Source organism: Lonchura striata, chromosome 34, assembly GCF_046129695.1.
Source record: "Lonchura striata isolate bLonStr1 chromosome 34, bLonStr1.mat, whole genome shotgun sequence".
Lineage (NCBI taxonomy): Eukaryota > Metazoa > Chordata > Aves > Passeriformes > Estrildidae > Lonchura > Lonchura striata.
The window spans coordinates 2,653,071-2,723,559 of record NC_134636.1 but is presented as its reverse complement, the minus strand read 5'-3'; the positions used below and the strand labels follow the sequence as shown (position 1 = coordinate 2,723,559).

General features: G+C 51.5%; 1 protein-coding gene across 1 annotated transcript; it reads left to right on the top strand.

Moving 5' to 3' along the window:
- Positions 1 to 21,843: 21,843 nt before the first annotated feature.
- Positions 21,844 to 39,361, top strand: LOC144247815 (serine/threonine-protein kinase pim-1-like). Its single transcript, XM_077789471.1, has 7 exons — positions 21,844 to 22,018; positions 33,933 to 34,017; positions 36,756 to 37,185; positions 37,521 to 37,571; positions 37,776 to 38,142; positions 38,818 to 38,997; positions 39,255 to 39,361. The coding sequence occupies exons 1-7, from the start codon at positions 21,844 to 21,846 to the stop codon at positions 39,359 to 39,361; spliced, it is 1,395 nt and encodes a 464-aa protein (XP_077645597.1).
- The last annotated feature ends 31,128 nt before the right edge of the window (positions 39,362 to 70,489 follow it).

The following is a 70,489-nucleotide window of genomic DNA, read 5'->3' as shown; positions in this document are numbered from 1 at the left end:
TTCTCTCAGGCTTCCCCTGGGACCCAGCAGCCAGGGGCGTTCCCTGCACATCTGGACAGGCTGTGCCCGACACAGCTGGAAAAGATCCATGGCAGCCTCGCTGCCCCGCTGCTGCTCTCATGGCCTGCAGGGCTGTTTCCCAGCCTGGGCTGGCTGCAGCTTCTCCCCAGCCTCTGCAGGAAGGCATTTGGCACCAGCTGACTGGGAGCCCAAACTGCAGCACGGGCCTGACATGCCCTGCAATTTCCCATTCTCTGGGTTGATCAGAAAGGGCACCTGTTTGGAGAGCAGAGAGCCGTGGCCACCCAAATAGTTTTTAGAGATTTCCTAATTCTTAACCATTACTTTGACATTCACTGCCTCCTGAAGATGCCACCTTCCCAAAGGGGAACAGCCCCACCTGATCCAGTTGTCCCTTTTCCTTCCTCTAGAAATGGAAGGAGAGGCTGTGCTGAAGGCTGAGTTTCCCAGAGGAAGCAGTGGCTCATTGGCAGCCTCTGCTGCAGGAAGGGAGGCGCTGCCAGGCACAGTCACAGGAGGTAATTGCTGTGCCTCTGGGCCTGAGCCCTGCTGAGCCTTGAGCTGCCCTCTCTGCTACTTGGCAGAGCCGGCACAACCTGGACAAGGCTGGCACAGCCCAGAGGAATTGTTATGCTCAGGGCACTCAGGGTACTGAGCAGTCCTGCTGGGGTCCCTCCATGGGAGACACATCCCGAAACCTGGGAGTGACTGCACGGGGTGCCCATGGTGGGGAAAGGGCAGAGGGGGAGAGGAAGGCCTGGGTATGAGCCCTTGGGCTGGAGGAGCAGTTGCAACAGAGGGAGGGAGAGAGGGAGTGCAGGAGGGAAGGAATGGTTCTGGCACTACATGCTGCACTTATCCCCAGGACTTTAGGGATGTTTCCCTCTGTGGGAGGGAGAGGGCCCCATGGCCCTTGGGGTACTCATGCCACCCCTCCCAGGGATGTTGCACAGGGCCTGAAAAGAGAATGGAGAGCTGCCAGGAGCCAGCCCTGAGTTCCCCAGACCCCTGTGCAGCTTTGGCTGTGTCTTTTCACATCTGGATCCAATGGCCTTACCTGAACCCCTTGCAGTGCCCAGTTCCCACAGGCAGAGAGGGATCCCAGCACATCAGGAACTAGTTCTGGTCTTTGCTCCCTTCTAGATTGGTATCATAAGATGGCTTATATGGAAAATCTGGTGAATGATGGTTTGGAGAATCTAGATCGTGGTGGAGGCAAGTACTCCGTGTGTCTTTCCTAAAAGAATAATCAATGTCATTCTGACAAGAGCTCACTCATGATCCATTTACCTGAACATTATCTCAGGGCTGAAAGATTCTGTAAAACTTGCCCTGCTCCCTTCTAGAGCCCAACAGTGATTCCACAGGATCACTGTCAGTGGGAGGAAGGAGCATTTAGCTGCCCATCTTCCATCCATGTACAATGCCAGTGTGTCCTTCTGTGTGCTCTGTGCAGCCCCAGAGAAGAGCAGAGAGGGAAGGGGCCAGGCCCAGGGCTGTGCCCCGGGGCTGAGCCTTTCACAGCTCCTTTGCTGGCCCCAGGAAGCCTGAGCTGCTCCTGCTGCTGCTGCCAAGCCCTGGCCTCCACTGGGGCTGGGTTTAGAGCTGCTGGCAGCTCCAGGGAGTCCTTTCTCCCCAGACTGCCCCGCAAGGAGCTCCTTCCTTCCCAGTGCGGGGCCGCCACAGGCTCGTGATCCCCCTGCCCCTGCTCCTGAGTGGAAGGCAGAGCTGAGGGAATTCCTTGGAGGGCACCAATCTCCCAGGGGCACTCACTGCCACTCCAACCTGAGGGAGACGTGCCACACCTTTCTGTTAAGGTCCTCCTAGAGAGAAGAACCAAGGCAGAGGAGACAGGAAATCCCTGGAGGCTGCCAAACATCTGGACCAGATGCTGAGTGATCTGGAGAGACAGCGTGGTGGGTGCATTTCCCTCCCCCTTCCCCTGGGACTCAGCAGCCAGGGGCATTCCCTGCACATCTGGACAGGCTGTGCCTGGCACAGTGGGAAGGGATCCATGTCAGCCTCGCTGCCCTGCTGCTGCTCTCATGGCCTGCAGGGCTGTTTCCCAGCCTGGGCTGGCTGCAGCTTCTCCCCAGCCTCTGCAGGAAGGCATTTGGCACCAGCTGACATGGAGCCCATACTGCACCATGGCCCATGCACACCCTGACATCACCTGCAATTTCCTGGTCTCCAGGCAGATCAGGAGGGGTGGTGTTTTGGAGAAGGGAAGGTTCTTTCTAATCGCAAAAGTTCATCTGATTTCCTGATCATTCTCCATGACTTTGACCAGTATTGGGTCATGAAGATGGCACCTCCCCGATGGGGAACAGTCCCATCTCATCCACCTGTGCCTTTTCTTTCTCAAGCAATGAACCAAAAGTCTGTACAGAAGGTGTCTGTTCCAGAAAGAAGCAGTGGCCTAGTGCCAGCCTTTACTGCAGGAGGGCAGGCAGTTCCAGGCACTGGCACAGGAGGTAATTGCTCCAGTGTGTCCTGACAGGGCCTGACTCTGTCTCCTGGGGCTTGGGGAGCTGTCACAGGGCAGGGAGGGCCAGGGCTGGCAGGGGCTGCTCAGGGATGGGTTTGGCCCCTGTCCCTCCAAGCAGTGACGGCCCAAGCACCTGCGCTGGCCCCGGGCTCTCCTGCCGGCCTGCAGGGCTTTGTTGGGTGGCACAGCCTGTGCCAAGGGGCGGCAAGGTGCCTGCAGGCCCCAGCTCTGGGCAAACAGAGAACGTCCTGGCCGTATCCACCGTGCTGCCAGCTCAGCAGTGCAGCACAGCGCGGGCTCACGCTCCCCTTTGCTCCCACAGAAATGCTTGGCAAGTCCAGTACAGATGCTCTGAATCCACCGAGCACGCCAAGAGTTTTCTGCCCCCCGGATGTGCGCAGGTCCTGCATGATAGGCACGGTGGTGACACTGTTCACTGTGCCACTTTCTGTGGTCCTGTGCTATGTCGGGTTCCGCTGGTGGAAGGAACAGAAACCGTAAGTTGTTGCGGATTTCTACCTTCCAGCATCTTCAAAGGCTGCTGATAGGGAAGATTCCCAGTGAGGCTGCAGTGGAGTTGTGGCAGTCCATGGCTGTGCAAAGAACTCTGCTGAGGGTTCTGCTGCTGCCCAGTGCTTTCCTTGGCCTCTTCATTGCTGGGCCTTGTCCTGGGGGGCCGCTGGGGCTGCAGCCAGTGCTGGCTCCCCCTGAGGCTGCCTGGCCAGGAGCAGCCCCAGGGGCACAGGGCAGAGGCACAGCAAGGTGGGGAGGAGAAAGAGCGGGGACGAGATGGCCCCTGAAAGGCAGAGGCGCTCTGGGGCCCGCTCCTGGCCAGGGAGCCTGCCCAGAGCCGTCCCCTGCTCGCCGGGGCCTCGAGGGGCAGCTGTCCAGCTGGGCCAAGGTGTGCCAGCCGCTCCAGCCGTGCTGGGGAGCCTTGCCAGCTCTGGGCCCTGCTGTGCAGGAGGGTCCCTGTGTGCCACTGGCAGCTGGGGCCTCAGCCACTGCTCTCTCCACAGCAGCGCTGCCGCAGCTCCAGCATCCCGGCCGAGAAGGCGTGACTCCCCCTCGCCCCCAGGGAGCCCAGAGAGCGTCGGGTCTGGCAGCTCTCAGACATCGCCTCAGCAGCAGCAGCTGCCCAAGAAAGAAGAGCCCCAGCGCTCCGTGCCTCCCCCACGGCCCCCCAGACCGGCCGTGATGCAGAAGCTTCCCGAGATCCCCCCACCTCCTCCCCTCCCGAGCCCCCCGCCCTGGTCCATCTAGGACTGGAAGTGGGCCAGCCATGGCAGGGCATGGGCCACCAACAGCTTGAGGCACCTGCTCTCCTTTACAAATAACACACCTTACCTATGCACAACAGCCAGAGTCACTTTTCATATTGTTCTACCTTCAACAGGAAGGGCTGACGATTCTTCCCTGTTCTGTTTAATCCTTTACCTCTTAGATTTCATACAGTTGGCTGCTGGCTGCATCTCTTAAAGACTTTATTAGCACTGCATGTACCCCACCTATCAGGGGAAAAAAAAAAAAAAATTTATTCAGTTTAGACTTTGTTTTTAGTGTGGTTGGGCCACTCACATTTTGAGCAATTAATTTTCCATAGTACTTCTTCCCTTTTCCTTACTATTCATAAAAAGTTAATCTGGACTTAAAAGGCACCAGAATTACTGAGATTTCCCTCAATGCCCAGAGGGGGATCTAGCATAAAATATTCTCCCTGTGTACTGCACAACAAGAAATATTCAGAGGAAAATACAGTGGCAGTTGAGGCTTGTGGAACTCCCAGAATACTGAGCCTGCAGAGGAGGCAAACAGCCCTGGCCTTGGTTGAGGGGACTTCTCCTCACAGATTCCTATGAGAATGTGGCACTCCAGGAGGGGAAAGCTTTTAAACCTTTGCCTTACCTTCCTCCTGTGCTAAAATGTAAGGCTCTTCCTGAGAAAAAACTGAGCTACAAACAATTCTTCATTCCTCAACAAAGCTACTCAGGTTCTGGATTTATCTTAAAAGAGCAAAACCAAATGGGGTCAGAAATTTCTCATCAAAGCCTGTTTGCAGAGAAACCCCACCATATGAAAGAAAATATTTATTAGCATCAGTTCACTCAAAAGAAACCCAGCCCTGGATTGAGCAGCACTTTAAATGAACTTGAATTCACTTTCCTCACATATCAGCAGGTTTGGTTTGCTTTTTTTTGTCCTAGAGAGAATATTCAAACAGGACTCCTTGGATGGTCCCCAAACCTGGCTCCTCATGATGCCTTGCCTGCCTGTTAGCAGTACCTGGCTTTGCCACCCTGGTCATGGTAGCGGGGCATGGGTGCTGCCACAGTCCCCTCTGGTGCCACGGTCCCCTCTGGTGCCACAGTCCCCTCTGGTGCCCGTGAAATAAGAGATTTTCCAGAGATCACTTGAGCTAACAAAATGAATGTATCAAAAATGAATGTATCATATTTGTAGAATCATTTGTTGAATTTTAAGAAACCTCTGCCATGGCACAAAAGGCATAGGAAAGAGAGAAAAAAAAAAAAAAACAAAACCAAAAACTTTAAAGCTTCTTGCAAAAAGACAAATACCAGAGAAGACCAGGAATGCAAAGAACTCAGATAAGGAGGCCCCTCTGTCAAGGATGATGGACTTATCCAGATAACAGAGCAGAAGGCCAAAAGCGCATGCACAGAGGAGAAGAGTTCAAAATTTCAATGCAGAGGAAGGCTATGGTTTCAGCCTCAAAAGACCACCAGAGACCTCCGTAAAGACCACCACAAACAACCATGCATGCCCAGAAGGGCGTGGACCTATTTAGCATGAGAGGCAAAGACAGGCGGGGCCAGGGGTTGAATATGCATAGAAAAGTTGTGTAATGTATTGCATATGGAACACCTTTGTGAATAAAATTGTGGGACAAACTCCAGCTCGGGGCAAAAGGTTTTGGAGAGCTATCTCACTTGTGCCGAGCGCTGTCATACATACCCACTTCATAACTACATCGAGTTGTGGAGTCTATTTATTTATTCTGTGTATCGCTTCACCTGTCCTGGTTTGTGGCATGTCTGTGCTGGTGGAGGATCCCTGCTTGTGCTGCTGCCTGTGTTCAACAAGGCCGGTCCTACTCGCCAGCCAAAGAGAGAGCAAAGACACTGCTTTGGGCAGCTCCTTTGAGCGAGTTTAACGCTCACTCATCTCTATGCCAGACCCCTGAAAAGCCACACAGCAACACATAAAGTCAGCTTATCGACAGAGATGAGCAGGTCTGAGCGAACAGAAGGTCGGCTTTCAAGCACATTGGGCTTTTAATTTAGCAGAAGCATTCACTCGTTCACGAGCCTTACTTGTCCAAGTGGATTGTGTGATGCTGCTGTCTTGCTCGCGTTCAAGAGAAAGCAGAGGGGAGAAAGGAGTTAAGAAATGAGAGACGCACCTGGGGCGCAGGCTCGGCAGCCAGACGGAGCAGGGCGGCACCGGGCCGCTTTGCCGGAATCCCTTTTGGTGCCGGACAAAGGCGGACGCTGCTCGGCGAGCGGCGCTGGAGCGGCGACGGCCCCGCCCCGCCCGTCCCGCCCCGCCGTGGGCCGGGGCCGAGCGCTCGGCCGGGCGGGCGCTCGGGATGCTCGGGCAGCGCCGCGGGCCGGGCGGGCGCGATGGAGCCGCCGGAGGGCTGGGACCCCTACGGGCGGCCGGCCCGGCGCACGCAGTGGCTGGTCAGCGCCCTCGCCTCCCACTACGGGCTGGAGCGCGGCTGGAGAACGAGATCGCCGTGCTGGCCACCGGCCTGGACCGCTACCTGCAGGAGATCTTGCAGCGCCTGGGCCGCGCCGGGGCGGGCCGCATCCCCGGCGAGGACTGCCGCACGCTGTGCCGGGTGCTGGGGCTGGAGGAGGCGGCGGAGCCCGAGGAGTGCGCGGGGCTGTGGGACGGGCTCTCGGCCGAGCTCACCTTCCGCCAGTTCCACGCGCGGCCCTGCGGCCACTTCAGCACCCGCGCGGGGCCGCGGCTGCCGCCGGGCCGGGAGAGCGAGCACATCGAGACCCAGATCCGCCTGCGCAGCCCCCGCCGCCGCCGCCGCCGCCGCGCCGACCCCGCCGGCCGCGGAGCCGCGGGCAGCGCCGAGCGGCGGCCGCCGGGGCCCCGCTGCCGAGAGCGCTGCGAGGAGATGGTGGCGCTGGAGCGGCCGAGGAGCGCATGGCCAGGCTGCGGGAGGAGAACGGCACCTGCGGGAGCTGCTGGAGCACATGCGCGCCGCCCTGCAGAGCAGCGGGGCGCGGTGCCTGGCGCTGCAGGTGAGTCCGGGCCGGCTTCTGCACCGGCCTCCCGGGGGCGGCTCGGCCGGGCCCGAGTGCTGCAGGAGAGATGCTGCTCTCGGAAAGTCAGTGTTTGTCACCCCTCCACTGACGGACCGAGACCGCAGTTGCTCGTTCAGCCTCGGCATTAACTTGTTTTTGCAAAGTTGAGTTACAGGGAGGCTTTAAGGAGCAAGGTATGGCACCGGTGTGCCATTAACTATAGTTGTGGTTAGCACTCTGTTTAAAGTGTAGGGGAGCTCAGCTAAACAAACCCATGTGTACAATGCTGCTGCTTCTTCTACTGCACGTGCAGTCAGGATGTGCTGATAGCATATGCTGGATGTGCACCACCACAGGGTTTTTCCTGAAGTAAGAACTTTTGGATTCTTACCTGCACAAGCAGATGCAGTGTCTCAGTCAGAAGTGCCTATAAGAAATATTAGAAGGATGTTTTCTTCAGAGTGTGTGTTACAAGAGTTCAGAGTTGGAGCCAGTTCTGCAGGCAGACTGATGAACAGTCTGGGGCTCCTCTGCAGAGTCCCATTAATTCCGGGGCTGGCTTCTGCTGGTTCTGCTGTCCTGGCTCGAGTGACACACTTAACAGCAGTTCCATTACTCTGGCATGAAATAGTGTGGAACAGGCAGAGCAGGGAAGGGCAGCGTGGACCAATTGTTCTGGCAGCTCTGACCAGGTGTGACCAGGTCTGATTTGATACTCACACAGCACTCACAGAACCCTGCTCCACCTGTGACACTTCCACTTGCAGTAGATGACTGTTCTCTTCACAATGTCCAGCAAGGCAGGTCAAAGATACTTTCACCATTTGCATCTAAAAAAGGGAAAGGAAATCAGCAGCAGCCATGAAGTCACCAGTCTGAGGTCCCAGGAAGAATGAAAACTACAAAGAGGAGAGCTCCAGAACACCCCCCGCTGCTCCATGCTCTCTTCTGAACACAATTTCATTGGAAATCTTGTGGAGTTGCGGTTTTATATGTTTTATTACACCTTTATTCTGTCATGGTTTGTTCCAGTATACCCCCATACTGTATTGGTTTCTCCCTGAGTTTTCCTGCCTTTCCCCAAGTGTCGGTTTCCCTGGAAGGTGCCGAGTCAGTTCCCTGCCCTCTCCCAAGTGCCTTGTCTGTCACTCGGTGCCCCTTCCCCTACCTCTGGAAACTTCCATCCAGGGCACCGAGTGATTGGATGAGGTCCTGGGACCCCTCCCCTGTCTTTCCCTCACTGGATCCCCCAGATGTCAATCCCCACAGAGTCACTCCTGTCTGTTCCCCAATGGCTGATCAGCCCCCTCCCTCTCCCTATGGAACATGTTGCCAGCACCCCCGAGTTGCACTTGTTGGCTGGCCCCCTCCGGTGCTGTTGGATCCCCAGGACCTCCATAAACATGCCCCCAACAAGTGCCTCTCCTCATTTCCTCGCCGTTGGAATCAGCAGCAACCTCAGGACCCACCAAGCACTCTCCAAAGCCCCGCCGGGTACAGTGGAGGGTGCTTCCACTCGCCCTACTCGCCCCGCAGGAGAGCTAGCCGGGACTGAGGACAGTGCTCTGGGGCGGGGCTGTGGCAATTTGGCGCCTGCCGGGGGGCCAGAAGACAGCCTGACCCCACAGCAGAGGACCCTCGGAGTCCAGGAGACCCGTGGATTTATCCTTTCGGCCGTCAAATTACCCCGGTGGGAGCAGACCCACGTTTTAGTGGGCGGCGCTCCCGGGGAAGGCACCGGCAGCTCCAGTCGGCACCAACGGAGTCGGTGCCCCCTTGGGCGTGTCTGCAGCCTGGATTTTTCGTTTTTGCCTGGACGTGACTCGACCCTTTTTGCTGGTGAGTGAGGGGGTCCTTGGGGCTTAGATTCCTGCTTTTTTTAAGGGTTTTCCTTTTCTCCCCAGGGTTGGGGGGAGGGATTCCCTCTTTGGGGGGTTGTTCTTGCTCCCTGGGTGTAGGGGAAAGACCCCACATTCTTTTGTTATAGCTCCCTTTCCCGGAGTGTGGGGAGCTTGAAGGGCAGGTGGTCTAAGTTGTTCAGGGTGGTCTTTTCTTTTTTGTTGTAATTCTCCTGGCTGTAGACTTTGTGGCACACCTTGAAATCTGTCAGCATGGGTGCAAAGCTGACCCTGCCACAGAGGAGACTGTATTCCTAAGTTGTGGGCATCCTAGTTGGGGGGGATAAAAAGTTTAAAAAATCAGATGTTAAAAGGTTTGTCCGGTGGGTGTCACAGAGCTTCCCAGATATTTCTGCAACCATATTATACCAAGTCCCCTTCTGGGACCAGGTTGGAAGGGAAATCCTCAAGCAGGGGGATCCTTCCTTGTCCAAATTTACTTATTTGGCACTGCATATTAGGGATATTATTAAAAACAATTATGAAGCTCTGCCACAGCCATGAGCTGACAAACCAAACCCCAGTTCTAAAAATCCTACCCCTCTCTCTTCTCTCTCTTTCCAAAAACCGGGGATTCTTAGACAGGCATCCTGGCTATATCCACAGGCAGATTCTGGCCCCTCTGAGAATCCTCGGAACCCCTACCAGGACAGTGCTGGCACTGCTCTGGACTCTCCCAGTTCCCCTGTTTCCCTGCAATGTACAGTCCCATCCCGTAGACATTCTGTAAGCTTTAGTCTCCCTGATTCTGTTCCTAACCCCTTATCCCACAGTTCACAAAATGGTTTCCCCTATTCTCAAAGGACACAAGATGGCAGGGACCGCATGGCTTTTCCCTCCACATGTGCTCCTTCTTCCCACAATCCCTTTCCAGGCTCTTCCCGAAACCCCTTCCGACCAACAGCCAACCCCTTCCACTCCCCAGATTTTCCCTCCCACTTCTCTCCCCCACCCACCTCAGTCACCTCCCCTGTTGAATTATTTAACATCTCCTCCCCCAGCTCCACCTCTGGGGAGAGCTTTCCATCAGCCACTCCCCCTGGCCCTGACTCTGCCTCCTCCTCCTCCCCTGGTTCCCTCGCTTTGGGGTTCGGAGCAGGGGGAGCGTGGGAACTCTGGCCTGCCCCATTCCCTGCCTGCCTTCTCTGCTGCCCCTGTCACCTTCACCCCACGGCAGGGGGGCAGGCCCCTCGCACAGTGGTCCCCCATTCCACAACAAGTCATCAAAGACCTCTGCAAGGCCCAGAAGGAATTCGGCTGTGAAAGCGAGTTTTTTAGAGGGATGTTAAAGGCAACACTTGCCTCTGCAGAGTATGTTCCCGCAGACATGCGAAGTCTCTTTTCATGTTTAATAACTCAGTCTGAGTTTTTAGTTTGGGAGTCCGCATGGAGGCAGGAAGTGAGGGAGGTTTTGGCAGACCTCTGGGCCAATGCAGAAACCTCTACGGATGTGGATGGGGGAATGTTATCAATTGACCATCTGTGTGAGGCGGGGGACTGGGAATTTGGGCCAAAGCAAGCTGAAAAAATTCCCAGGGAGGCTTTAGTAGTCACTGCGAAGGCAGCGGAGAAGGCCTTTTTTAAACTAAGGCCTGCCGGCCCAACTATTAACTATTTATCTATAAAGCAGGAGCTATTAGAGTCAATTGTGAGTTTTGTGGATCGTCTATGCTGAGCCATTGAGGCACAGGTTCCGGACGAGGGCCTCAGGAGAGGCATGATCACCGAGGTTGCCAGGCAAAATGCCAACGAGGCATGCAGGCAAGCCATCCTGAGTCTCTCTCTTGATCCGGAGCTTACATTACAAAGCATGCTGGACGTCTGCTCCCGCAAGGTGACCATCCCACCTAGAGACTCTCAGGGGACTCCCCGAGCACCATCCAGGAGAGTCTCCTTCGCTGAAGCCGTCACCCCATCAACTACTCCTGCTCCCAAACGCTGCTTTCCAAGGCCACCTCCAACAGGATTTAATTCAAATAGACCCTGCAATCTTTGTAATAGAAGAGGCCATTGAGCTCCACAATGACCATTGAGGGATGACTTTTTAAAATTCTGACAGCAGCAGCAAGGGCGAGGTGCCTCCAACCCAGGGGGAAACCAAAAAAAGTAATAGACCAGCGCAGTCTCTCCCTGCGTGCAGAAATAAATATGGTGGGACAATCAACATCCGAGAAGGGGAGGGACAAAGACATCACCACTAGAAACTACACCCTATCGGATTTGACTACGGCTGACAAACCAGCCTATATGGGGGAGGATGTGAATTTCATTTCAAAAGCCTGGCTTGGCCGGAATCCCAACCACCCCACGCCCATTCTTAATACTCAATCCAATTTCTCTCCCTATAGGTTGGCCCTGATCAAACCTTTACATCTGAAGGATACCGATTGGCACTTTATTACTGTTGACACCAAGGACCCCGGAACCTGGAGGAACCTCCACAGTAAGTGTATCGTTCTTGGGGACACAAAGTTCAAGCCACTCGACATCACCATTGCACCAAGTCTGACATCTGCACATCCTAAACACTTGGTCTTGTGGCTGCACTGTGCTCACTCGCCAGTCTTCCTCCCCAAGGGCCAAATCATCGCCCAAGCCATTCCTGTATCTGGGCCTCCAGTTTTCCCCGAAGACATATGGAAGCAGACACCCGACAAAATCTACCAGGCGTGTCAGGCCCAGATACTGGGGAAGAAAAGACCTAAAATTTCGTGCTACGTGTGGAAAGGCGGGGAGCACAAATATCTCAATGGACTTCTTGACACAGGGGCAGACATGATGGTCATCCCCTCACGGGACTGGCCATCACGATGGGAATTGCAGGATGTGGCAGGACAGATTCAGGGTGTAGGGGGTTCTCAATTGGCCAAACAATCAAAGAACATCGTAAAATTTGAGGGGCCAAAAGGACAATCAGCTTATTTGCGTCCGTTTGTATTGGACTATACGGAACCCTTGTGGGGGAGGGACCTAATGGCCCAATGGGGGGTCACAATTGACATACCAATCCCCCAGGTTTTTCGGGTAGCGGCCACTGAGGAGTGTCCTACTCAGAAGTTGGATTGGCTTACAGATACACCAATCTGGGTAGAGCAGTGGCCGCTCAACAAACAAACATTAAAAGCGCTCCGGGAGCTCGTGGATGAGCAGCTCGCTCAGGGGAACATCCAGGAAACAACATCTCCCTGGAATTCCCCCATCTTTGTTCTCAAAAAACGTGGCAAAGACGAGTGGTGCCTCCTCCACGACCTTCGTGCAATAAATAAAGTCATTAAAGACATGGGTCCTCTCCAACCAGGGATACTGTCCCCCACGATGTTACCTGAAAATTGGGAATTGGCAGTCATTGATATAAAAAACTGTTTTTTCCAAATTCCTCTACATCCTGAAGATTCACCACGTTTTGCCTTCTCGGTTCCTTCCACCAACCGAGAAACCCCAATGGAGAGATATCACTGGAGATGTCTACCACAAGGCATGAAAAATTGGCCTATTATCTGCCAGTGGTACGTTTCTTCATTGCTGTCCCCTGTGCGTGCAGCCACCGAGGGCGTGATAATACAACATTACATGGATTGTAGCCTTCGCTTGCCCAGTCACAGGGATCTTTTGTGCCGGCTAGCTTGTCCCCTTCAAGTGACTGGAGGGAACTACGAGTGTGGCTGCCCCCGGCTCCTCACTTAGAGCACCGGGTGGCAGTGATTGCCTCGGTGTGGGTGACAAAGGCACAGCAAAGCTACGAAGATCCAAAGCAAAGGAATAGGGAGCCGACACCTGTATGAGGTCTGCAGAGCTTTTATTCTCCCAAACCGGGACAGTGACAGATGTCTCTCTACCTGGGGTCTGACAGGGGATTATAAAGGGTGTGGGCGTGAGGGGGGTGAACACAGTGCAACCAATAGGAAGGGATTACATCAGTGCAGGGGGCCAATGAGGAGAACCTAGGGAGGGGAAAGGCTTCCAGGGACCAATACTAACAAGAACAGGGATGACTGACATCGAACATTCTAGAAGAAAATGGGGGTGGTTTCAGGGATTGACAGGGAGAGGGGGCTGTACAACTTGGACTGACAGGGGTATTGTTAGGTACAGAGGGAGATTGACAAACCTGTGGCGAGAAAACTTTGTGGCAAGCAGGTGGGGAAAAACCTTTCTAGGGAGGAATAGGGGACACATGGAACATACCAACAAGACCTGTCTAACAACTAATTTCTAACTTAATTACCAAAACCTTATAAATCCTTGTAAAACTGTCACACCACCACAATGTGCCAGTGGTACGTTTCTTCATTGCTGTCCCCTGTGCGTGCAGCCACCGAGGGCGTGATAATACAACATTACATGGATGACATACTCATTTGTGCCCCCAACAGCGATTTACTTACATACGCGCTTAACCTGACAACTGATGTGTTGGTTGCTGTGGGGTTCGAGCTGCGATCAGATAAAATTCAACGGATGCCACCTTGGAGGTACCTTGGTTTGGAAATAAACAAGCGGACCATTGTTCCACAAAAATTGGCAATCAAAAATAACATTCGCACCCTAGCTGATGTTCAGCAGCTGTGTGGATCCTTGAACTGGGTGAGACCCTGGTTAGCTATCACCAACGAAGACCTAGCCCCCCTTTTTGATTTATTGAAAGGGGGGGAAGAGCCTAGTTCTCCCAGGGAACTCACCCCAGAGGCCAAGGCTACATTAGAGAGGGTTCAGGAGACAATATCTGCCAGGCAGGCCCACAGGTACGATCTGGGTCTGCCCTTCAAATTCATCATATTGGGCAGACTGCCACACCTCCACGGTGTTATCTTTCAGTGGACAGACACCCTAGGGAAGGGTAACCAGGACCAAAGGGACCCACTCTCCATCATAGAGTGGGTTTTCCTAAGTCACCACCGGTCCAAGAGAATGACACGACCACAAGAGCTGGTGGCAGATCTAATCCGCAAGGCTAGAGCGCAGATTCGGGAGTTGGCGGGATGTGATTTTGAATGAATTCACGTTCCCATTAAATTACAATCGGGCCAATTCACAAAGGCTATGTTGGAACACCTGTTACAGGAAAATGAACCATTACAATTTGCTCTAGATAGCTACACAGGCAAAATTTCATTTTTGAGACCGGCCCACAAAATTTTTAATTCAGAGATTCAATTCACACTATCAACAAAGCGAATTCAGAGCAAGAAACCCTTGAAAGCCCTAACAGTTTTTACTGATGCATCCGGAGGGTCCCACAAGTCTGTGGTGACTTGGAAAGATCCTCAAACTCAGCGGTGGGAGGCAGATGTTGTTGAGGTGGAAGGCTCCCCTCAGATAGCTGAGTTGGCCGCCGTCGTTAGAGCTTTTGAGTGGTTCTCTGAACCCTTTTAATTTGGTCACCGATTCGGCTTATGTAGCAGGTGTAGTGTCTAGAGCGCAGGATGCAATCCTGCAAGGTGTTTCCAATGATGCCTTGAATAGGTTGCTCTCAAAACTAAGTTAGTCTCCCACCGAGAGCAGCCGTTCTATGTGGTGCACTTCAGGTCACATACTGACCTGCTGGGGTTCTTGGCCGAGGGCAATAGGTGTGCCGATTCCCTCGCTGCCGCCCCCGTGCAAATGGTGCTACTCCCTGATAAATTCCAACAGGCTAAAATAAGCCACCAGCTCTACCATCAAAATTCACCAGGTCTGGTAAGACAGTTCCACCTTACCCGAGACCAGGCTCGGGCCATTGTGGCCACATGCCCGTCCTGTAACTCGCTCCCCCTACCATTGGTGAGCGCAGGGGCCAACCCTAGGGGTCTGAAGTCCTGTGAGGTGTGGCAGATGGACATTACTCACATCCATTCCTTTGGGAGGATGAAGTACATCCATGTCTCCGTTGACACCTTCTCTGGGGCAGTTTTTGCCTCTGCCCACACAGGGGAGAAAGCCTCAGATATCGAAAAACATCTGATACAGGCTTTCTCTATGCTGGGCGTCCCAAATTAATCAAAACAGATAATGCCCCAGGTTACACCTCCAAGGAGTTCGCCAGCTTCCTACAGCAATGGGGAATAGAACACAAGACTGGCATCGCCTATTCCCCATCAGGCCAGGCCGTGGTGGAGAGGACTCACCAGAGTCTTAAACAGATGTTAAAACAACAACAGCCGGTAATGAAGGTAGAGTCCCACCAGGTTCAATTAGCGCGGGCCCTCTTTACCATTAACTTTCTTAACTGCTCTTTTGAATGTTTAAATCCGCCAATCACTCGGCACTTTAACAACTACGAGCAGGGCAAGGTCAGGGAAAAGTTGCCGGTCCTCATTAAAGATCCCGAGACCTGGCGGCAGGAGGGGCCCTATGACTTAGTCACCTGGGGACCAGGATACGCTTGTGTCTCCACACCCTCAGGCCTGAGATGGGTCCCCTCCAAATTTGTCAGGCCGTATGTCCCCAAAGCCCAAGCCAAACCGGAGAGTACTCAGGTGGGACATGCTGCCTTCAGAAGGTGGAAAAAATCTTCCCTTTTTGGGTCTACCTCTTCCCTTTCCAGTTCCCTTGGTTCTTTGTTCCCTTTTGAGCTGGACCTCCCCTACCCTGATTGTTAGTGTATCTTGAAGTTATTTTTCAGATTTTGTCCCAGTTTAGATCCAACCCAGGATGTCACCCACACTGAGCCTCATCCTTCTCACCATCATGATCAACGTAAGACCCCAGCAGGCATGGATTATTCCTCAGCCTCAGGCTAACGTGTGGACTATGATAACACATCTCAAGAAAGAATCATCAGACTGGCTGGGGTCTCTTTTCAAAGGATGGGGACTCTGGTTGGGTCCAAACCCTGGTTCAAACTGGACTTTCACTTTTGTTAGCCTTTGTTGTATTTGTCATTAGCTTTAGTATTATAAAGGTTATTTTTACTTCTCTCTTCCCTTTCCTTTTAAACAAAAAAAAAGAGGGAGATGTGGAGTTGCGGTTTTATATGTATTATTACATCTTTATTCTGTCATGGTTTGTTCCAGTATACCCCCATACTGTATTGGTTTCTCCCTGAGTTTTCCTGCCTTTCCCCAAGTGTCGGTTTCCCTGGAAGGTGCCGAGTCAGTTCCCTGCCCTCTCCCAAGTGCCTTGTCTGTCACTCGGTGCCCCTTCCCCTACCTCTGGAAACTTCCATCCAGGGCACCGAGTGATTGGATGAGGTCCTGGGACCCCTACCCTGTCTTTCCCTCACTGGATCCCCCAGATGTCAATCCCCACAAGAGTCACTCCTGTCTGTTCCCCACTGGCTGATCGGCCCCCCTCCCTCTCCCTATGGAACATGTTGCCAGCACCCCCGAGTTGCACTTGTTGGCTGGCCCCCTCCAATGCTGTTGGATCCCCAGGACCTCCATAAACATGCCCCCAACAAGTGCCTCTCCTCATTTCCTCGCCGGGGGAATCAGCAGCGACCTCAGGACCCACAAAGCACTCTCCAAAGCCCTGCCGGGTACAGCGGAGGGTGCTTCCACTCGCCCTACTCACCCCGCAGCAGAGCTAGCCGGGGCTGAGGACAGGGGTCTGGGGCAGGGACGTGGCAAAATCTTTTTCAGCAAACTTCTTGACTCCTGAGTACAGACCATAGGGATGACATTAAAGCTATACAGAAACTTGTGCAATAACATGATAGTGACTAGTTTGAAAATGGAATGCATAGCTAGGTATTAAAAACTACAGAGATTGTTTCCTTGTCCTCTGTATTTGGCAAAGGTCAAGTAGCTTTAGTTGCTGATCACCTCTATGTGATTAAAAAAAGAAAAAAAAAGTCAACAAAGCCCAATCCAGCTACTTTCAGTCTTAATTAAAATCTATCAATTTCTCCCTGCTTTGTGCTCCTGGTCATTACAGGTGGGGCTGCAGGGAGGATTTTTACTACTCCATGGCTGGATGCTGCAAACAAGTCCAGCTCCCATTGCAGGGGTGAGTAATGTGTCCTTGCTCACCCCACAGGCTGAGCTCTGGTTTTGTGGGATCCATTCCTGGAAAATAGAAATATTTCTCTTAAAGTCCCCTGAGAAGAAAGAGCAAACCTACAGGAGGGAGTAAGTCCCTGGAAAAATCCAAACATCTGGAACAAATCCTAAGTGATCTGGAGAGATGCCGTGGTGGGTGCATTTCCCTCAGGCTTCCCCTGGGACTCAGCAGCCAGGGACGTTTTCTGCACATCTGGACAGGCCCTGCCTGGCACAGTGGGAAGGGATCCATGGCAGCCTCGCTGCCCCAGTGCTGCTCTCACGGCCTGCAGGGCTGTTTCCCAGCCTGGGCTGGCTGCAGCTTCTCCCCAGCCTCTGCAGGAAGGCATTTTCTATCACCTGAAAGGGAGCCCAAATGGCACCAAGGGGATGAGATACCCTGCAATTTCCCGTTCTCTGGGTTGATCAGAAAGGGCACCTGTTTGGAGAACTATGAGCCATGGCCACCCAAATAGTTTTTAGAGATTTCCTGATTCTTAACCATTACTTTGACATTCACTGCCTCCTGAAGATGCCACCTTCCCAATGGGGAACAGCCCCACCTGATCCAGCTGTCCCTTTTCCTTTCCCCAGAGATGGAAGGAGAGGCTGTGCTGAAGGCTGAGCTTCCCAGAGGAAGCAGTGGTTCATTGGCAGCCACTGCTGCAGGAAGGGAGGTGCTGCCAGGCACAGTCACAGGAGGTAATTGCTGTGCCTCTGGGCCTGAGCCCTGCTGAGCCTTGAGCTGCCTTCTCTGCTGCTTGGCAGTGCGGGCACAGCCCGGACAAGGCTGGCACAGCCCAGAGGAATTGTTATGCTCAGGGCACTCAGGGTACTGAGCAGTCCTGCTGGGGTCCCTCTATGGGAGACACATCCCGAAACCTGGGAGTGACTGCACGGGGTGCCCATGGTGGGGGATATTCAGAGGGGGAGAGCAAGGCTCCAGTGTGTCCTGAGAGGGCCTGGGTATGAGCCCTTGGGCTGGGGATTTATCCCAGAGGAAAGTGGGATGGAGAGATGGAAGAATGTAGGATGGGAGTGACAAAAGCAGGAGAGCCAGAGGGCCAGAGGGATAGTTGTGGCACTGCCTGCTGCAGTTTTCCCCAGTGCTTTTGAAAGAGTTTCAGCTGTGGCAGTGAGAGATCCCCCAGGGCCCTGGGCTGCTCCAGCCTCCCCTCCAGGGAAGTTGCACAAGGCAGGGATAGAATGTGAGAGTGTCCAGGAGCCACAGGTGACACCAGGAGCCACAGCCCAGAGCTCCCCAGGCCCCTGTGCAGCTTTGGCCATGTCCATTCTCATCTGGCTCCCACGGCCTTTCCCAGCTGCCTTGCAGTGCCCGGTTCCCTGAGAAAGAGGGGGATCCCAGCACACCATAGAAAATGTTCTCATCTGTGCTCCAGTCTAGATGAGGTTGCTGCGAAGCCTTCTCCATTCGCTTGGCTGCATAAAGTTGTGAAGCCCTTGGAGCCTCCTGCAGGTATGTTCTCACTGTCCCTGTTCTGTGGAAAGCAGCATTTCCTGAAGGAAGCAGTCGCTCATCGGTGCCAGCCCCTGCTGCAGGAAGGAAGTCGATGCCAGGCACGGACACAGGCACAGGAGGTGATTGCTGTGCCGGGCTCAGCCGGGCTCAGCCCTCGGCGGGGCTGTGTGGCAGCAACTCTTCCCCCAGGCCCTGCCCTTGCACGGCCCGGCAGCAGCCAAAGCTGGAGGCGCCTCGGCTTCCAGGCCTCTGGAACTGGACACAGCACTTGAGGTGCTGCTCAACCAGTGCCCAGCACAGGGGAAGAATCACTGCCCTGCTCCTGCTGGCCACACCATTCCTGATCCAGGCCAGGAGCCATTGGCCTTCTTGGCCACCTGGGCACTCTGCTGGCTCATGTCCAGCCTGCTGTCCCTCTGTCCCTGCAGGTCCCTTTCTGCCTGGCTGCTGTCCAGCCACTCTGTCCCCAGCCTGTAGCGCTGCAGGTTTGTTGTGGCCAAAGTGCAGGACCCGGCACTTGGACTTGTTAAACCTCACCTTGTTGGATTTGGGCCCTGGATCCAGTCTGTCCAGGTCCCTGTCCCTCCTACCCTCCAGCAGATCAACACTCCCAGCCAACTTGGTGTCACCACAGTTCCATGAGGCCCCAGAGTGTCCCAATGGTCTCCATGATTCCATGAGGCTTCTCAGTGTCCCAATGTCCCTTTGGTTCCATGGGACCCCTTGGTGTCACAAAGTCCCTCAGATCCTTCGGCCCTGCAGTGTCACAATGTCACCGTGGTCCCCCAAGGCCCTGCAGTGTCACTGTGGATCCTTGGTTCCTTGAGGTCTGGCAGGGCAGCAATGCTCTCCTTGGTTCCTGCTGTCTCCCATGACTCCCACTGTCAGGCTTTACAAGGATACCTGGTCAATGATGGGAGTGGCAGTGGGTACCTACTCAAGGAGGCAATCATAAAAATTCCTCCCAACCCCCTGTGCCAAGCCAGGTGCCACTTCAGATTAGGTATGATCCCCTGGATCTGGAGAGTCAGCCAGATGGTTTAGAAGAAAATTATCTGCCCAGTGAGCCTCCCAATTATGATTCATCTGTGAGACAGATCACCACCTCTGTCCTAGGGTGACATCAAGGTGCTTGTATCCCCAGTCGTGTGTTCTGTTTATGTTTGATATTGTGTTCTGTGCTTTCAGAACTGACTCTGAAAGTGAAGGTTTGTTTTGTCTTGTTATCAGCTGGCTCACCTCCCCCCATGGTCTGTTGTCTAGGAGAGGTGAGGGCTTGCTTGCTTTGCTTGCTTGCTTTGTTGCTTGCTTGCTCTTGCTCCTGCTCTTGCTCCTGCTTTTGCTTTTGCCTTTGCTTTTGCTTATTAGTTAGTTTAGCTAAGCACTGCAAATTTTTCTTTAGACTGTTTTTTTCCTTTCCCTTTCCTGGACATCATTCTTTCCTGCTCCAGACTGGGACCTAGGAAATACCGAGAGTCTGCATTTTGTGATCTGCAGCAGGCAGCCCAGCTCCAGACACTGAGAGCTGGGCAACCACTCCCAGGAGTGGACTTTCTGAATTTGTCATCTCTTCAGAGTGGTGAAAGAGTTTTTGTCATTTGATGTTGGTTTTTTGTTGTTGTTATTTTTATTTTTTCTTTTGTGCTGGGGAGTGTTTTGCTTGTTAAATAAACAGGTTTTATTCACTTGTCTCTGAGGACAGTCTTCCCGAACCAGGTCAGGGAGGAGGGACCGTGGGGATTTGCTTTCCGGGGGCTCCTTCCGGAGGTTTTCTCCCAAAATTGCCCTAAACCAGGACAATCTCTAACATCAAAAAGGAAAGAAGGGCAATCGCAGTGTGTGACTCCCTTCTGAGGGGAACAGAGGGCCCCATATGTCAACCAGAGCCATCCCACAGAGAGGTCTGCTGCCTCCCTGGGGCCCGGGTGCGGGATATCCCTGAGAGACTGACTGGGCTGATTCTGCCCTCTGATTATTACCCACTGCTGATACCCCAGGCTGGCAGTGATGAGATTGAAAAGAGGAGTGTCAGGGCAATGGAAAGAGACTTTAGGGCATTGGGTCAGGTGGTTAATAGGACAGGGGCACAGACATTCTTTTCCTCAGTCCCTTTGGAGTCTGAGAAAAATGGTGAAAGCAATAGGAGAGCTCACATTATCAACAAGTGGCCCACAGGTTGGTGTCATTGGCAAAATTTCAGATTCTTTAATCAGGGGGTGACTTTTACAGCACCTGGCCTGCTGGAACCAGATGGGCTCCATCTTTCTGGTAAGGGCAGAAGAATTTTAGCTCATGAATTGGCAGAACTTGTTGAGAGGGCTTTAAACTAGGTCTGAAGGGGGAGGGAGATGTAGCTGGTTTGTCTGAAAGCAGGCCCAAGGGTGGTAAGCCTGAGTGAGGGGTGAAATCAGCAGCCCAGCTGAGGTGCACACAGCATGGGTCACAAACAAGAAGAGCTGGAGGCCATGGTGCAACAGCAGAGCTGTGATGGAATTGTCATCACAGAAACAGGGTGGGATGGCTCACGTGGCTGGAGTGCTGCATTAGATGGCTGCAAGCTCTTCAGGAGAGACAGGAAAGGGAGAGGAGGTGGAGCAGTGGCCCTTTATATTAGGGAGGGTTTTGTTGCTATGGGTGTTGAACCTAATGATGATGAAATTGAATGTCTATGGGTGAGAATTAGGGGGAAGGCCAACAAGGCTGACATCCTACTGGGAGTGTGTTATCGTCCACCCACCCAGGAAGAAGATGTGGAAAACTCATTCTGTAAGCAGCTAGAGAATGTTTCTGGATCATCAGCACTTGTTCTTTTGGTGATTTCAACCTGGTGGACATCTACTGGAAACTTAATAGAGCTGAAAAGAGGCAGTCCAGGAAATTTTTCGGGTTGGTGGAAGACAATTTTTTGTCACAGCAGGTGGGTGAGCCTACAAGGGGAGATCTGTGTTAGATCTGATGTTTGCAAATAGGGATTGGATGGTGAGAGATGTGGTGGTTGGAAATTCTCAATATTTGGTGAAGTCAGGAGGAGCACTAATAAGGTTTTTACATTGGATTTCCAGAGGGCAGACTTTGGCCTATTTAGGAGACTTATTCAGACAGTTCCTTGGGAAGCAGCCCTTAAAAACAGAGGAGTTCAGGAAAGGTGGGCATGTTTCAAAATAGAGATATGAAGGGCACAGGAACAGACTGTCCCTGTGTGCTGAAAGATGAGTCGACGAGGCAAACGTCTAGCCTGGATGGTGAAGGAGGTTTTGGAGGAACTCAGGAATAAAAAGAGGATGTATCATCTTTGGAAGGAGGGTCAGGTCCCTCAGGAAGTGTTTAATGGGTCTGCTAGGGCATGTAGGAAAGAAGTTAGGGAGGCCGAAGCTCAGTTTGACCTTAAAATGGCAACTTCAGTAAAGGCTAATAAAAAATGTTTTTATGAATATATTAATGGTAAAAGGAAGGGTAAGGTCAACCTTTGTTATTTATTAGATGTGGAAGGGAATTTAATAACTGCAGATGGAGAGAAGGCAGAGGTGCTTAACGCCATCTTTGCCTCAGTCTTTAGTGAGAAGACGATTTGCCTTCAGGACAACTGTCCTCCTGGGCTGGTAGATGGTGTCAGGGAGCAGAGTGGGCCACTGTTATCCAGGGGGAGGCAGTCAGAGAACTGCTGAGCTGCTTGGATGTTCATAAATGCATGGGACCAGATGGGATCCAGCCCAGGGCGATGAGGGAGCTGTCAGATGAGCTTGCCAAGCTGCTCTCCATCATTTTCCAGCAGTCCTGGCTCACTGGGGAGGTTCCAGATGACTGGAAGCTGCCCAATGTGATGCCCATTCACAGCAAGGGTGAGAAGGAGGATCCTGGTAATTACAGGCCAGTCATCCTGACCTCAGTACCCGGTAAGGTCATGGAGGAGTTTACACTGAGTGTCACCACACAGCACTTACAGGATGGCCAGGGTGTCAGACCCAGCCAGCAGGGGTTTAGGAGGGGTATGTCGTGTTTGACCAACCTGGTCTCCTTACATGACCAGGTGACCCTCCTGGTGGATGCGGGACAGGCTGTGGATGTGTCTATTTGGACTCCAGCAAGGCCTTTGGCACTGTCTCCCACAGCACACTCCTGGAAAAGCTGCAGCCCACAGCTGGGACAGGAGCACTCTGTGCTGGGCTCAGAACTGGCTGCATGGCCGGCCCAGACAGTGGTGGTGAGCGGTGCTGCATCCAGCTGGGGACAGTCACCAGTGGTGTCCCTCAGGGCTCTGCGCTGGGCCAGCTCTGTTCAAAGTTTTTATTGACCACATGGATGAGGGGATTGAGCCTTTCATTAGTAAATCTGCAGACGACACTAAGCTGGGAGCGTGTGTCCATCTGTTGGAAGGTAGGAGGGCTCTGCAGGGAGACTTGGAAGAGTTGGAGGGATGGGCAGAGTCCAATAAGATGAAGCTTAGTAAATCCAAGTGCCCATCCCTGCATTTTGGCCACACCACCCTCTGCAACATTACAGGCTGGGGATGGTGTGGCTGGTCAGTGCCCAGGCAGAAAGGGACCTGGGGGCACTGGTCGAAAGCCCGGTTGAACATGAGCCAGAAGTGTGCCCTGGTGGCCCAGAAGGCCAATGGCTCCTGGCCTGGATCAGGAATGGTTTGGCCAGCAGGAGCAGAGCAGTGATTCTTCCCCTGTACTTGCCCTGGTTGGGCAGCACCTCAAGTGCTGTGTCCAGTTCTGGGCCACCCAGTTTGGGAAGGTCATGGAGGACCTGGAGCATGTCCAGAGAAGGGCAGCAAGGTTGGTGATGTGCTTGGAACACAAGTCCTGTGAGGAACAAGTGTTGGAGCTGGGGTTGTTTAGCCCGGAGAAGAGGAGGCTCAGAGGTGACCTTACCACTCTCTACACTCCCTGAAAGGTGGTTGCAGTCAGGTGGGGGTTGGTCTCTTTCTCCTCACAGCAGCTGTCAGAACCAGAGGACACAGTCTTATGCTGTACCAAGGGAAATTTAGATTGGATATTAGGAAAAATGTTTTTTATGGAAAGGGTGATAAAGTACTGGAATTGTCTGTCCAGGGAGGTGATGGAGTCAGCATCCTTGGATATGTTTAAAAAAAGACTGGATGTGGCACTCAGTGCCATGGTTCAGCTGAAGTGGTATTAGGGCATGGGTTGGATTTGATGACCTTAAAGGTCTCTTCCAACCCAGTAATTCTGGTTTCTGTGATTATGTGACATCACAGAGCAGGCTGTGACATCACAGGATGTCTGTATGACATCACAGAGCAAGCTGTTAGGTCAGAGAGTGTGCTGTGACATTATAGGGTGGCTGTGTTACATCACTGAAGGTGTTGTGACATGACAGGATGGGTCTGTGAGGCCAAGAGGTGCTGTGTGACATGATAAGTGGGTTTTGCCATCACAGAGCAGGCTATGACATCACAGAGGAGGTTGGACATCACAGAAGAGGTTCTGATGTCACAAAGCTGTCTATGACATTTCAGGCTGGCTGTGTGTCATCACAGAATGGGATGTGAGGCTACATAGAAGACTCTGCCATCATAGAGAAGGCCTCTGTGACATCACAGAGCAGCTGTGTGATGTCACAGAGAAGGCTGAGACAATAGAGAGTGGGTTGTGCCATCACAGAGCTGACTGTGAAATCACAGCGCAGGCTGTGACATTAAAGGGAGACTGTGACATCACAGGCTGGGCTGTGACGCCACAGGGCAGATTTTGTGACATCACAGAGCAGACTGGGACCTCAAAGAGTAGGCTGTGACATCACAGAGCAGCTGTATGAAATCCCAGGTGGCCTGTTACATCTCAGAGTGGGCTGTGTGACATCGCAGGGGCTGTGTGACATCACTGGGGCTGTGTGACATCGCAAGGGCTGTGTGACTTCACAGTTGGCTGTGTGACATCACTGGGTCTGTGTGACATCACAGGGCCAGTGTGACATCCCAGGGGTCCTGTGACATTACGGGGGCTGTGTGACATCACAGGAGCTGTGTGACATCGCAGGGGCTTTGTGACATCCCAGGGGCTGTGTGACATCACTGGGGCTCTGTGACATCCCAGGGGCTGTGTGATTTCACTGAGGAGGTCACTCTGCCCCAGTTTCCCCCAGAGAAGTCCAACACTGCTCATGCATAGGGGGGTCCCCAGTCCCCCCGGGTCCCCCCGCCCCCGTCGCCGCAGCCTCCCCCAGAGGATGTTCCACGAGATCAACCCCATAGCCCGACACAGGGAGGGGGGCTGGGGCTGTGGGGGGTGGGACGGGGGGACAGGGACCCCCTGGCATTGTCCCTGTGTCCCCCAGGGCCAGAGCCTTGGCCAGGGCTCCTTCACCCTGTTACCAACGAGGGCTTGAGAGCGCTGAAAAGTCCCCGGCAAGGGAGCAGCAAAAACCAGATTTAATATTAAGCGACAGCACCACAAAGTTCCTTGGCAAGAGTCACTCTGCTCCTGACTGAACACTTGTCTTGGTTCGACAAGACAGGAGTCTGTGGAAGAGGGCAAAGCCTCCTGTGCAATGGAGAACGGCAAACCCCCCTCCCTCTGAATTACCAGGATCTTTAAATTAAAAGGCTCTCAGGCAAAGATGTGGGAATGGGAGTAACAATTCTTTACTAGGAGAAAACTAGACAACAATTTAAAAAGGCAAATGCAATCGGTACAAACAAAACCAGTGAAAAAAGTCCAGAACCTGAGGAGTCGGGGTGCCAGTAGTTCTGCTGGGACAATTGCTCCCCTTGCAATGGTTGATGAGTTGCAGCTGAAGTGGTGATCTTTAGAAGGGTACAGTTTTCCTCTGAAGATCTGGTGGCAGTGGGGCTGGTCTTCCTCTGCGCCGGGGTTGCCTCTGAGCTCCGCTGCCGTCGCCTCAGCGCGCGCCGGCTGCTTCGCTGCGAGTGCCGCCGAAAAGAGAGAGAGAGCGAGCTGCTTCTCTGGGAATCCCGCGAAGAGAGAGAGCGAGCTGCTTCTCTCGGAGTCCCGCCCAGAGAGCTGCCTCCTCTCCCCAAAAAGCTACCCCTTTAAACAACAGTAGAGTGCTTGGCTTCCCCCCTCTGGGTGGGACCCCTCACGGTGTTACATTTACCAGCCCTGCATTGAATCAGTCAATGGTGTATAAACAAACCATTGCCTCTACGGGGCAAACCATTGTCTCTGAGAGAGATAACAAAAACCTGTCCAACCGGTTTGCCTTCAACAGATGGCAAATGGAATACAAGCTTATCTTACAACCCAGGACATTATCCACCCCTTATTCTATTTCCATCTGCACACCATGAAATCTTACACCCAGTTCTCTCTTAAGACCAAGTTTCCCTGTGGTACACAGCGGGTCTCCCCATCTTTCTGCATTACCCACCAAGTGTAACCAGGTCCTTGAGCAAAGACAATCCCACGAATGGGTTGGTCTTTGCCTGAGGTGGGATTAATCCAAACAGTTTTCCCTAAAATACCTTTCATATGTACTACAGGGACCTTATCTCCATCTACTGCGTGTAAGGGTTCTGACTGAGCAGGGCCAGCTCAATTGACAGACCCTCGGGTGTTGACCATCCAGGTTGCTTTTGCCAGGTTAATTTCCCAGTTTCTAAATGTTCCCCCACCAAGTGCCTTCAGGGTAGTCTTAAGGAGTCCGTTGCACCGTTCAACTTTGCCGGCAGCATGATAGGGAATATGATATATCCATTCGATACCATGTTCTCTGGCCCAGGTGTTGATAAGGCTGTTCTTGAAATGGGTACCGTTGTCAGACTCAATTCTCTCAGGGGTGCCGTGTCTCCACAGGACTTGCTTTTCCAAGCCTAAGATGGTGTTCCGGGCAGTGGCATGAGGTACAGGGAAAGTCTCCAGCCATCCAGTGGTGGCTTCCACCATGGTCAGCACGTAGCGCTTGCCTTGGCGTGTCTGGGGCAGTGTGATGTAGTCAATCTGCCAGGCCTCCCCATACTTGTACTTGGACCACCGCCCACCATACCATAGGGGCTTCACTCTCTTGGCCTGTTTGATGGCAGCACACGTCTCACAGTCATGGATAACCTGGGAAACACTGTCCATGGTTAGATCCACCCCTCGGTCTCGTGCCCACTTGTAGGTGGCATCTCTGCCCTGATGACCTGAGGCATCATGAGCCCATCGAGCCAGGAACAACTCCCCCTTATGGTGCCAATCTAAGTCTATCTTTGACACCTCTATTTTTGCTGCCTGATCTACCTGCTCGTTGTTTCGGTGCTCCTCATTAGCCCGACTTTTGGGGACATGGGCATCTACATGACGGACTTTCACCGTCAGCTTTTCCACCCGAGAGGCAATGTCTTTCCATATATCAGCAGCCCAGATTGGCTTTCCTCTACGTTGCCAGTTGGCCTTCCTCCACCTTCCCAGCCAGCCCCACAGAGCATTGGCTACCATCCATGAATCAGTATAAAGGTAGAGCTTTGGCCACTTCTCCCTTTCAGCAATGTCCAGAGCCAGCTGAACGGCCTTGAGTTCGGCGAGTTGGCTCGATCCACCTTCTCCTTCGGTAGCTTGTGCAACTTGGCGTGTGGGGCTCCATACGGCTGCTTTCCACTTCCGGTTCATCCCTACGATGCGACAGGAACCGTCAGTGAAAAGAGCGTAGCAGGTCTCCTCTGCTGGTAGTTGGTTGTATGGTGGAGCTTCTTCAGCCCTTGCCACTTGTACCTGCTCCTCATCATCAGTGAGACCAAAGTTTTCACCTACTGGCCAGTTCGTAATTATCTCCAAAATCCCAGGGCGATTCAGGTTTCCAATACGGGCGCGTTGAGTGATGAGGGCAATCCATTTGCTCCATGTGGCGTCAGTGGCATGGTGGGTAGAGGGAACCTTTCCTTTAAACATCCACCCCAGCACCGGTAGTCGGGGTGCCAGGAGGAGTTGTGTTTCTGTGCCAATTACCTCCGAGGGCGGCTTGAACTCCTTCAAAGGCAGCCAAGATTTCCTTCTCTGTGGGAGTGTAGTTGGCTTCAGACCCTCTGTAACTTCGGCTCCAGAATCCCAGTGGTCGGCCTCGAGTCTCCCCAGGCACTTTCTGCCAAAGGCTCCAGGACAACCCATGGTTCCCGGCTGCAGAGTAGAGCACATTCTTGACCTCTGGTCCCGTTCTGACTGGGCCAAGGGCTACAGCATGAGCGATCTCCTGCTTGATCTGGGTGAAGGCTTGTTGCTGCTCAGGGCCCCAGTGGAAATCATTCTTCTTTCGGGTAACCAGATAAAGAGGGCTCACAATCTGGCTATACTCAGGAATTTGCATTCTCCAGAAACCTATGGCACCCAGGAAAGCTTGTGTTTCCTTTTTGCTGGTTGGTGGGGACATAGCTGTGATCTTGTTGATGACCTCAGTGGGAATCTGGCGCCGTCCATCTTGCCATTTCACTCCCAGGAACTGGATCTCTCGGGCAGGTCCCTTGACTTTGCTCTTCTTGATGGCAAAGCCAGCTTCTAGTAGTATCTGGATGATCCTCTCACCTTTCTCAAACACTTCTGCCGCTGTGCTCCCCCACACAATGATGTCATCAATGTATTGCAGGTGTTCTGGAGCCTCACCCTTTTCTAGTGCAGCCTGGATCAGTCCATGGCAGATGGTGGGGCTGTGTTTCCACCCCTGGGGCAGTCGGTTCCAGGTGTACTGCACGCCCCTCCAGGTGAAAGCAAACTGAGGCCTGCATTCTGCTGCCAGAGGAATGGAGAAAAACGCATTAGCAATATCAATGGTGGCATACCACTTTGCTGCCTTGGACTCCAGCTCGTACTGGAGTTCCAGCATGTCCGGCACAGCAGCGCTCAGCGGTGGAGTCACTTCATTTAAGCCACGATAGTCCACAGTCAATCTCCATTCTTTGTCAGATTTGCACACAGGCCAGATGGGGCTGTTGAAGGGTGAGTGGGTTTTGCTGACCACCCCTTGGCTCTCCAGCTCCCGAATCATTTTGTGGATGGGGATCACGGCATCTCGATCCGTCCGATACTGCCGGCGGTGCACTGTCGAGGTCGCAATTGGCACGCGTTGTTCTTCCACCCTTAGGAGTCCTACTGCAGAGGGGTTTTCTGACAGTCCAGGCAAGGTGTTCAATTGCTTAATGTCTTCTGCCTCTACAGCGGCTATTCCAAAAGCCCACCTGAGTCCCTTTGGGTCTTTGTAATATCCGTTCCGGAGGAAGTCTATGCCTAGGATACACGGAGCATCTGGGCCAGTCACTATAGGATGTTTCTTCCACTCCTTCCCAGTCAGGCTCACCTCGGCTTCCACCAGAGTCAATTGTTGTGATCCCCCTGTCACACCAGCAATGGAAACAGGCTCTGCCCCCACATGTCCCGATGGTATCAGAGTACACTGTGCACCAGTATCAACTAAAGCATCATATTTTTGTGGCTCTGATGTGCCAGGCCATCGGATCCACACTGTCCAGAAGATCCGGTTTTCCCATGCCTCTCCCTGGCTAGAGACAGGGCCCCTCTAACACTGGTTATCATTCCTTTCCTGGGCATACATACTAGAGGTCCCTTCAAGGGGGTCTGACAGATCGTACCCACAAGCTTGGTCACGGGAGGTTGAGGCTACCTTCACTTTGGTGGAACTCCCCTGGTTAGAGTTTCCCTCCTTAAGTTGACGGACCCGTGCTGCCAGGACAGAAGTGGGTTTCTCATCCCACCTCCCCATGTCTTCCCCATGGTCACGCAGGAAGAACCACAGATTAGCCCTTGGGGTGTACCCTCTCTCTCTAGCTGGGGAATGTTGGGCGCTGATTCTGGGGCCTGTGACTCTCACGGGTGCTGTATTAACCTTCCTTATCTCCCCCTCATCTCCTCTTTAAACTCCTTAATCATGGCTGAGATATGAGCCTGCATTGGGCCATTAATCATACTCTCATAATTCCTAAGTTTGTTGGCAACAGAACCTATTGTCTCCTGGTGGGCGTCAGCATTGATTGTTGCAATGAAGGTGGTGTATTGAGATGGCCCAAGATTTGCCAGACTCCACAGCATTTGTCCCGTACACCTGACCTTGTCAGGGTCATTATTGTGTCGTCCATCCCTCCCAAAGAGTACCTCCAATACTGCCACTTCCCTCAGCTGTTGGATCCCTTCCTCGAGGGTCTTCCAGCACATTCTATGATGGTGCTCTTGCATTCTCTCTCTGTGGACAAACCTCTCCCTGACACTCATTAAGAGCCGCTCCCAGAGAGAAAGGGATCCTGGTTCCCTTACAAAAACCTGATTTATACCCGAGTCCTGGGTCAAGGGTCCCAAGTTCCTTGCCTCACCACCGTCCAGCTGCATGCCTGTACCCATAAGATCCCAAACCCGGAGTAGCCAGGTAGCATAAGCCTCACGCCCTCGTCACACAATGTCTTTATGCAGATTACGAAGACTTTCGTACGTCAGGGACTCGGTGATGATAACAATCTCTGGGTCCCCTGTGGGTTGTGAGGTTCCTCCATTCCTGTCCCTATCTGCAGGGTGCTCTGCTTTCACCTTAGACTTCCTTGTTTCTACCGGGGCCACTGCTGCTGACCGTGACTGCCTTTGTGGTTCAGCTGGAACCTGGACAGTTGTAACATCTGTGGGTTCCACAGCTGTACTATTAGACTGTCCTTCCTCAAGGCAAAGGGCCAGTTTCTCACCAGCTGGGGAAATGCACTCCTTCAGCATCTCTCGTATCTCCTTAACCAGAACCCTCACCCAATCTGGGCGGTTCATTTCTGAGGTGGGCTGTGGGGCAGGGTCAGGCTCTGGAGCAGCAGCATCTCGAGTCTGTGGTGTAGGTGTGAGGGTAGTTATCCAGGTTAATCTTCCCTTATCTCTGAATGCTAAATATAACAGGACTATCAGCAACACCACCCATTGTATGGTATCATTAGCACTTAGAAAGGATCTTAACCCTTTGAGAACTGGTGGAGCAGACCCAAAAAGATGGTTAAAAGGTTGGGAGAAAGTTTGCCCAGGTGCTATTTCCTCACAGTAGGTACCGTTATTAAAGTAACCCCAAAAACATACAGTTAACGTGTGATAGCTATAAATCCATGTACCTGCCTTCCAGAGGAAATTAAAGATCCATGAATTCCTCACCCAATTAACCCAGAAGCCAAACTTGATAACAGACACCGTAGCCTTAGTTATAGGACCCATTTTTAGATAAGGGTCTGCAAATGGGAAAAGTATAGCTACGATCACGTGCCACCCAAACCAAGGTAAACTAGACCACATTGTGATGCTGAAGATGTTTTTACACACAACAAAAAACCAAATTACTTAAGAACTGTTAATCCTTTTTCCCTCTCAATGCCCTCGGGCCCCACGTTGGGCGCCAAATTCTGTCTTGGTTCGACAAGACAGGAGTCTGTGGAAGAGGGCAAAGCCTCCTGTGCAATGGAGAACGGCAAACCCCCCTCCCTCTGAATTACCAGGATCTTTAAATTAAAAGGCTCTCAGGCAAAGATGTGGGAATGGGAGTAACAATTCTTTACTAGGAGAAAACTAGACAACAATTTAAAAAGGCAAATGCAATCGGTACAAACAAAACCAGTGAAAAAAGTCCAGAACCTGAGGAGTCGGGGTGCCAGTAGTTCTGCTGGGACAATTGCTCCCCTTGCAATGGTTGATGAGTTGCAGCTGAAGTGGTGATCTTTAGAAGGGTACAGTTTTCCTCTGAAGATCTGGTGGCAGTGGGGCCGGTCTTCCTCTGCGCCGGGGTTGCCTCTGAGCTCCGCTGCCGTCGCCTCAGCGCGCGCCGGCTGCTTCGCTGCGAGTGCCGCCGAAAAGAGAGAGAGAGCGAGCTGCTTCTCTGGGAATCCCGCGAAGAGAGAGAGCAAGCTGCTTCTCTCGGAGTCCCGCCCAGAGAGCTGCCTCCTCTCCCCAAAAAGCTACCCCTTTAAACAACAATAGAGTGCTCGGCTTCCCCCCTCTGGGTGGGACCCCTCACGGTGTTACATTTACCAGCCCTGCATTGAATCAGTCAATGGTGTATAAACAAACCATTGCCTCTACGGGGCAAACCATTGTCTCTGAGAGAGATAACAAAAACCTGTCCAACCGGTTTGCCTTCAACAGATGGCAAATGGAATACAAGCTTATCTTACAACCCAGGACAACACTTCACACTTAAGGCACCCCTAGGAAACAAATCAACCACAAATCCAAACAAAATCCAGGCAATCAAACTGAAATGATCAGAGAACTGTCCCTTTATGTGGCACAGGGACACATAGAACAGTGAGGGCAAGGATAAAAGGAATATGGGCCAAAAGCTGAACAGAGCTCGAATTTAACAGGACTTAACTTATACCTTAACCTTAACTTCTACCTTCAACTTCAAAATTTAGCAAAAGAACAGATATTAACAGTATTTAACATAACTTATAACCTATGACTTTTCAATTTAACAGAGGAATATCGTTTAACAGGATTTAGCTCAGCTTATAACTTATAGCAAAAAACAACTCTTAGCAGCATTTAACTTAGCTTAGGCTGCATCACTTGACCTCACTTACAGGCCTGACAGGCTCAGCTATCCAGGGCACTCAGAGCCCTCAGAGAGCAGCATTTCTGCCACATTCCCCAGCACAGGCACTCCTGTGTGCACACAGACACAGAGAGTCAGTGCAAGGCACCTGTGAGAAATTCCCCTAAGGGCGGGGAAATGCTCCTTGAGGATGCTTTGGCATCTCCCCAGCAGGGAAGGGTTGAGCCTGGAGGAGTGGGGGGATCGGCCCAGGCTCCCTCGTTGTTTCGGGATCCCCGAATTCAGCAAACGGGAGAGTTCCCGGCTCGGAGAGGCCCCACTCAGAGGGAGTCGCTGGCCCAGGAGAGTTCCAAGGGCTCCTTTTGGAGCGCTGTTTGTAGGGCCCCTAGAGAGGGGCTGCAGTCCCAGCCATGTTTCATCCTGGCCACACTTGGCATCAGCAGCTTTCTTTGGCAGGGTGAGAACAGGGATGTTGTGCCACTGAGGGGACACAAACAGTTCCAGGGCTGCTCCTAAAGTAACCAGGAGCTGGCTGGGCAGCAGCAGTGCCTGGAGCAGACAGTGTTTGTGATGAGCTCCAGAGGAGCTGAGCCCAGGGGCTGCTGGCCAAGACCGAGGCCCAGTGAGCATTTCTCAGCTGGCAGGGCAGCCTGAGAAGGGGAGGAGGGAATGCACCAGCACAGGAACCATGGAAACAAGGAGCCATTGTGACACTGTGGGGCCTGTGAGACCAAGGGGCCATTGTGACACTGTGAGGCACCATGGAACAATGGACACCATTGTGACACTTGGGGGACAGATTGGATCATGGAGACCATTGGGATACTATGATACCCAATGGAATCAGCAAAGCATTGTGACACTGTGAGGCTACATGGAACCAGTGAGACCATTGTGACCCTGGGGTCCCCACAGAACCAAGAGGACCATTGTGACACTGTGGGGCCTTGTGTCATCAGTGGTCCATTGTGACACTGTGGAGCCAAAGGAGACCATTGTGACACTGCAAACCCCCATGGTCCAAAGGTCCATTGTGACATTGTGGGCCTCATGGATCAGAGGACTCACATGTCATTGTGGGGCCTGGGGAACCATGGAGACCATTGGGACACTCCATGGCCTCATGGAATCATTGGAACCATTGAGAAACTAGGAGGTCTCATGGAACCCAGGGGCTATTGTGGCACTGTGGGACCCCATGCAACCAAAGGAACACAGAACAGGTCTGGCTGGTTTGGCCTCCCGTGGACTGCCTGACTGGTCCAGCTGACCTTGGCATGTTAAAGGTCTCTTCTCTGCTACTGGGGCTCACTGGGACAGGAAACACTGGGGCTCCCTGCTTTCCTTTCAGTGGAAAAGAACTCTCCTTCTCCTCCAAGTGCCCATGGCCAGAACTGGGATTTTACGTCCAAATGTCCTTTTATCCAGGGATTGTTCCCATAGGAATATTGCCAGGACAAGTCTGGTTGGAAGTGGTTTCATGAGGGTCACCTCTCATCTGTGCCCAAAACACTGGGGAAGGCTCCATGCTTTCCTTCCTATGGGAAAGAATTGTCCTGTTGTGTGTTTTTCTTTAGTTTGATATTTGTTCTGTGTATGTTCAACCCCCAACCCCTAATCTCCTCCCTTCCCCAGTTTTCAATCTTCCCAAGCTCTTCCCTACCCCCCTCCTCTCCAAGTTGTCAATCCTCCCTTTCCCTGCCCCTTTCCCCAGAACATTCCCTGTCACTCCTCGTAGCCTCCTCCCCTGCTTCCAGAGCATTCCCTGTCTATTTAGTGAGGCTCAACACCCTTTTGGTTACTTTGTGTTACTCCTCTCCCCTGTTTCCCCTGATAGGTTTGTGCTATGTTAGTCCCTCCTTAGACTCTTCCCCAGGCGTACCCTCAGTGGTTGCTGTTCCTATACCCCGCCTCTTGAGTTCTGGTATAAAACCTTTGTTCGCCCTCCCCAGAGGGTCTTGGGGCTCACTGAATGAAACCATCCTGTTCACCCCCAAGTCCCGTGTTGCCTCCCCACGCCAAGTGGGACTGCAGAGCTTCACAGGGGGAGCAGCCGCCCGTTCTCTTCCCTCTCACCCCCCAGCACTCCACTGCTCGGGGTATCGCGGCAAGAGAGGCTGCCCGCATTGCAACACTGTCCTGCTTCTCCAGGTGCCCATGGCCAAAATTTGGATTCTGTCTCCAAAATTCCCTATATCCAGAGGCTGCCTGCAGACAATCTGCCATTCCTGACAAGTCTGGCTGACCTTGGCCTTGTGAGGCTCTCATCTGCCTTCCAAACACTGGGGCTCTGTGCTTTGCTTCCTATGGAACAGAACTCTTCTTATCCAGGTGCCTACGTCCAGAATTGGGATTACACCTCCAACATTGCCTGGTGTGAAAGACTGGAGGAGATTGTTGGCTGGAAACCTTTTGTGTGTGGGGGAGGAAGGGGCAGGTCCAGCCTTGCCCTGCCCTGGAGCCCCAGCACTGCCCTGCCCTGGAACCCCAATCCCCCCAGAGCCTCTATCCCAGCCCAGCAGTGTCTGCCAGTCCCTAGCACAGCATAGGCAATGCTCCACAGCCACCTCTGGAGCTCCCAGCCCAGCTCCTGAGTGACCAAATGACCCCAAGTCCTCCCTGGGGCTGGGGCAGCAGAACTCAGAGGCACCAGCAGCTCCAGCTGGGAAATGGAGTGTGGGATGGGGCTGTGAAAGCCCTGCCTGGACTGTGCCAAGCAGGACACACAAGCCCTGACCCTCATCCCCCAAGCAACTCTCTCAAGGAGACATTTAAAAGGAATTACAATAATTTGTGTACTCTGAGTTAGATTCACTGGAGAAATAGTGCCCCAAAGCTCATTAACATTCAGAATGCTTGAACAAGCCAAGCCTCTGGGAATAATTTGATTTAAGTTTTTAAATCTTTTGTGATTAATTAGGCAGGCTTTAGTAGTGTATTCAAAGTGAATGCTTTATTTTTATAAAGACACAGAAAAGATTTGTTAGGTCCTGTTTCATCTTTTTATTCCACATAAATGAATATGTGCAATCTCCACTTGACACTGAATTCAAGTACCTCCTCATGCAGTTGAAATAGATATGAAAATCAAGACCCTTGATGGCTGACAATCCATCAGACTCTGTCCCTACCCCCACCCCACCATTTCCCCCATCCAAGCCCTGGCACTCAGAGCAGCCTTGTGCAAATCTGAGCTCCCTCCAGCCCAGGCTGCACCTGCAGGTTTCAGCTCCTTGGCTCCAACCCCCACCTGCTTTCCTTGGAGTAAGAGCTGCCTGAGACACAGAGGGATGTTCAATTCTTGTCAGCCAACAAAGCCAAGGGAAGGCACAGCTCCATCAAATGCAGAAGTCATTCCTCTGCTGGCTATTAAATCCACTTTGCACAGTAGTCAGTCTCAGAGCAATGGAAAACGCTTTCTGTGCCCAGCACAGATCCCAAGGTCCCCCCAAACCCTCCCTGCCCCAATTCTGCCCAAATTTGCTCTTTCCACACACGAGTCACGTGCTGAATTCAGAAGCTCCCTCCATGCCCAGAGGGGGGAAAAGAGAGAAAGTGGATGAAGAGCTCTCCTGTGCAGAGCCAAGGTCCCAAGTGCCCCTGCAGTGGAAACCACAACTCATCAGGTTTGTGTCCTTTGGGCTCAGGGATGGTGACACTCAGAGGCACAGAAAGGTTTCTTGCCAACAAACAGGAGTTGAACATTTGAACAATTTAGTAACCATCACAGACTTTCCTTTTTCTTGGAACTGTTTAAACCTGCTCTGGACTGAATACCCAGAAAAACACCAGCAGCTCACACCTGTGGCCCACTGAGGTCTGGGAAGCTGCATTCCAGTGCCAGAGAGACTGAGAAGAGACCGAGTGAGCCAACTACAACCCACAAAAAGGACTTTCTGAATTGCCATCTCTTCAGAACTCTGAGGGGGTTTATTTCATATTATTCATGCTTGTGAACACTATACTTGTTAAATAAACTGATTTTTTCCACTTTTCTCCAGGGAAGTCTTCTCCTGAAATAGTAGGGAGAGGGGCCGCTTGAACTTGATTTGTAGACGGACTCCTTTTGGAGGTTTCCTCACAAAATTTGCCCTAAACCAGGACAAACAGTCACAGTTGTGCCACTTCACCAGTGGCACAACTCCCCAGCCCCCCAGGAAAAGAAAGGACATGTAAAGTTCTCCAAACATTTGGCCTGCTTTGCTGCAAAAGTCGCGCTGCACACACAGTGCACTGTGGAAAGCCAAGAGAAGCTGCAGCAGGTGGCAAATTTTGGGATAGATGCTCGACCTTGTTCTCCATGAGAGGTTCTTGACAAGAGCAGACAGGAGAAGATTCCTGGAGAAGTGGAGCAGCTTTGCAGAAGTGCAATGAAAATGAAAGAAAGTATCTAAGATGTTTTCCTCTTTATTTCTATGCTTTCCTTTGCCATGTTGCACGACTTCTCCATGCCATGAATTCCAAATGGATCTCACCTCTAAGATGGGTCACTTAGAAAGTTATAAACACTGTAAAATACCATGAGCTACACGCAGTTTTCCTTCCCCTGTTTTTACTGGAAAGCAACGCTGCAGACACAGGTGCAGTGCTTGGGTCAGGTAGGAATCCTACAGCACGGGAATGTGCCCCAAGGGTGTTTGAGCCTCAGCAAGGACAATTCACAGCAGCGACACAGCAGAGGGGATTCCTCTGCCAGTGTGCAGGAGTCAGGACTCTGGATCTGGGCTCCACACTGCAAAGTTCCCGTGTCTGGACAGACGAAGGGGCTGTCCCCGGGGCGCGCGGGGCTCGGCCGTGGGGCTCGTGGGGCGAGCGGGGAACGGACACGCGGACAAACGGCCTCGGTGCTTCAGTTGCAGAGGCAGCAGCGGCGGCGGCGGCAGCAGCGGCGGCAGCAGCGGCAGCAGCAAAAGCAGTTTTTCTCTTCTTTCTCTTCTCCCTCCCCCGCTGTCGGACACCTTCCCCTCGGTGTCCTTCCCCGGTGTCCCTCTCCTCTCCCCGCCTCCTTCTCCCCATGCCGGGCCGGGCCATGCCCCCGGCCCGCCCCCGGCCCCGGGCGGGGCTGCCCCGTCCCCGGCCCCGCCCGCCCCGCCGCGGTCTCGCCTCCGCCCGGCTCTGGCCGTGCTGGCGGTGGCGCTGCCGGGCGGGCATCAGTGCCTGGGGCTGGGCCGGCATCGCCGCCCTTTGGCTCCGCCTGGCCCGAGCCCGGCCCCGGCCCCGCCGCAGGGTCCGGCCCCGGCGCCGGCGCCTCCCGGGCCCCGCGGAGGACACACGCGGCACGGCCGCTCCCGCCGCCCCCGCTGCGGCTTCCCCGGCCCGAGCTCCGCCGCTCGGCAGCGCGGCCGCCGGCCCCGAGCCTCCCGTGTCCCGTTGCCGAGACCGAAGGCCTGGGGATGGCCGGCCCGAGGCGCTCGGGGGGCGCTCGGGGGCCGCTGCTGGCCCCGGGCCGAGCGCTGACAGCCGCGTCCCGCCCGCAGGGAAGGCGCAGGAGGCCCTGCAGGAGCGGTACCGAGTGGGTTCGCTGCTGGGGCGCGGCGGTTTCGGCAGAGTGTTCGCAGCCACGCGGCTCTCGGACGGCGCCCCGGTGAGCGGCGGGGCCGGCGGCGGGCATGGAGGAGGAGGAGGAGGAGGAGGAGGAGGAGGAGGAGGAAAAGAAGGAGGAGGAATGGGGAGAGGAGGAGGAGAATGGAGAAGGAAGAGAAGGAGGAGGAGGATGGAGAAGGAAGAGAAGGAGAAGGAGGAGGAGGAAGGAGGGAGGAGGAAGGAGGGAGGAGGAGGAGGAGGAAGGAGGGACAGGAGGAGGAGGATAGGGAAGGAAGAGAAGGAGGAGGAAGGAGGAGGCGGAGGAGAAGGAAGCAGGAGGATGGGGCTCGGCAGGGCGGGCGGCGAGCTCAGCCCGCTGCTGCCTTTGGCTTGCAGGTGGCCATCAAAAGGGTGCCACGGAACCGCGTCCGGCGCTGGGGCGAGCTGGTGAGTGAGCGGGGCCAGCGGGAAGAGCCGGGCCGTGCCGGGCGGGGATGAGGCGAGCCCCGGCATGGGGGAAGCCACCAGGACGCCTCGATGGGGAGCGGGCGTGGGGCCAGCGCAGGGCGCAGAGCATCCCGGGCTGGCTGAGGGGTTCCCCTGCCCTGGCACGACATCAGTCCCACTGGTGGCACCGTGGTCCTCCCGCAGCCCGACGGCACCAGCGCACCCCTGGAGATCGTCCTGCTGGACAAGGTGTCCACCGGCTTCCCTGGTGTGGTCCAGCTGCTGGAGTGGTTTGAGCTCCCCAACAGCATCGTGATGGTGCTGGAGCGGCCGGAGCGGTCTCAGGACCTCCTGCATTTCATTCGGGCACGGAGGTTCCTGTCTGAAGAGGTGGCACGGGAGCTGTTCCGCCAGGTGCTGGAGGCCGTGCGGCACTGCACCAGCCGCGGGGTCCTGCACCGTGACATCAAACCAGAGAACATCCTGGTTGACCTGGCCACTGGCCAGGCAAAATTGATCGACTTTGGCTGTGGCACCTACCTGCAGGACACAGCCTACACTGACTTTGCAGGTGAGCCCGGGCAGGGGTGTGCTCCCGGTCCCACCATCTCATGGGCCAACATCTCACAGGCCAAGCTGGGTGTGGCAGCGAGGATTCTCCCTTTTGCTGCCAGTCAGGGTACTGAGTCTTTACCTGAGCTGCTTTTGAGCGGGGCTGGGTGGGGAGGCATCTTCCAGCCCTGCTGGCGGCCTTTGCCCACCACTCTGCCTGGGGCTGGGGTTGGAGCAGCAGCAGCCAGACTGACAAAAGCACCCGTGGGTGGGGGTAGCAGAGGAGGGGGCCAGGACCAGTGCACCAGCCAGTTTGGTGTGCAGGCGAGAGGAAGGGCTTGAACTGCTCCATTCACCTTGTTTTCATAATATTTTATGAAAACATAAAATATTGTCTTCATAATATTTTTGGGGCACTGCAGGCAGGGAGGATAAGGACCTGTTTTTTCCCCCAGCCCTGAATGGGTTTTTGCTTTACATGTCATGGTCAGGCCTTGCTGGGGCTTCTGCTGCCCTCTTCCAACATCAGTGGCTTCTTGTCCAGCCCTGAGTTTGTACACAAGTCCCAGGTGCTGGCGAGAGTGCAGCAGTCACCCTGTGTGTCACTGGGGCAGCCCCTGCATGCCCAGGGATGCTGGGGCCAGGCTCTGGAAGCAGCAGCATCCCCCTGATGAACTCCATCTGTATTCCACAGGAACACTGTCATACAGCCCCCCGGAATGGAACCGCTTGGGCTGGTACCATGGCGAGGCAGCAACGATCTGGTCCCTGGGCATCCTGCTGCACCAGATGGTCTGCGGGCAGCACCCTTTCAGGAGGGGCCGGAAGATCAGCTGGGACCATCAGCTCTCGCTGCCACAGCGGCTCTCTCCAGGTGGATCCTCATCTCTGGCCACGGGGGAATACCAGTGCTGGGAGACAGCAGCGGGCTCGTGAGCATCTCGCTCTGGCAGCCGCTGAGGAGGTGGCACATGTCCTGCTCTCCTGCTCTCCTCCACAACAGGGAATTGGTGGGAAAGTTTAGGCCCAGCTGGGAGCACAAAAGCAGCATGGCCTGGGCATGGGAAGAGTGGGGCAAAGCAGACAGGAGCCTTCTCTAGCTGACTGGTGGTTTCTGGTTTCTCTGCCCAGAGTGCCAAGAACTTATCAGGTGGTGTTTATCCATGCACTTCTTGGACAGACCTTCCTTAGAAGACCTGTTCTGTGAACCTTGGATACAGGATAGTCACCTGTCATAGATGAAGGGAGAGAGCCTCATGCACACTTTGCTGCAGGGCCCTGGTAAGTTACAGCTCCACACATGCCCTGGCAATCAGAATCAAGGAAACCCAGACTTTTTTCCTTGCCTATATCAATGCACTGGGGTTGTTGGGTGGGAACACGCAGCCCTTGTGCTGGAGCTGAGCTGCTCTGCCCAGCACTGGTGGCTGCCATCCAAGGTGGTTTTGCTTGTCCCAGTTGCCTGACAGCTGGGGCCCTGGGCAGAGCCCTGACAGCCTGGTCTGACCCCCAGGGAAGGAGAAGGAGCCCCTGGAGAAGCTGTACCAGGTGGGGCTGCTGGAGACAGCGAGGACGACATCAAGGATGATAACCTCTTCCTCAACTTGGACACTGGCAGCTGAAGATGATGAACTTTTGGCACCTTCTCCAAAGCCAGGCTCCACAGCGAATTTGCAGATGAGTCCACAGCCGGGGAAATGCTCCCAGATTTGGGCATTGCTCAGACTGGCTGGGAACAAAAGGTTCTCCTTGTTCTGGGGCAGATGCAACTTCAGTCGGCTGCCCAGCTGCTTTTTGGCAGGGCTGGGGGCATGGGTTGTGGTGGATACAAAATGGGAGTTTGCTCCTGGCCCTGCTAAAAGCCCCTACCACCCAGCATGGCCTAGGCTGAGGCTGGGGCTGGGGCAGCCAGCCCGACACAAACAAACCCCCATGGTGGGAGCAGAGGTGGGACTCCAGAACCTGTGCAGGGGCTGCTTTGCTTTGCAGGCAAGGAATGGCTTGGCCTGCTCCACTGCCCTTGTTTGCTTTGTGATCACTGTTATTTTGGGGGGTAGTTCAGGAGGGAAGAGAGAAAGTGTGGGCTTCTCTCCCCCATGGGTGGGATTTTCCCTAGCATGTGGGGGTTGGGCCTTCCTCAGACCCCTGATAGAGATAAGAGTTGTTTTCTTGTTTCCCCATGTCTCTAATCACTTTTCAACAGTTTGTTGTTTGTTTTTCTTGAGGAAGCATTCTATGTAAGGTCCAGTCGGGATTGGGAAGCGCTTGGGAGCAGCTGCAGCGTGGATGGGCCGTGCCCTTGGAGAAGGCTGAGGACATCATTTGGGACCAGCTTTTCTCCCAGCAGAGGATGGCATGAGGTGAGTCCCCGTCTGCTTGGCATGGTGGGATCAGAGCTTTTGGGAGATGGCAACAAGCACAAGGAGTCTCCTGCTCTGGGCAGCTGCTGAGGGCTGGATGTGCTGTGGCTGGCTGCAGGCTGGGAATGTCCTGCCCTCCTGCTCTGCTCCCAAAGGCAGCAGTGATGGGCAGCTCTGGGCATGGCTCTAGGCACAGCCAGCATGGCCTGGGCTCTGTGGGCAGTTGGGACAAGGGGACAGGAGCCTTCAGCTGACGGGTGGTTTCTGGTTTCTCTCCTTGCAGCCGGGCTCTGCGGGTGCTGAGGCTGCTCTGGGCTCTGCCAGGGCTCTGCTGGGCTCTGTCCTGGGCACAGCTGGGCTGGCTCTGCCCTCACATTGCTCTGACAGCTTTGCATCAGACAAGCCCGTTTGAGCACAGTGCCTGAGCTTTCTGCTTTGGCAGGTGAGTGAGACTCTCCTGCAGGCCAGGAGATTGCAGCTGGGGACACACATCCAACTGGCAAGGACCCAAACTCTCCACAGTCCCAGCTGAGCCCCTGAATCTCTGCAGGAATGCCTGGATCTCCACTATTCATTCTTCATTGCTTTTTGGCTGGAATTGTGCAGTTGCACTTTCTTCCTCCTCTAGAAGTGCCATGAGTGGCCAAAGCTGGAAAGTGAGCCGTGTTCCTGAGGCAGTGCAGTCTGGAGCTGATGGATGGAGAGTTGCCCTTCCCACTTCCAAACCAGAGCAAAAGGCCGTAAGTGGGATTTTTCATCCCTAAGAAACCCCTGACAATTTCAGAGGGAATGTGCAGCTCATTCCCAGAGTGAGAAGGAAGGTCATCTTCTAAAGGATTTGGGGTTTGACAGAGTTTAGATTCCCAGTCCTGTCTGGAGCTGGAAGGGCCCCAATCAATTTCCTATTGCTTTGACCACAATTTAAAATAACAATGTTGGAAACAAGCCCCAAAAACTTTAAAAAAGGCTGCTGAGGTCAGTAAGATGGATCCATGCCATCACACATTTACAATGTAAATAACTGAGTTCTCTTTTTAAAAAGATCATTTACCTCCTAATGCAAAGTTACAGAAGATGTTTCACTAACACTTGGATTTTATTTGTATCTTTTACAATTCATCTAATTGTTTTTTTTTTTTCTTTTTCCTTTTTTTTTCTCCAAATAGAGGTCCTGGCCCTCTTCCAGCCAAAGGGGAAAGGGCCCCACCAAGCCTTGTTACCCACAGATAACATGGTAAAGCTGAACACTAAAGGACCTTGTGGGCATTATTCTGGAATTAAAAAGGTGCCAGCTCCATGGACAACAGAATTATTGTTCCTAACTTGAATGAGATTGAGCAAAAAGAATGAAGAATTGTGTCACTAAAGTACTACTGATGTCTGTAATTTGTACCTTGATAGTCAGCCAGAACCTTTGTTTGCCAAAACACCTCCAGAGTTTCACCAAGGGATCAGTCATCAAAAATGTTTTGAAAATGTAAAGACCAAGGTAGCCAAAGCACTCAGTGTCACTAATTGCTGGGTATGTTCTCAGCTGAAGCTGGGAGGAATGGGGTTCCCTTGGAGGGCTCACCCTGTGTGGTGGCCAGAACTCTGTCAATGGGCTCTGCCTCGTAACGGAGTCAGTGAAGGGACAGTTACAGAAAACTCTGCTGTGGGACACAGGAATACAATGATCAGTGAGACAGGATTCACTCAGATTTCCCGTCAGGAGAAACCCAACCCTGTTATAGTTCTAGAGGCTACAGTGTCAGAAGATTTCTGTGCTTTAGCATCACTGCCAGTGCCAGTAGAACTTGGGGTGCTGCAGCTGGTCAGTGTCAGTGTCACACCACTCCCAGCTGCAGGGCCACCATTTAGGCTCCTTCAGCAACAAGCACAGAGAAGACTTAGGGCTCAGAGAACATTTTCCACCCAAAGAGTGCCTTGGGTTTCAGAAAGCAAAAGATTCTGGTTCACCCTGCGCCCCATGTGCGCTGCCCTGTCCTGTGGAGTTGACATGAAGGAGCTGAATGGATTATTAGAATAGGTAGCAAATGATGCTGTTAAAATGTCCAATAGCACATCCTATGAGCTCCAACAAACACAAATGGGGACTCCAGAGAACCACATGGCCTCGGATTATCTGCTTGCTGGCCAAGGAGGAACCTGGGCTATCAGGGGACGGGGATGTTGCACTGCTAGCAGTGATGGGTTTGAAGGCCAACAGTCAGGAATCACCTTGGCAGAAAGAGCAGTAGAAGAGTGGCAGAAAGAAGAAAATTCTTCTTGGTGGGATTGGCTTCATGGCTGCCAAATTAGAGGCTGCTGTGAAATGCATTCGTGGCAGGGCCTGTGATCATTGCAGTGTGTGCACTTGGTGAGTTGCTGGGACACTTTGTGCTGGGAAGTGGAGTATTGAGACCTTCCTTAAAAGAGACAGTGTCAAGAAAAGAGAGGCATTTGGTAAATAAGGGAGAATGGCAACAATTTAGGCATGTTTTAAAAGGAATGTGAATAGCTCTGAGTAATGAACTTACACTGCACTTAATTGTAGAACAAGAGGAGATGTCTTTTTGCTTAATACTTAAATGTAAGCTGTGTTACTGAAAGAATTGTTACGAAGGTTGTAGTTGATTGTAGGTCTCAGGACCAATCAAAGTACCAAGGCCTGAACAGGTCCTGAGGCAAAGGTCACCTCTAGATGAACCTTCCAAGCAAATGTTTTATTTGTATCCACTCATTAACGAAGCATGATTAACAACATGATCCATGTATGTGTTCCTTGATAAAACATGGATTTATCTTTCTGTATTTAGAAACAGACAAAGCCCCATGTGGCCTTGTTTGGGGGTGAAGGATCAAAGTCAACTCCCTTGGTTCCTCCTTCAGCCCTGGCCAGGCTTTGGGAGAAAGCAGTCAGGAGAATGAAAGCAGATGTTCTCACACTAGCAGTGATGCCAGCTTGTTTGTTAAACAGTGTAAAAGCTGGGTCCTCTCCCAGCTTTGGGGTTGGAGCTTCATTGGCTGCAGAGGTGGAGGCACCTGCAGGAATTCCCAGTGTCTGGGAGTGGCTCTCCAGTCCTTGGCTTCCCCCAGCTGATGTGTGGCTGTGGATGATGGTAAAGCCTGAGGCTAACTGGTGATGGATCTTTCCTTAATCACTCCAGGCAATCTCTGGTAACAATGACTGGATGCATTGCTGAGCTTTTTTGTAATGCTTTGCTAATGATGATGTGCTTTGCTGAGCTTATCCTTTTGTAATTCTTTGCAGCTGTGCATGATATAAATGACACAATTCCTTCATTTGGTGTCTGTGTCTTTGGTGCTGACCCTGCCCACTGGTGAAACAGGGCCCCCTCCAGCCTAAGTGTTACGTGGGAAGAGAAAAGCCATCACTCCAAATGTCCCCCCTTCCTCCTTGTTCCCCCCACTTTATACCCTGAGCGTGATGCCCTATGGTCTGGGGTATCCCCGGGGTCAGTGGGGGCCACCTGTCCTGGCTGTGTCCCCTCCCAAGCTCTCCCACAGCCCCAGCCCCTCTCCAGCGTGGCCAGAGGAGGGGCAGGCCAGGCTTTGGCTCAGTGGGAGCTGAGCAAGAGCAAAAGCATCTCTGTGTGCCCAGCCCTGTGCTCAGCACCCGGCCCAGCAGCGTCTCAGTGCCAGGGTCTGTGCCATCAGTCCCTGCCAGGGGTTTCCATGGCACCTGCCAGGCCAGGTGACCCAGGTGTGGTGTCCCAGTGAGGGCTGCCATGCAAACAGTGCCCAGCACTGCCCCTTTCTGTCTGCCTGACCCGGCCTTGGCCCTGGCCCTGGTGTTTGCTGCTGGTTCCGCGGCGCCTGACCGGCCCGCGCGGCACAGGGCAGGCGGCCACGGCACAAACCCACAGCAAGGGCTCCCCTCTGGCTCTGGGCAGTGACAGCAGCCCTGAGCAATGGGCTGGCGCAGTGGGCTCGGTGCAGTGTCCATGGCAGCAGTCCCTTGCAATGGCCAGTGCAGGTTGGGATGATGATCCACCCTCACAGCCGGCCCAGGGCAGGTGTGCGGTGCCCTTCCCCACAGCCTGTCTGCACAGAAGCACTTCCAGGGCTCTCTGCATTTCCCTTCCCTCACTCTTGAGTCACTCACACACCTCCCAAGGACCCACTGGGAGCTTTGAGCTGCAAGGAGTGCAAAGCTGGTCTGTCCTTCAGGAGTTGCTCTCATTCTGCCCTGAGCCAACTCTGGATTTGTGTTCATTGCAGAACTTCCTGTGTGTCTACATCATTCCTTGCAGGGCTCTGCCTTGGGGAAGGGGAACCTCCTTGAGGTGCCTAGGACTTGGCACACACTTGAGGAGTGTGTCTGTTTTAAATAGGGAAGCTTACGAGTTTTAGATTGCTTCAAAAAATAAAAGAAGAAAACCCCTCTTTGCCTGAGCGCAGCGATTTCTTCAAGCACAGCAGGTCCCAGGTGACTGAGCAGAGACAGGACGGGCTTGGGCTATGTGGAGCAAGGTTGTCCACACTGCCTCAGACCTCAAGGCACAGCTTCTCTGACTAGGCCAGACATCCTCAGGAGAGTCCCTGGGCTAGTATCAGTCGCTGAATGCTGCAGCCACCTCTGCTCTAAATAGAACAATCATAAAATATACTCTTCAAAGAGGAATGTGGATTTATTGGAAGCTCTTGCAAATAGTTTTCCATCAGTATTGTAGGAAACCTTCCTAATGGACTGCACTAGAGCAGAGGGAGATCTGGGCAGAGCCATGGTTTGTCAGGACTTGCTTGATCCCAGTGAGCCCCGTGGTGCATTTAGAGCTGAGCCCTGGAAGCTCAGGGCCTGAGAGGAGATTGCGCCAACCTAACCAGGAGTCAAAGTCCGAGGGAAAACCCAAAGTGTCTCAAAGCATGAATGGGTCCCCTGAGGTCCATCCACAACACAGACCCCTCATGGACTCATTGGAGAAGAGAATTGGAGGCCAGGATGGCACAAACCTCTCAGAGACTCAGTGTGGGAAGGAAAAAGGGAAGTACCTTAAAAGAACTGCAGCACCTTCAAGCATCATTGAGCCCCATTGAGTGTTGTTACTGACAAAGAATCTCCAGGGACCAATTCCAGCAGATAATTGGAGGCCATGGTTGCACAGAGCTCTCAGGGACTCCAAGGCAAAGCCCAAGTCCTTTGAAGAAGCTGCAGTCCCTGGGAGCATGAAGGAGGGCCCAGGGCCATTGCTGCCCAAGGCTGCCCAGGCCAGGAGTGCAGGGAGGCAAAGGCTCTGTGTGGGCAGCTCAGCTGCTGAGCAGAGCCTGGGCTGGCTGGAGGCAGCAGAAAGGCCAAGGCCTGAGCCCCAGCCCAGGGAAGGCAGATCCTGTCCCTGCCCGCTTGCTCAGGGCTCTGCTGGGAGCACTGGCACATGGAGGGGTGCTGAGGGCAGGACAAGGGATGGCAGTGCCCAGCCTGGCTGGGGCTGTGCCAGGAGGCCCCAGTGCCTCAGGACAAGGTGTCTCCTCCTCACAGCCCTTGGTGGCAAGACGCTGCTGGGCCCCAGGGCACCAAGGCTTGGCTTCTCCTGGCCACTGCCAGCCTTGCCAGGGCCCTTGGCCATGTCCAGCACAGCTTGTCCTGCGCTGTCCCACAGCTCTGCTGTGTCCCTGCAGGCTGCACACTCCCATCTCGCTGCCCCCGGGCCCTGCCCTGCCATATCCAGCCCTGCCCTGCCCCTGCCATGCCCAGGCCATGTCTGCAGTCCCCCCAGACCATGGGTGGGGGTGGGCAAGTGTTCCTGAGGGCACAGGGAGGGGACAGCTGGGCTGGACTGACCCAAGGGATCTCCCATTCCATGCAATGTCACGGTCAGCAATAAACTGAGGGAAAGGAAGGGGATAGGGCTGGCAGGGAGAGCTGTGGATGTTTTCTACCAAGACATTTCTCACACAAAACACAAAGTACACGTTCTTGATCCTGTCCTGCCAGGAGGTGGCTGGACATTGTCTGCTGATGGGAATCAGCAATAGGGGATTGATTTCATTTGTTGTTTCTTTGCTTCCACCTGTGGCCTTTGCCTTTTGAAGCCCTTGCTGAGGAGGGTGTAGAAGCCCATAAGATCAGGACCTGGTTTGCGTATCCCAAACATCAAAAACTGGATGGCTGTGGGACCAACCAAGGATTGGTAAGGACAGCCAAGACTTCTTGGCAATAACACACTGTGAGGAAGAACAGGCTGTGGCTGCAGAAGGGGCCATGCAGATAAAGGCAGAACTTTTCCAGGACAAACATCCTTGCTCTGGCTCCTGGGCATATGCAGGACATGGCCCAAGTGCAGGAATGAGAAGTGGGCATGGACTGTGGGGGGATCAACACCACCAAAGACCCCCAAAGCCTCTGAGCCATTTCCAGAAAGGTTTAGCAGAACAAACTGCACGTGATAAATCATTTGCACAGAAAGTGAGACACTTATTGCCAGGGCAGGGAAAAGTGATCAGTGAAGAGGTCCTCCCACCAAGCCCAGGCACATTTGTGCCCCAGCACCCAGGACATCCCATTGGCTGGATCAATGCTGGAACCAGGACTGGGGATCTCCTCTCTCTCTAATTTCCTTTCTCTCTGCCCCTCTGATTCACATTTCTGTGTCTCACCTGTCTCTCTCTCTCTTCCCTTTCACCTTCCCTCTTGTGCCTTTATACAGAACCTACTGACATGCCCTTTTATAGCTCAGGGACTGACATCCCAGTTTCTATGCCAAATGCATAATGAATTAATAAAACTTTATAGGCCTTTGTGGACTCTCTGAGCTTTTTAATTTCTTTCAGCCACGAGCATCTACAAAACATGGGTGTCTCCTTTGCCTTAAGTTTGGGAGATCACAGAGAGAGAGGGAGAAAGAGGCTCGCTGGGCCCCTGATGGCCGCACACATTTAACCCGCCAGTGTTGTTCGGCTCAGCTTTTCTCTAACAGGCAGCATTAACCAGATGCAGCTGCGCAAGGGTTTCCAGCAATTTGGCATCATCCACAAAGGACTTGGAAGTGCATTTTGTCCCATGGCACAGGGAATATATGAATATTCCATTGTAGTCAAGGGCTGGTCACTGCGGGATGTCACCAGGGTGTGGCTGCCAGGAGGACTCTGTTCCATGGACAGCATTTGACCCTCATTGTTCAGCCAAATTCCCACTCACCCCATGTTCCATTCCTTCAGCCCATCTCTCTCCAATCTGGCTTTGAGGAGACCCAGCAGACCATGTCACAGACCCTGCTAAGGTCTGGGCAAACAACATCCCCTTCTTTTCCTTCCCACGTGGGTTCTGCCATCCCTGCCTTCTGCTGCCAGTGCGTGGAATGTCTGCAGGAGGATTTGCCACATCCCCTTCCCTGCTGAGCCTGACCAGTCTGTGACTGTACCAATCCCCTCCCTGCCCTGTTTGCAGACTGGTTCTATGTCTGCCCTTCCCAAGTGCCCAGGACCCTCTGAGATGGCTCTGGCCTTTCCAGGGGCTTTGAGAGAGGTCTCACCGTGACACTGCCCAGCCTTCTCAACATACCTGACACCAAAGGCCTCTGCCACATCCCTCAGTTACAGGTCAGTGCCCAGGGCAAGGCACAGCCCTGTCCAGGTCCTCAGGGTGGTTCAGAAGGGAGGCAGCTGTGACTTCTCCCTGCAGACCCACCACTCTAATGTCCCTCTGTGCAGTCCATGGCTGTCCTGAGCATTTCCCCTGGAGCCTCCCTGCCCTGGATATTTCTCTCCATGCAGCCCTCAGCACATTGCAGGAAAGAATTTAGGTGGTTTCCCAGAGGATGATACTCTCTGAGTTGTGAGAAGCGACGTTCACTTTTAAGGATTTTAAAGGTTTACTAAAAACTTTAACAAAATACAACAAAGGTCTGAATAAGGAAAAAGGACGGTGCAATGCTGGGAGTTGGCAACCCCGGCAGCCATGAGCTCATCTATAAATTGGCTGCTCCCATTTTTGTACCCCTGGGGGTTGCCTCAGGCAACCCTGGCCCCTGCCAAGGTCTGTCAGTCGACTCTTCTTTGCCGTTCATCCGTGGAGGTTTCTTTCCTGCCACTTGATGGGAGGTGAGGTGTTGTCATGCTGCACTTCCTAGTAACAAGCTCGCCCTTTTCTCAAATGTTTTATGCAAAGCCACAGGTACGCACCCTCCTTCCTCATGCCTGGACTACTGAGGCCCTCTCTTGGCAACTGTACGGGCTGGGGAAGATGGACTATGGGGAGAACAGAGGACATCTAAACAACAAATCACAACAATGCAACTATAAGTCAATAAACTTTCCTTAACATACATATAATATTAATCTCTGAATTGCAAGAGCCAACCATTGCATTAGGCATTTATAACAGAGTGAAGTGGCCTCAAGGCACTGTTTGTGCTACTGGAATTGTGCCACCCCCAAGTGCTGATGATGGTTTTCATAGTAAAAGGGTTTTTAAATCCTGGGGATTTAGGGTTAAAAGGAAAATTAAGCTTAGTAAGCCCTGGAAAAAAAAAAAAACCTAGGTACATGTAGGCCTTGTACCTTGCTAGAACTGCACCTGTGTAGCTAGTACATGATAAATGATATACTTGTTAGATGTGATGATTGTTTAGTAACTAAATATAAATACTGTTCAATCGTAAGAATAATCATGAGAAACTGTGGTCAGGGGCCTCAGAAAGATCATGAGAAACTCATGCTTGAATAAAGTCAATGTATACAATAGAACAATATAAAGTTAATCATTAATATGTAAGTTATATAATGATAGAATATAAAATAAATTCAGCTCAGAAGCCATGTGAAGTCAGATTTGGGTCTGTATCCCTGATTCCCAGAGCTCTCAATAAAAGCACCTGCATATAATCATATCCCATGATTATGTGTGTTCCTGAACGCTGACAATCTGTTCTATGGTCCTTATCAAGTCCCCCCTTTTCCTGAGACACACTTCCGTATGGGAACTAGTTTCTTAATACTTATATTTCATTTTGCAGCATAGGAAAACTTTGTTTTCTAACATGTTTTCTAATATGTCTTCTTCTGCACTCTCGTTGGCTAAATGTTTCCCCAATTCCAGTTTAGTCTTATGTACTTGGTGTGCTCTGCAATGCCTGATGGCAACTTCCTCTGGTTTCTAAATACTTTCAAGTGAACCCAAGATTTGTTCTCTGTTTTTGATCGGAGCTTTGATATGTCAAAAGGTCTTTTTCTTTCCAGAAGTCCCATGTGCATGTACCATACCAAAGGCATATTCTGAATAATTTCAAATGTAAACTAATTTTCCTCTACTCGATTCCAAAGCTCAAGTGACTGAAATTAGTTCTACTTTCTGGGCTGAAACATTAGAGAGGAGTGCTCCCAATTTGATTACATCGGGTTGTGGAGCCACTGTGTATCCAGATATTTGGATAGGAAGGTCAGGGGCCTGGTGCTCTGACAGACCAGCTGCTCCTGCTGCCTGCTCTGCCTTTGGCATCTGCTCTACTGAGGGTATGGCAGCTGCAGCAGGATTTCCTGCGGGAAGAGGTACCACTGCTGACATAGCCCTGGGACTCCAGGGGCCCGTGGCTGTGCCCTCCAGCACAGGGGTGTCACCCACAGCGGGGCACGGGGGGAAGGTGAAGGGCATTAGAAGGGAGAGAAACCAGCGTCTAGGGACTGTGTGAGGGAAATAACAATTTATTTCCTTTTCCTTGAATAAAGAATTGCAAGAACCCTGCTAGAGCTGCTGGGGGATTGGCCTCTTGCTGAGGCCCCTCCTCTTTTTGGGACACTATGTCCCCCTGGGCAAGGAGCCCCTGTTCCAGCCAGGAGCAGAGGTGCTGTGCCTTCTGCCCCGGGCAGAGGGACCTGCTGCTGTCACCACCTCTGGCCACAGGTCCTCCTGATACTGGTCCTGCCCTGCAGGGATGGGCACAGGTGGGGAGTGGCAGTGAAACCCAGGGCAGGGGCTTTAACATGGACTGCTCTCAATGAGTTGTCGAGAAATTACAGTTTTCCTTTTTCTGCCAACCAAGGCTGTCAGTGTTTCTGTGTTTGTATTAATGAGAAGGGTTAGGGTTAGGGTAGAGTGTGGGTTTAGGGTTAGGTTAGAGTGTGGGTTTGTGGTTAAATGGAGAGCAAAGTGGTGTCTGCATTCAATTGATTTTAATTTTTTCTTTCATGGTATTTTGCATGTGAAAAGTCTGAAAATCAAGGACATCTTTTTGGAATCTGCTATCTTTGCCCCTGATACTAGCCGAGTGACCCTTCAGAATTAAGGGAAAGCATGAACTCTTTTGGCCATTTTTTAGAGGGAGAAAACACCAAACCCAAACCTGTTTACTGAATCCTCTGGAAAATCTGACTTATCCAAGAAAACATAATATGGAATGTATCAATTTTCTGTTTGTCATTCATTCAGACACCTGTGAAGCCAGATCAGTAATGCTCACTTTAATGATTTAACACAGCTGATTGCCATTAAATCACTTGAAATTATGGCCTCAACTTTCAATGACATTTTGAATATGAGAATTTCCATTTCAGGGAGGAACAGAATGCATTTGCACAGTTCCATTTGTCTTGGTTTGACAAGACAGGAGTCTGTGAAGGAGGGCTAAAGCCTCCTGTGCAATGGAGAAGGTAAACCCCCTCCCTCCGAATTACCAGGATTTTTAAAGTTAAAGGCTCTCAGGCAAAGATATGGGAATGGGAGTAACAATTCTTTCCTAGGAGAAAACTAAATAACAATTTAAAAAGGCAAATGCAATTGGTACAAACAGAGCTAGTGATAAAGTCCACAACCTGACACCCTGAGGAGTCGGGGTGTTGGTAGCAGTCCAGTTGAAATGACAGCTGCTCCTCTTGCAGTGGCTGATGAATTGCAGCTGAAGTGGTGATCTTTAGAAGGGTATAGTTTTCTCTGAAGATCTGGTGGCAGTTGGGCCAGTCTTCCTCTGGGAATCCAGCCGAAGGGGCCGCTTCTCTGGGAGTCCCGCAAAGAGAGAGAGCTGTTCTGTCTCCCAAAAGGTGCCACTTTATACAATAAAAGAGTGCTTGGCTTCCCCCTCTGGGTGGAGCATCTCACAATGGGATGGTGTAACGTTACCAGCCCTGCAGTGAGTCAGTCAATGGCCCATTAACAAACCATTACCTTTTCGGAGCAAACCATCGTTCTTGGAAGAGATAATAAACCTACCCAACCTCCAAGAGATGGCAAATAGAATACAAGCTTATCTTGAAAACCAGGACACTATTATGGGTGGATATTTTTTTCAGCACACAGATTCTCTGATTTCCCCTTCTTTAGCCTTAAGCATTAAAGTCAAGCATCTGCTTTGGAAATGCAACTCAAATGTAACTCTTTCTACTATTTTGCTTAACTTATTTTTAGAGGCTGAAAGCATTCAGTTGTAATTTGCTTTATAGAATACTTAGTCACTGTGGGACTGGAAAAAGATCACAGAAATTTCTCCCATCATAGATTTTAAAATATTTTAAAACGCCATTATAAAGACTATTTATCAATATTTAATTTTTGCTTTCTGTGTAACTTTATTAAATCTGTACTTTAAAACAAGCATTACCTAGCAGGTTTTCAGTTCAATTACAGCAGTTGCTTTTCAGCAGGCTAATTTTCCTGTAGGACTAGACAAGGAAAGTAACTTAGGAAATTGATTTTTCCACATTGTTGCAGTGTAGGAATGGTATTCTCCAGTTTTGTGCTCACCCTGATACAGCTCAGACCATGTGCCACTCACTGACTTCCCCACCACTTTTCCTGTGGCAGGAGAAGAGCACAAGCAGGTAAAGATCACAGGTTGAGCTAAGAACAATTTACTAGAAACAGCAGAGAAAAAAAAACCACAAATGGTAATAACAACACTAAAAGGAGACTGTACAAGAGGTGAACGAGTCACACATGATTGTTCACCATACAGAACTGGGCACACCCCACGATTTACGGCACACCGGCGGAGGAAGAACAAGCCCCTTCCATTTCCCCCTGCCATGTGGCAGGTGATATCCAGTTACCCCAAGGTCCTGGCCGTGCACCTCCTGGCTGCTGCAAAAATTACCCCTGTCCTGGCCAGATCCAGGACACGGGATCTGCCCTGCGGGTCCTGGCTCTTCCTCTGGGTGAGAGCCCCCCATGGCATCTGCCTGGCAAAAGGGACTTCAGGACAACCTATGACTTATGGACATTCCCCCTTCTGCCCCTGTCCCAGCTCCCTTTTTGCCTCCAGAAAGCTTTGAACAGAAGTAGCACTTAGGTGCAGTTCTGCACATTCTGAACTGGCAGGAATGTGCCCCACATGTCACTCTAGGCACACGTGCAGCAAGGACAAAGAAAGTTTTTGAGGGGCCTGGGTCTCAAGGTCTTTTGTTCCAGGAGTACCACCTGTTACTTTCAGATTCTGCTCAGGGATAACCAGTGACCTTCTTTTTGTTCTACATGAGACATAACCATGTGTGGCACATCAACTGTCACTTTTTTCCCCATTTATTTTCAACCATATCCTATCAATCAGGACCATGGTGGCTCCTGCTCTGAGGTGCATTGGCCATTTCTGTAGTACATTGTTTGGTTGTCTTTTGAGAAATAGGCTCAAAATACCACAGGGTTACTTCCCTTACTCCCATTCTTGGAGCTAAAGATGGAGTTATTGTGCAAGGCAAAGGCACTCACATATGAACAGTGCAAAGGGGTCAGTCAAACCTGGTTACTCCAGAGCAGGGGTTGTCATCAATAACCTAAAAAATATATAGAAAGGCTGCTGGACATTCTGGAGTCCAGTGTAACACCTCCATGGATTTCTTTCATGATTCATACACAGGCTTTTCCAATAGTTCATAACTGGGGATCCATCATCAACACCATCCAGTCTGTTGCCTTCAGGGGAAGGCAAGGCGACCTGGTTTCAAGGAACAGCATGGCAGCCCAGTCTCCCCTGGGCCACTCGGGCTAAGAACACGCGCTGGACACCAATGTGGTGGACGGTCGAAAGCTTTTATTATCTTATCTCATGGGTTTAAATAGTCTTGGGGGACTCTGCTACGTCAGGGGGGGTTGGTAGGGTCTCTAGGGTTAGTCAGGAGTGGAAAACTACTGGGTTAGGTGTGGTTACATTCTTTGGGGTAATGGATAACATGTTGCAGGGTGAGAGGGGGAAGGGGTCTTTCTTTCCGTCACATCCCGAAATCTTCCGTTCGCCTGTCCCTATCTACTACATCTCCCCCCTCCTTTTCATAAGTGAAATGAGGTAGTCGTAGATATAGGCACTGGAGTGAGGTACAAACTTGTAACTTGGTAAGGAAAAAAGGGTTTTTGGTAAACCTGAGTAAATCTTGCAAGGTGAGTTTTGAAGGCTTTTGCAGCTGACTGTGTTCGCAGTTTTTGGTTTACAGCATTTGTTGCTGGCCTACAAACAGAATGTTTGCCCGTTCTAGATGGGCCTGAACAAACGAGAGCAGCTTGTTCAGCAGGCATGGTCCTATGGTAAAAGCTAAAAGCAGTATTGCCAGTGGACCTACCAGGGCGGAAATTAAAGTGGTGAGCCAAGGTGATTGATTGAACCAGGATTCGAACCAGCTCTGCTGGGTTTCCCTGTCTCTCTTTCTCTGAGCCAGTCTATCTCGGAGTTCTGCCATGGAGTCTTTAACGAATCCCATATGATCTGCATAAAAGCAGCATTCCTCTTTCAAAGCTGCACACAGTCCTCCTTGTTGCATGAACAAGAGGTCCAGTCCTCGCCTATTCTGTAAAACTACTTCTGAAAGCGAAGAGACTGATTTCTCTAGATAGGAGATGGATTTCTCAATCCTCTGCAGGTCTTCATCGATGGTCATTTGCAGCTGAGAGAGTCCGTGCTGTTGGGTTGCGATGGCTGAGACACCAGTGGCTGTACCAGCTGCTCCCAGGCCGAGCAGCATTGCGATAGTTATACCTGTGATTATTTCTCTTTTGTGCAGTCTGTCAGGTTCTTCGAAAAGGTGGTACACTTCTTCATCTGAGTGGTACAGGACCCTAGGAACAATCAGAACTTGGACACAGAAGTCAATAGAGTCATTAAATTTGGCAAGGAACACACAAGGACTCACTCCGGATCGCTGGCAAACCCACATCCCAGATGCGGATGGGACCACCCACTTATTGGTCTTTCTGTTGGGCTTGACAACTTTAGTGCAGAAGTTGCCTTTCTGCTTTGCTAAAGTTGCATTGCCAAAACATTTGCCTTGTCCTGTGATTTGACTCAGGGTGATTCCTCTGCGGGGAGTGTCCCATCTGTACTGGTGGGGGGCACTGGCTGTGGAGTAACTGAAGGGGGTGTCTAAAGCGATGCCTTTGTAGAAAGGGGGTTTAACATCATAACAAAGCCAACAGGAGTTAGTCAGGTTTGGTTTGGTTTCGTTTAGGGTTAGAAAGGTAGCTTCTAGCATACAAACACAGGGGTGTTCCACGGGCTGGTGGAGGGTTCTATGTGACCCTTTTGTAGCTCGAGGTCGACCAGTTCCAGCAAGGCTGCCATTCGAGGCTTTGACAGGGGCCACTGCTCGACCCATATGGAGTCTGGTGATTTTTAAGTCCGGGACGGCCCTCTCACTCTGTTCACTGGGGGGACTTCTTTGTATTGCCAGTATTGGGGCCACAGTGCTTGGGGAAAAATCGAGCAGTCTGCTCCTGTGTCTGCCCAAAACTGAAGCCCTATGACATGGGGGTCCTGACTGCCATAAAGGCGGCACGTCCCCCACACCTTCGGTGGCTCCTTCCCTATTTTCATGGCCAGGGCCACCCAGGGGTCCCGTTCTGGGGCGTCCCCTGCTGACCCTGTGGCACAGGCGCTGCTTGCGGCGGTAGTGGGTACGAAGGTACCGCAGGCTGTGTTGCGAAATTCGCTGGCGAGGGTACGAAGCTGGCTGTCTCCTGTGGGGGTGTGGGGTATAAGGGCGCCCCGCCCCACTGGGGGTTGGCATAGATGGGCCGCCTTGCATTCGCAGCGGGAGGAGGCTGAGTGCAGCCCGCACGCCCCCTCCCTCTCCCGTTTCCTTGGGGCTGGGACCTGCATTCCTTAGCGAGGTGCCCCTTCCTCCCGCAGCTCCAACAGGCTCCTCTCGGGCGTGTTTGGGGTGGAGGCGCTGCGGCGGGCTGCCGTGTTGGCTGGGGACAGCTCACCGCGATGTGACCTGCCTCACCACACTTGAAACACGCCATGGCACTGGTCAGGGTGTGGACGGCTGCCTGAATGGGTGTCAGGTGTTCTTCCCTCACTACATGTCTGATCATGTCAGCCAGGCTGGCTCCGGCTGGCAGGGAACGTAAGATATCTTTGGTGACAGAGTTGCACTGCTGGCACAAGCAGTCAGATACCACGGGGCCCTTTGCCTCTGCCGGCAGGGTAGAGGAGTCTATTGCTGCCTGCAGGCGATCTACGAACTGCGTGAAGCTTTCGCTCTCTGCCTGCCTCATGGTGGACCACGGCGACGGCTTGGCTACGACCTGGGAGGCTGCACGAATAGCCTCCCTAGCAGCCCGAGTGGTCGCCCTGACCTCCTCAGCCCGCATCTGCGTGGCTTGTTGCTGAGGCGTGATCATATCATCGTGCTTTCCCATAAGCCTGGATAAAGTCGATCTGTTTAGTGGCTGCCTCGCACCAGATGCTTGGGCTAATAGCTTTGTACAATTATCCTCCCATTCTTGTCTAAACACAATCATTCCCGCACCATCAAGTATCATGCGACCTATTCGCTCGATATCAAAGGGAAGCAGGTCGTCATTACTAAAAAGACCATCAATTAATGTGGAGACCATGGCCGAATTGATTCCTTTTTCTGCAATGGCTTTGACAATTGACTGTACATCTTTTGGGTTTACCGGGGCATATACCCTCTGCTGGTTCCCTTCCGGGCCGGTGATCCTCACTGGGAAGGCTTGGATGGCAGCCGCTGGGGACCATTCGGCACAGGCTATTTTTATTTCTCCCCAGTCGGTAAACTGGGCTGGTTCGTATTGTGGCTGCTTTTCGGTGCGGCTTAAAGCTTTACTTGGTTTTGTTTTAAATTGCGTTAGCTCTGTTCCCTTAGTCTTAGAGTCCCAGCCGGCTCCTGGCAGCTCTTCTGAGCTGCCGGAGCTGCTGCTGGACTCAGAGTCTGAAGTCGAATGCCAGCGCACTTCCGGGGCTCGGTGCCGTTTTGTGCGGCTCCGACCCCGCTCCTCCCCCCGGGGGTGGTGCCGCTGCCGCCCCCCGGGCTTGCCCTGCCTCCTGCAGGGGAGGGTTTCTCCCTTACATGGTAGCGGCGTCAGGCGCGGCTGCCGATCGGCTCCGAGCCCTCTGCCGCTCTCCTCCTGTTTCTCCTGCACACGCGCATTAGCAAAACTCCGCGCCTCTGGGCTCTTCGTGCCGAGACTGCCCACGCCCCGCCCCTCCCCTTCGCTGCCGGTGCCATATTCAAAGGGGTATGGAGGCGGCATGGGCAGGATCTCCCCCCGAGCCGCGGCTCCCGCGCCTCTGGCTTCCCCCGCCAGCCTCCGCCGACAGAGCTTTGCGCGCTGCTGCACCTCCGGCAGCGGGTCACTGACCGGCGGTGGCGGGGCGGATGGGGAAGCCGCGGATTTTTGGGAAGGCTCCGCGGGGGGTCCCGGGCCCCGGCCCGGGGAGGGGGGCGACGCGCCGGCCCCCCCCGGATCCAGGCTCCCGGGCGGATCGTCCTCAGGGGTAGTTTGCGTTGCCGCTCCTACCCGTAGCTTGGGTGTAACCAATAAACACGTACGCGCTGCGCTCCATGTCTCCTGCTCTTCTATTGCTCTGCGCAGGGCTTTCTCTACTTTGCCCCGCGCCTTAAGGCATTTGCCGCTGCCTGAGGATTTCGTGTCCTCGGCCAGCACGGCTGTGCATTTTTCCCATATCTCCGGATGCAAAACATCCACAGGGCGTTCAATTGCCCCAAGCTCAAGCAGCCTTGCTATAGCAAGATAAAAGTCTTTGAGCTTACACTCAATTCCCCATTGCTTATGAACCTCACTTACGACCCTGGCGATGGCGTCCATGATGATCGCGGGTTCCTGGGACGTCTCCCTTGCCGAGAACACGGTCTTACCGGTCTGGCCGCTGCTCTTGTCCAGGTGACACCCGCAACCCGAGCGAATTATTCCCGGGCTTCGGCACCAGTTATGTTGCCTTCAGGGGAAGGCAAGGTGACCTGGTTTCAAGGAACAGCACGGCAGCCCAGTCTCCCCTGGGCCACTCGGGCTAAGAACACGCGCTGGACACCAATGTGGTGGACGGTCGAAAAGCGTTTATTATCTTATCTCATGGGTTTAAATAGTCTTGGGGGACTCTGCTACGTCAGGGGGGGTTGGTAGGGTCTCTAGGGTTAGTCAGGAGTGGAAAACTACTGGGTTAGGTGTGGTTACATTCTTTGGGGTAATGGATAACATGTTGCAGGGTGAGAGGGGGAAGGGGTCTTTCTTTCCGTCACATCCCGAAATCTTCCGTTCGCCTGTCCCTATCTACTACACAGTCACTCCCAAAAAGGGACACAGATGTGGGCTCTGGTGTTTGACAAATTGCTTCCTCCCTTTCTTTCCCCAAACTTTCTTTCCCTTGTGAGTGGGGCAGCCAGGAGATAAAACATGGGTAGATATAGACATGGTCTTGAAAACAAACACAAGATGTCATAGAAAATGTGCTTTGGATGGTAATATTCAACATTCTCAACTACATGCTCTTCTTTTCTCTCCCTGTAATGACTGGACAACACTTATTTTTGGTGCCAGCTGACTCAAATCAGGAATAATCTTGGGTAGGGGGAGAATGACAATAAAACCATCATAAACTGAGTATAAAATGTTTATCTACATGTGTCTATAATTTCAATGGCCAGCTGCATTCAGCTCAATTATCAGCCTATAATTGTGCTCAGGGCCAGTGTGGGCCTTTCCTTGTCAGCTCCTCCTGCACAGCACATGGGGGCCTGGGCATGCTGCTGGCTTGTTTCCTTTTAGGAGACTGGGATGAGGAAAGGTCCAGGGGTTTTGTCAAAGAGATGATATTTGAGTGACTGTGCATGTGCTGGAAGCCTCACAGACTGACTGGCCCATGACAGGATGGCCCAGTGCTGGGGAGACAGCACCTTGCTGCCCTGGTTAGGGGTGTTAAGTTGCTCCGTTGCCTCAGAGAGAGCCAAGTGCAGCACTTTTGTGCAGAAACACTTCATTAGCCCTGGTTTGCAAAGCTACTGCAGCAACTGGTGTGGCCAGAGCAGCCCTTTCTGCACTTGGAAATGAGCTGAGTCAGTCATGGGCTAAGGCAGGGCATTCCCCACGTGTGCACATTTGAACTCCCTGTGCCCCGACTGTGTCACGTTCCGCTCCTCAGTGACATCCCGCCCAGCCTGGAACATGGAACTCCCTGTTTCCAAGGACACGTGGCCATTGTCACCAGCACACAGCAGGACCGCTCAGACCCTTCGGCAGCTGCGGTGAGAGCGGAGGTGTCAGAGCGACAGCGAGTGTTGGTCCAGCTTAGCTGGTTCTAGCACACGTTGGTCAAGAGGCTGATCCACACACTGAGTGGAGGTAATTATTTACAGTTCTGTGCAGAAATGGGGGGCTCAGGGACAAATTGACCAAGCCAGCACCACAAGAAGTACAGTGTCTTTTGTATTTCTACATTTTAGCAAAGAAAGGAATTAGTGTTCATTGACTGCAAGTTCCCAAGTTCTCTTCATAATTAGTATTCTGTCTGCTGTTGGGTAATGATCCTCTCACTTGTCATGTTCATTAGTCTGCATGCTCAGTCTCTCCCTTCTTTTATGTCAATGGTTTCTTGAGTGCATGGCCATGGTCTGCCCCTGCTGGAATGGCCTTTTATCTCACAGGAGGTGATTCAGCACAGTTTCTGCATTGGCTTTATCAGTTTGTTCCTTTCCTTGGGGGTTCTGCCAAATGTCCTTGTGCCCCTAAATTCTGCATTCTTTGTGCCCACCATCAGTGGTACATCCTTCTTCCCAAGCCTTGCTAACCTCCCCGGTGTCTGAGGCAGCTGAAGCCTGTCAAGCCCTACACCTGAACAAGGCAATTCAGCCAAGAAGTAACCTGCCTTTCAAAGGCCTGGCCATCACTCCTTGGCTACTTCTTGTTGCATGGGAATAATCTCCCTTCTTGTTGATGAGCCTTGAAAGCCACAAAGGACAAACATCAAAGAGCACATTTTCCTTACAAACATTTTGCATTTTGCAGATTCTCCAGCAGGACCAGTGGCTGTGTGGGAGCTGGAGCAGCCAAGGCAGAGCAGGATGGCAGAGCTGTGGGCCTGGGCACGATCCAGAGCGTTCCCCAGGGCCCCGGTCTGCACTGCGTCCCGCAGGGCCCCTGACAGCACTGCCGTGCCCGTCAGGGTGACCCAGAGGTGCCAGGACCAAGAGGTGAGGGGCAGGTGTCGGGGTCTGCGGGCTGCCAGCGGGTGGGGGCTTGGCCATGGTGTTGGTGTCAGTGCTGCCGACCCCTCGGGACCTGTTGGGCAGGGCTGGGGCCCCACTGGTGCTCCAAGGGCCCCTTTGAGGCAGCTGCCCTGGGGAAGCCACTCACAGGGATGACACGGAAGAGGTGCCAGCGGAAGGGGGAAGTTCTCTGATGGATGTGTTTCTCAGGGATGACACTGAGGAGGTGCCAGTGAAAGTCAGATGTTCTCAATGCTGGGACACTCAGGAAATTCATGCTCTGGGCATGGCTCTTGGTCAAAATGCATGGATTTCTCATTGCTCCATGTTTGCACTGCACTCACCAAACATGTCAGGATAAAGGAAACTCTCTAACAGTATTTTTTAGCATTACGAATAACCATTTCTTTATTCTCAGCTGTGATGCATAGTGGAGAACTCCAGCCACATGCACACCATTTACAAAGCTATTCCAAACAAAGAAATTTCAGCATTTTTTGAAAACAAAATATTAATCTTAATTGGTTCCAAATTACATAATTTCTTCAATTAAGTAATATTCTATCTTCTCTTTGGTATTGATGTCTCCCTTCTGGTGGTAATTCATTCACATCTTTCAGTCCATTCATCATAGCTTTTTAGATTTTATAACAGACAATTTTGCCAACAGAATGAAGCAGTTGGATGGCAGTAGTTGTTTTCGTTAAAAAATGTACTTAGGCTGATGAACATTTTAGTAATTTTTAACCTCCCGCAGAATGTGATACAATCTGTATTAAATTATGAGATCGGCCAAGCAACACAAATTTTGTTATATCTGATTAACCTAGGATAAACTGCTTCCATTTCACAGCTGCCAAGAATTGCATCTAGAGCTGAGGACAAGAGCAAGGGTTTTCATGCCTATTGCAAGTCAAAATTCACCTTATGCAGATTAAATTCTTCTTGGAGCTGACTCCAAGATGTGCTTCCTTAGTACCAAATAAGTCCCAGCATCAGGTCGTGTCCAAAATTCTTATCTTTTTGTGAACCACTCTCACCTGGATTGTTAGCTGAACACTGGCCAGTTCAGTTCTACTCAGGTGCTTGATTTCAAGGGAAGCCTGTGCCTATAAATTCCAGAAATGGGAAAGGGTGACTTGCTACTTGAACACTTGGCTGCATTAGAGGCCAGGTGAGGGTTGCTCTCTCAGGGCAGTTCTGTAGCTGGCTGCTTGCAGAGGGAGAACTGTGTCAAAGCAGCCCTTTCTAGTGATGTGACAGCAAACCTTTGCAAATACAGCTCTTGTTTAAAACAAAGGGCCTAGTTAATCAGCAGTAATGGAGAGTAGGCTGAAGTTTTTACAGAAAATATCTTTTTCCTTTTAGCCAAATGCCAGGGAGGCATCGCACAATGGAAGTGCGCAGAATGTCAACTTGTATAACCCAGCTGGAGGTATGATTGCCTTTCACATTTTGCTCAATGTCTGTAAGATTTTAAACTTGGTAATTCATTTTTGCAGCATATTCTTGGGACAGGGGATCTCTTGTGTTCAGAGATCTCAACTGGAGCTGGGATGCCCTCAGGTCAACCTTGCAGTCTCTTGTCACTGCACTTAGCCACTGGTTTGTTTTTGCCCTGTGAGAACCTGCTAGTCCTTCCTTGTTGGCATATTGGTTGATGGGATGCAACTTGGAACATTGAGGTCAAGGTTTAGACTACTCCTAAATTCACAGCCTTGGTATCTAAGGTTTTGCTTTTGGAGAATCTAGGCAGTGTCATTATCCTTTAAATTTAAATGGGTAAACCTATGCAACCTTGAGAATGTTGCATAGAGAATTTCATAAGGTCAGTGTGGGAAACTTTGCTTGATTTAATTTTTTTCTCTCGGTCATTAATACATGAGTGTTGCCACAACACTGTGTTGGGATTTTGTCAAGGAAATTGAAAGGAAGATATTGATGTCATCTTCCCCACGGATTCCATCATTTCCCCCAAAGCACAATGTGCTTAGGTGATGTCATTTGTTATTAATCTGTTCTCAATGCTGTTTCCCCAAGGAGCCTGGCTTCAGGCAGACTCGAGGTGCACATTCCCCTTACAGGCACTCAGTGGTGCTGCCTGCAGCAGTGAGCTGAGCCAGGTACAGCCAGCTGCCCTGAGAAAAGCAGGCTCTCACCTGGCTGTGGCTGCAGGCACCTGCCAGTTGGGACTTCCCTGCCACTGCAAGTGCAGCTCTTGCTCTGCCTTAGCCTACTGCAGAGCATTTTAAACTAGCGCCATGGTGGCTTTTTGCAGAGACAAAACTAAACTTCACATTTCTCATTGGGGACATTCTGTTTCGCATGTGAATGATGATTTGTGTGATTCTTGGTGGTGGTGTGCACAGATCCTAAGGGAATATTTAGCATTCGGTAACTGAGGGACTGGCAGTAGTGAGACAATTGTGGAACTTGGCACCGCTTTGGCTTTAGGCTGGCACAGAGAAACTTAGGTGAGACAGGTCTGGTTGCTGCTACGGTACAGGGTGCCTTTGCAACATGCTCCATGCTGTACCAGTTAGGGACTGGCCTTTGTCACAGAATCAGAGAATCAGAATCAGACTTGGAAGGGATCCACAAGGATTTGCAAGTGCAGCTCTGTCCCCAAGAATCCCACCAGGTGCCTGTGGAACTTGTCCAAATGTTTTCCGAGCTCTAGTGGACTTGTGACCATGAGCAGTCTTGTGGGGAGCCTGTCCCAATGCCTGATCACCCTCTGGGTGAAGACCTCTTACCTAATTTCCATCTTAATGCTTGCTAATGGCTTCAGGTAATTTTCTTTAGAAGTCATTCAGGGGTATGGTTTTAGGAGGTTTTTTGTTTAAATGCTGTGGGAAGTTTCTCTATCCACATTGGATTGAACTTCTCAGAACATTAGCAGTGTCTACACTCGACAACTGGCATGTTCACCGTGTTCTAAATAATTGAAGCATGTGATGTTTGTGCAATTAGGTTTGCAGACAAATATCAGAGAGGCATGGTCCAAGGAACAGGAAGTGGAGAAGGGCATTAAAAATTTGAGCTACATTGAAAGACTGAAGGAGCGTGTCAAGAAAGGTCAGTCTCTGTGTGTGTGACGGAAGAGACAGAGCTCCCAGATTTCTCACCAATATGCATCAAGTCTCCATCAGCCACTAAGCAGGAGTTCCTGGTTTCAAAACAGTGCTTGCTGTGTCATATCCCCTCCCTTGACCTGCTGGCCACGCTTCACCTGATGCAGCCCAGGACACGGTTGCCTTTCTGGGCAGCCAGCACACGCTGCCAGCTCATGCCCAGCCTCTCATCCACCAGCACCCCCAAGTCCTCCCCACCTTCATCCCAGGCTCCTCATCCCATCCCAGCACCCATGCCCAGCTGGGATAGGGCATGTCCCAACCCCAAAGATGCAGCACTTTGCACTTGGCCTTGTTGAATCTGCTGAGGTACCCAGGGCCCTACTTGCCAAAGTTCTCCATGTCCCTCTGGATGGCATCCCAGGCCTCTGGTGTTGGCAAACTTGCCAAAGAAGCATTTAATCCCACTGTCCATATCATTCTTGACATAGCTTAGTGCTTGAGCTTACAAACTGGAGAAATCATATGAAAACCACCATGCATATAAAGAGTTTTTCATCAATACCTCACCTCCAGTACCACTCCTTCACATGGTATTTTTAATGTCTGTTTCTTCCTAGTGCTTTACTGTCTGGATTCGTAATGATCTATAAATTCTGAACAAATAGAGTTTCAACAGTCTCGGTACATCCTTTTGCATCAACTACCTTGCTTCCTCCTACTCCCCATTTGACAATTTGTTTTCTGTTTTTTTCTTTACTGAAGTGAAAATACCAGAGCTCAGGAGAGCCCCACACAGCTCTCCAGATCTTGTGCCCGAGAGGAAGAGAACGATGCCCATGAACCCTGCAAAATACATCAGGAGACTTTTCAGTGCTGTTTGTCAACGACCCATCAGAGACAGGGTGATTCATTTACTGGCTCTGAAGAATTACAAGAAGTCAGAGCTACTCGCCTGCTTAGAGAGAGAGGGAGTTGTGGAAAAGGACAAGGAGTCCCTTGGAAAGATCCTTCAGGAGGTGAGATCCTGGAGCTGCTGCCAGCAATGCTAACTCTTAGCAGTCTTACTTCAGGGTTTCAATTAGAATCTAATGAGAAGTTTAGGAAATGCTCTTTGTTTGCATTTTTCCATCCATTTTACCCAGTTTCCACCCAACTGCAAGTCCATGTGACAAAAAGAAAGAAATCTTCAAAACTTTGGAGGCCTTGTTGCTGTTTTTCTAGAATAGCTTACAATGTAAATTCTTTGTAAATTTGTTGCTTCTCATGCATTATTTTAATCCTCCCTCTTTTCCTTGCACTGGTAAACTGCTTCATGAAGTAACTTCAAAGGGTGAAACCCTCAACTGGGTGAAACACTTCACTGAGGTCCTTAAAATATCCTGGGACAAGTTTCAGAGGAGAGAATTTTGGTAGCTGCATAGGGCAGTATTTCATTTGAAGGGACTTGGTGGCCTCTCAATGGTATTTGCTTCTACTGGGGTCTGTGGGGATTGCCTTCCAGGGAAGGGTGTTCCAGGCAAATCCTACATGATAAAGATGGTGGCCCAACTTTGAACACAGATTTTCATTCCTGTTGTGTGCATTGAGTCTTTGACTTCCTTGGCACCTATTATTTTTCATAATTTTCCAGTTGTCCTTTTAGTGCCATTGGTATTTCTTTATTACAGCCATTCATATGATTCACATGGACTGAAGGATGCAGTGGCTGTTTCCTTCCTTTTTCAATATTCCCCATCAGTGTAGGCTGTTGCTGAATTATGCAAGCATTAACGTATCAAGTAGCAATATTTCCTTTTTAGCTACGAAAAAGGTGATGATAAGATTTCAAAGCTCAGCTCCTTAGAGGGTAAGAGATGAAAAAAATGTCTCCTTTCTTTTTATTCCTGTTGATGTTTAAGGAGATTTTGAAGGAGTATTTTCTTGTTTGCAGTGTGAACTGCCTGGTGATACTGGTTTGCATTCTGAAAGGGCTGTGTGACCAGCACTACATCCTGAAAACTGTTACTCACATTTCTCTTAACTTCATAGGGAGGTGGTGTTGTTTTTTGCTATACATGAAAAACCAGTAGGGAGAACTTGCTGAGATCTTCTATTCACAACCTTCCTTCTCTTCCAACACAGCCTTAGTTCTGCTTTTAAAAAGTGAATTCCTGATTCTGGGTACCTTTTCTACTTTTAAGCTGTTGAAATGTAGCTCTAGGTAGGTTATCTCCTATAAGTGTTCCATAGGAAGCTGTAGTTTCCTCTGAGCAGACACCTGAGAAAGAAAAGCAGTTCTGTTTGCAGAGACAAATGCCAACATCCTGTGGTGCTTCATGGGATGATGAAAACATGCCATGTTACAGGTCCAGGTTGTGTTCTGCCATGGCAATGTAGCTGGGTGAAAGAAGAGCGCAGCAGGTGTCCTCTGGAGAGTGGAAAAATATGGACTTGCTCATGGAGATGATGTTGTTCAGGTCCTCCTCAAAAGAAAAGGAAAACAGAAAGGAAAAACCTGGTCTCTCCATGTATTTCAAATGGTGAAGACAGGGAGTTCTGGCATAGTGTACCTTGATTCTCAAAGCTGCGTTAAAGGAGCAAAAACCTGGATCCCTGGTGCAGGGAGACGTTTTCATAGTGTCCATTTCCTCCATGCTTGCAGCAGTTTGGCATTTACTTACATCCAAATTTCTACAGCCCAAATGGACCACACCTCTTTAATATTGCTGCCTCTTACATGACAGCTGCTTTGTTCTTCACATCAAACAAAAGTCCTGGAAAAACGGTGCATGATTTTCTTTTCAGCTTTGCTTTAGCTTTGTACTACCAGTTTTACATCTGTAGTCTGCCTTTAGGTGTAATGAATATTGATGTTTTAAATGCCTGCCCATAGGTAGCCAACCTGGATGCAAATGACAATTCTTTCAGTCTGAAGGAACATTTCTTCAAAGACATTCAGGTTGATTGGCCTGGCTACAGTGAAAGAGATAGAAAGACATTGGAGGTGACCCTTTTTCAGTAAGTTCAGCCAGGACAACAAACATTTCAAAAAAACCTTCTGGGAAATGAAGGTCTGTTTTTGCACTGAGGAAAGAACAATGACTGTTGATATTTTTGCCTTGTAACCTGAAATGCTGGACCATCCTTACAGAAAAACAGCCTCATCTCCACATGCCACCAGCAGCAGCCAGTCACTGTCTCTGGGACCTTCTGAAAGAAATACTCCACTGAGAACTGCTCAGGTATTTTGTGAATTTTTAAACATTCTCTACCATATATGATGTTTTATCCCACTTGTTCTTGGTGTCCAAGCTGTGATATGAAGCAGTAGTGCTGTCTGTACATCATATAAACCTGAAGTGTGTAACTTCTAACGGGATTCCTGTATGGTTTTCAAGACGGTTACAATGTCAAAGCCTGCAACAAGCTTGCACCCATGATTTGTTTGTCATGGTGCATAGGAAACTCTGCTAAGGACAAGATGTGGACATGGTTTTGGTACCTAGCTGTGTCTGTGCAGGGTTCTTGATGATATGGCAGCTCTAGTACCTAAATCATGCATGGTAATGCCAGTGCTACTGTTTGAAGAGAAACCTTAGGGAAGTCTAGCATAAGGACAAATTCCAGTACTGAGGCATTTGTAGGAACCTTGTTTTTCTGTCCTAAGCAGCATTTAGGCTCCCATTTTGATTCAGGCTATCCCATGTGTGAGGAGGGGACTCAGAATCATTAGGGAATACCTTGGGCTTGTCAGGCTTAACACCAAGAGATGGCCAATACAAGAGGGCAAGGAAAAAGTTTTGAAAGAATCTTGGAAAACACTGCATGAAAGGTATATTTTCTGTACCTTAAAGAATTTTCTTTAAACAGCCCTGGTTTTCCCTAGCTCTTTTCCCAGCCAGAGCAGGAAGTGCTGCAGGGCCCAGCATCCTCTTATGTCCTACCTCCATGCCTACAGCACTTGTGTCAGCAGGCTGGCACAGAGCTGTGTCTGGCAGTCCTGCTCTGAGCTGCTGATGGTGGGAGCAGTGTGTGCTTGGTAGGGAAGAGGCTGTGATCCAGGCTTTCCTCTGGAGAACAGCAGGAATGAGACCTGCAGCCAGGCTGGGGCTTCTCTCTGTTGTTATCATCTCTGCACTGGACACGCTGCGATCAGCACCGCACTGGCGGCTTCTTGGGGCCGCTTTAGTGAATCGTGTGGCTGTGTGACAGCAAGAGTTGAGTGTGTTCCTGGTGTGTCTAAGCAGAAATAGGGAGCAAGATAAAACCAGCCTGAGCTCCTCATTTTGGGGAAGCCTTTGATAGAGGTGCTGAAGGGAATGTCTTTTCCCAAAGCCATTTAGCTACAGAGTTGGAGGAGAACTTGCTGAATACTCAGGTGAGAAAGTAGGAATGAAATAGAGAACATACTGAGCTGCAGCACCTCCTTATATGACAGGCCGTTTTAGGTAAGAAAGGTGTGTGTTCAACCATTGCCAGGCCAGAAATGCTGCTTTTTCAGAGCAAAACTAATTGGCATCATCTTTGCAGAAACGGCCTCTGGCTTCTGCCTTTATCAATCCTGTGATGACCAAGAAGCAGAGGACTGACCAAGAGCCCAGTGGTATCCAGCCAGCACCTGGTGGCCACTCTCCTTCTTCCTTGGACCTGCCTTCCACATCCTGCTCAACTCTGAACCTGTCTCCAAGTGTCAGCTCCATTTCCACATCCACCCGTCAGCTACAAGAGAAAGATAAAATTCGGATTCCATCTGGAATCCCTGCGTCTGTCAGGGTGCAGGGGAAGATTCCCTATTCCAAAGGTGAGAAAACAGAGTTAGACAGGGTGAAAAAATCCCATCCTTTGGATTTCGATAAAATGCTTGCCATGAGCAACGCCAAAGAGATGAGCAGAGAGTGCAGGACACAAGCAGAAAAGGAGTCACACAGTCCAAGTGCAAAGGGTATTAAACTGATGGACCACTTTTAGATATGCTTCCATTTCATTTTTTACTGGATATCTGTATGGTTTTTTAGTCATATCGAGCCTCCCATCCACCGGCATCTCCCAGTCCTCCCCACCTTCATCTCCAAGCCTGTCTTGGTGTCAGGGAATGTCCCAAACCCAAAGATGCAGCCCTTTGCACTTGGCTTTGTTGAATCTGATGAGGTTCCAAAGACCCCACTTCTTGGTCCTTCCAGACGGCATCCCATGCCTCTGGTTTGGGCAAACTTGCTGAGGGTGCACCTAATCCATTCTAGAGGATGCACTTGCTGAGGGTGCACTTAATGTCATTCTAGACATAGCTGAATGCTTGAGCTTACCAACTGGGGAAATCATATAAAAGCAAAATGCATAAACATAGTTTTCCATAAAAACTTCCCATCCAGTATCACTCCTTTACCAGCTTTTAATGACTGTTTCTTTTTAATGCTTTACTGTTTGTATTCTTGGAGATCTGTAAATGATGGGCAAATAGAGGCTCAAAAGTCTTGGTACATTCTTTTGAATCAACTTCCTTGCCTTCTCCAAACCTCCAGTCTGAACTATTTGTTTCTGGTTTTCCCTCTCTTTTAGGAGAAAAAGCAGAGGTCAGAGGAGCCCAACAAAGCAGTTCAGGTCCTGTGCCTGAGAAGAAGAGGATGATGTCTGTGAGACTTGCAGACATTGACTGGAGCGGTTGCGCTGCTGTTTACGGCCGACCCTACAGGGACAGGGTGATTCATTTACTTGCTCTGAGGGATTACAAGGAGCCAGAGTTACTTGCTCGTCTGCTGAGAGATGGAGTCAGGCAAAAGGACAAGGATTCCCTTGGAAAAATCCTTCAGGAGGTGAGATCGTGGAGCTTGTGCCAGCACTTCTTCCACCATGCTATTCTGCTGCTCATAATTTTACTACTTCCTCACCTGTTTAAATTAGAGACTTTTCCAATACTCCTTCGAGTTAAGTTCCACTGGGATGTCTTTCTCATCAGCTTTCATAAAATGCACACCCATTGAAAGATGCAGTAGATCCTTCCTTCCTTTTTAAATATTCCCCATCCACATAGTCTTTTGCTGAATAATGCAAGCATTAATATATCAAATAGGAATATTTCCTCTTTAGCTAGGAAAAAGCATTTTAGAACCTAGTCAAAGGACTCAAATTCAACATGGATACACTTTCAATTGATCCTACAGTGACTTTAAGGAACTGATTCCCTGAACCTGTGAGGTCTGTTGCTGTGTTTGCCCAGGGCAGTGGCAGGGATTTTTCACCCTGAAGACATTCACAATATAATGAGAGCCACGTTTTGCCATCCCAACTGAAGTAACCCATTTAGGTTTCCGTAGTTTGCACATACAGGTGTAATGAACATTTGTTTTCCAAAATGTCTGCCTGTAGGTTGCTGACCTGAATGCAAAGGATAATTCCTTCAGTCTGAAGGAACATCTGTTTCAAACCCTTCAGACTGATTGGCCTGGCTACAGCAAAACTGAGAGAGTGAAATTGAAGTTAATACTTTCTAGGTAAGTTCAGTCTTTTGGGGAAGGAAAAGAGCCTTTTCAGGAGAAAGCTCTGGGAAATGAAGCCTAGGTTCTTAGAATATGCTGAGGCAGCAGGGACCTGCCAGGATCCTGGCCCTGCACAGGACACCACAAGAATCACACCAGGTGCCCAAGAGTGCTGTCCAAACACTACCTGAAGCCTTGCTGCAGGGACCACTGGCCTGGGGAGCCTGTTGCAGTGCTCAAGCACCCTCTGGGGCACGAATGTTTTCCTGATATCCTGCCTAAAGCTCCCTCAACTCGGCTTCATGCTGTTTCCTTGAGTCCTGGCACTGAAGGTCTGCAAGCAAAGGACTATGACAGTTGATATTTAGGCCTTGTAACTTCAAATATTGAACCATCCTCACAGAAAAACAGCTCCATCTCAGAACCCCACCAGCAGCAGCCAAGCAACATCTCCTGGGCCTTCTGAGAGAGATGCTCCAGCAAGACCTGCTCAGGTATTTTGTGCATTTTTAACATTCTGTACTCTGTATTAAGTTTCAGCAGACTTGCTGGTGGTATAAAATGCTGGTGATGTGAATGTGCAGGGCCAGGCCTAAGCATGTTTTGCCTCAGACATTCCAAGTGCTGTGACAGGAAGGCTGTGATGAGAAGAGAGGATCCTGCAGGGCTGGAGCAGCACTGTCCTGAGCCAAAGTTCTGCTCTGCCTGAAGACTTGAGCTCAGTCCCCACCCTCAACTCATTCCCTGGAGGAGGCCTCAAAGGGCTGGCTCTGCAGGAAAAATCTCCTGTAAATAAGAGGCCGCACCAGGGTGGGGCAGATGGGGCCTTCTCACTCTCTTGTCCCTCTGTCTGTCTGTCACTCTCATTGCTGACTCCAGCTCTGCACTATCCACGTGGCTGCACCAACACAGGAGCTACAGAATGGTGATATTTCCTCAGTCCCTCCTCTGCCTCTATTTCTCTCCTCCCTCACTCTGCCTGGGCACACACAGCTGTCCTCTTGTGCTCCATCCTCAGTTTGGAAGTTTGCTGTGGGTGTGGGGAGCTTGTGGCTCTGTGTTGTGGCTTGTGAGTCAGCAGCTGTGACAAGGTCCTT

What these genes read in the sequence shown, in the direction of transcription:
- LOC144247815 (XM_077789471.1), top strand. Translation starts at nt 21,844, where the DNA reads ATGAGGGAGCTGTCAGATGAGCTTGCCAAGCTGCTCTCCATCATTTTC. An exon ending in GTTGGCTGGAAACCTTTTGT is followed by an intron (nt 34,018 to 36,755) that starts GTGTGGGGGAGG and finishes GGCGGGCATCAG; the next exon opens with TGCCTGGGGCTGGGCCGGCA. An exon ending in GCCACAGCGGCTCTCTCCAG is followed by an intron (nt 38,998 to 39,254) that starts GTGGATCCTCAT and finishes TTCTCTGCCCAG; the next exon opens with AGTGCCAAGAACTTATCAGG.